Source organism: Amblyomma maculatum, chromosome 11, assembly GCF_055883805.1.
Source record: "Amblyomma maculatum isolate TAMU_Amacu chromosome 11, ASM5588380v1, whole genome shotgun sequence".
Lineage (NCBI taxonomy): Eukaryota > Metazoa > Arthropoda > Arachnida > Ixodida > Ixodidae > Amblyomma > Amblyomma maculatum.
Genome location: NC_139354.1, coordinates 113,573,231 through 113,645,319, shown reverse-complemented (window position 1 = coordinate 113,645,319; position 72,089 = coordinate 113,573,231). Strand labels below are relative to the sequence as shown.

The 72,089-nt window shown below is 44.5% G+C and overlaps 2 protein-coding genes and 1 long non-coding RNA gene across 3 annotated transcripts; all 3 read left to right on the top strand.

Moving 5' to 3' along the window:
* The first annotated feature begins 10,077 nt into the window (after positions 1 to 10,077).
* Positions 10,078 to 12,588, top strand: LOC146174701 (uncharacterized). Its single transcript, XR_014702364.1, has 3 exons — positions 10,078 to 10,154; positions 11,660 to 11,846; positions 12,481 to 12,588. It is a non-coding gene; the product is annotated as an uncharacterized LOC146174701 (long non-coding RNA).
* A 7,001-nt stretch (positions 12,589 to 19,589) lies between these two features.
* LOC146174700 (acetylcholinesterase-like) lies at positions 19,590 to 39,672 on the top strand. Its single transcript, XM_084583905.1, has 4 exons — positions 19,590 to 19,805; positions 31,086 to 31,354; positions 35,437 to 36,653; positions 39,451 to 39,672. Exons 2-4 carry the CDS (start codon positions 31,097 to 31,099, stop codon positions 39,590 to 39,592), a joined length of 1,617 nt encoding a protein of 538 aa, XP_084440031.1. The 5' UTR covers positions 19,590 to 19,805; positions 31,086 to 31,096; the 3' UTR covers positions 39,593 to 39,672.
* Positions 39,673 to 54,312: 14,640 nt separating this feature from the next.
* LOC146174699 (acetylcholinesterase-like) lies at positions 54,313 to 60,300 on the top strand. Its single transcript, XM_084585438.1, has 3 exons — positions 54,313 to 54,576; positions 55,820 to 57,027; positions 60,144 to 60,300. The coding sequence occupies exons 1-3, from the start codon at positions 54,313 to 54,315 to the stop codon at positions 60,283 to 60,285; spliced, it is 1,614 nt and encodes a 537-aa protein (XP_084441564.1). The 3' UTR covers positions 60,286 to 60,300.
* The last annotated feature ends 11,789 nt before the right edge of the window (positions 60,301 to 72,089 follow it).

The following is a 72,089-nucleotide window of genomic DNA, read 5'->3' as shown; positions in this document are numbered from 1 at the left end:
CGAACCAAATGACTCTGGGGAGATTGGTTCAACACGTCACCAGCCAAAGCTACAAGACCGTCTTCTTTTCCAATATAAGGACGGAACCGATATTGAGATTGTGCATACCAAGCATTCAATTCCAACCACCATGACAAGCGAGCTGCTAGAATGTATTCGTATGCTTGCAGATAGTAGGCGTAAGGAAAATAGAGCGGAGGGCCGTTAAAGAAGCTGGCAGCTGACACGATTTGTGCATTGGAACAACGATAGAATGTTTACAGTTAGTCAGTTCAGTCGTTCAGTCGTGTCCGACTCTTCGTGACCCTATTGACCATGTCACGCCACGCTTTCCGGTCTCTCACTATCGTCCTAACATCACATAACTTCATCTGCAGTGCTTCGAGGATGCCATCTAACCATCGCGTTCGCTGCCTACCCCTTCTCCGGCGACCCTCAACCTTTCCCAACATCAAATCTTTCTCCAGCGACTCCTCTCTTCTCATCAGATGACCAAAGTAGCTGAGCTTTAACTTTAGAATTTGACCCTCCAGTGAGCAGTCAGGGTTTATGGTATCCGAAGTGAAATCATTCGGTTGTTTTTGGGGTTGTACCCTGTCACTGCTTTGCCCATTCTTCTGTTTACTATGAGAGCGACCCCATTCCTTCTCTTGGATTCGTGCCCACAATAAAAGACATAATGGTCGCCGGAGTTAAATTCTCCCATTCCGGTCCACTTGAGCTCGCTGATACCCAAGATATCAATGTTCAATCTGTCCATTTCTCGCTTGACGATATCCAGTTTACCTTGCGTCATAGATCTTACATTCCATGTTGCTATGTGATACACCTCCTTGCAACATCGGACTTTCCGGTCGCTTCCCGACACATCCACAACTGAGCGTCCTTTTGGCTTTAGCCCAGCCGCTTCATTCGTCCTGGAGCTACTAGGAATTGCCCTTTGTTCATCCCCAGTAACATGTGAGACGCCTTCCAACCTGGGGGGCTCATCTTCCGGCGCCATATCATTAATGGTATTGTGACTGGCTATAGGGATTTCTTGGCAGGAAATACTGGAGTGGGTTGCCATTACCTTCTCCAGTGAATCACACTTACACTCTTCCGCAATTATTCCAGAATTCCATACCTCATTGAACGTATCAGTCAAGCATAGACTGTAAAGTAGAGCCTTCAAAATTGTGAAACAAGGAACTAGGTATGCCGTCGTGTCCAGGGGCAGTGTTTATACTCAGAGGATCTAAGGAGGCTAGCAATTCTGTCATAGTGAAATCTGTAGTTATCTCATCAAGGGGCTAAGACATTGATAGCACCGGGGGAGGAGTAGGAATACAATCATGATTTGGGAAACACTGGTGGGCTGCCTGCTGGGCAAATGAAGCTTCATCCACATTCAGGGCCAGGCGAATGCTGTCGATGTAATCAGCTACTTGAGAAACGTGTTCCATGCCGTAAAATACCCGCCAACGATGTCGATTGCCTTGTGTATAGGAGAGGCGTGCACACCATGCATCCAAGCGTTCCCTGCTAGTCGCTTTGAGCAGCGCCGCACGCGTGCAGTAGGCCGATGAAGAGCGGGAATAACTGAATGGTCAGGAGGATTACGTAAAGGGTAACGATCCGCCTGGCGACTAAGAACCCAGAATTTTAAAGGTGCATGTCCGGGTTCGGATCACCCTGATTTACAGTAGTGAAGAATGAGTGAGCAGACAAAACAGCCTAAACTATAGCCAGAGCGGTACATGCATTCAATGTAGAAAACCAATTGTCCGAGCGAACAGCATCCCAAGACGTCAAACGAACGCTGCGGCCTAGTTCCGACACACACGAAGGTGTAAAGGAGATTAAGATAGGGCTGTGGTCTCTGAACAAAGTGCTTGGTTCAACATCACAACGAGGGTTACCGGAGCTTCACCACCATGCCATATCAGGTGAATACCGACCGCCCTATGGACGCGTTGAAGTTTCGGTTGATTTAGAAGATGAATAATCTAGAAAGGTGCCATGAATGTCAATACCCCTGGAGGAATCCACAGGGTGGCCCCACGAAGTGTGAGCGCCGTTAAAGTCGCCACCAATTAAAGTCGGGGTACACGAGTAGTTGTTGCGGAGGAAAAGAATCCAACCAAGGTTGGTATGCTGTTCCTGGACGACCATAAAAATATACTAGAATCAGTGGTGTATGTGAAGGTTGTGTAACGAGGAGGCCAACGACCTCTTCTCTAGTGTTGCACCGTCGTGAAAGATCGATCAGTGTATAGGGGACAGAACAATGAACATATATTGCAGATTTACCTGGATGATGGGAGAAACCCAGTCGAAAAAGACGACAGAAATTTCTGTAGTACTACAGAAATTTCTATCGCGCTACAGAAATGTTTGATGTTACTACAGATATTTCTGTCGCGACAACAGAACTTTTGTTGTTACGTCAGAACTTTGTGTCGTTACGACAAAAAATTGTGTTGTAACAACAGAACGTTGTGTTGTTACGTCAGAGCATTTTGTTGTAGCGACAGAACGTTGCGTTGTTACGTCAAAACTTCGTGTTGTCGCAACAGACAACGCAAACTTTTGACGTAACGACACAACGTTCTGTGTGTTGCGACAACAAAACTTTGTGATGTCGCCGCAGACAACACAATGTTTTGACGTACCATCACAACGTTCTGTCGCAACAACAAAATGTTCTAGCGTAACACAACCTTCTGATGTAATTGTCGCGACAACCCAAGGTATGTAGGTAATAGCGGGGTCAGGTAGCGAGGTCACAAGAAAAATTCCATAATGTGTTCTGCAGTGGCAAGCAATTTTATTTTTCGCGCATGTAGAACCACCCATATTTTTCTTGTCCCAAATAAAACATTAGGTTTTTCTTTGTTGCGTATCAACATGTTTATTTCAGCTCAAAATACAAAATTCGTAAAAAGACACTGAACAGTGTTACAGACAGTTCCATGTAGAGGCTAATTTTTTTACCAGCCGTATTTTTTTTTCTGCGCGACTACCTATCTGCACTCAGCCGCCTTCGAACAACCTTAAAATCAACTTATTGTGCCAAAACAGAGCACGCCTTGAGTGTCTATCTGCTGCCGTGCATGCATACCGCTAATTGCGCCATTCGCGCGCACGTCAAGCAGCATCACGGGCGATTGCCGGCGCAGTCGCGACCGCAATACTCATGTTTCGTTCCATGCAGGGATTAGCTTCTCGATGAGTGCGAATAAGTTTCACAGGAACAATCGCAAAGCTACTTCTGTTTTATCGCAATCCTTAAGGCAACCGGATGACTAAATCTTTCTCACCTGTGAAATCTGCTTCCAAATTTGTAGCGACCTGTTCAAATGATCTATCCTTGTCCTCACGTCGATGATACATTCCATCCTTTATACACTACAAAAGATTTGACTCTCGTGGAGCAACCTGATATCACACGTTCTTGGCCAAAAACGAGGACGGCATATGCTTGCACAAGCAACTTCCCCGCACGTCTCCAGCACTCGCGCGCAGTCCTTGCTGGCTCGCACCCAGCTCGGCGGGACCGACGCTGCAGACACGGCAGATGCACGGGCAGTCTCAGAGAAAAAAGGGGCTTTCTGTATATTTTAGTGCGGTAGATGGACACGCTAATTTCAGTACGATAATGGTACGGCGTTTGAAGGGAATTGATTTTCCACTGTAGCCTGCCCACCTACACGCATTAGCTCGCTACAAGGCACCCATTCCTCTGCGGTGGACAACGGGACGAAGAGACAAGTTTTGCAAACTACGTTTGGGAGTGCTTGCAGGCAAACCGCTTCTCTGGAGGATCGGATTCGAGAACTGGCCAGCAACCGGTTTCCGCCCCTCTCACGCGCACGCCTCCCCCCACTTCCCCTTCCGACCAGATGGCTGGATAGAGCTCTTTGCTGCTAGGAGAGAGGGTGCGTCTTCGCTCCGGCAGAGTGTTCCTTGTATGCGGCAGCCTGTGTGGCGTTTGTGGCGGTGCTGTGCCGCCATTTGATACCTATCCGTATTGGCAAGCTTTGATAAGTTGAGACAATGGGCGGCGGGCATCATGCTATTGTACACTTTCCACGTGACTGACTGATTTTATACCATTATAACCTGCCATGTCCTTTCTTTCGTATGTCCCTTCTTTTATTCCCAATCCCTGTCTTCTCGCTGTCCTTTTTATCCCTTACCGCAGCTCGGGCGCCGCTGCATTTGATGGCAGATACCGCGGCTGGCAAAAGTCGATTTGTTTTTGTACTATTAAATAGTTAACTACGGCCTCGCGACAGGCAGTGCGTGTGATGGTTACATGCGGCGCTGTGGAAACGTTGAACCGCTTGCTCCTTCACCTTACCGTGTTCGTCGAACCACGCTGATGTCAAAATTATGACATTTTCGCTCGAATTTACTGTCTGGACCTTTCTCTGCCTGTTTTGGCTTAAAATGATTCGATATTGCATCTTTATATCGGTTCAGAGCCTCAGATTTGATTGGACTTCGCGACTGCGCTGTCAGACACTTTCTTTACGGCCAAATAATAAAACGATGTATTGATATGAAGAAGTCAATTAGGATTAAGGTGTAATGAATGATTGTCGAAGATTTGAGCATTCGGCGAAAGCGAACCATGATCGAGAGGGCAGCAGAAACGGCACTACATTTGACTAACATCATCATCCGTCACGCAACGAGACGCTGCCGGTTGAGGCAGCAGACCTCGGCATTCTGAAAGAAAAAATTAAACTAATCGCTACGAGAAACAACCAGCATGCAAGAGACAAGACAGCGTGCAAGGAAGATAGACCACTCACAGGCAGCGCCTAGCACCACATATCTCGTAACGAAATTACATCCCTAAACAGCACGAAGCACAAATTACACTATGGATACGTATTAAATTAGCGTTAAGTGCACGTACGCGATGCATTTCACCCTCACACACACGGCGTGAAAATGAAACAGTCGAGCAGGGAGGGCGTCTTAATCGCTTTATCTCTATCTGAGAGTCATCCCTAACTCTCATACGCGCTCACGTCCAAAGGCCATTTGCGACATTTGCGAACAATGCTAGGCAAACTCATAGAAGCGTGCGTTTAGCCTCTTGTGTCAGAAACCGTGCGGCGGCACAGCTCAATGGATTCATAAACCATCAATCTCAAGGACCACAACTGCATGCAGTACAGGTGACGCGGTGGCTGTGTGCGCACCCATCGCTGCACCTCTCGCGCGTTTACAATATTTGCTTAGAAGATGCAGCTCAAATAGAAAAAAAAAAATAAGCCACCGGCATTCCAAGCCACGTTTACTGCTGGCAGGGAGGTACGAGACAGGACTGCAAGACAGCAAGGAGACACGGTCGTCTGCGGGGCACTCTGAAGAAAATAAGGACCTTTTAAGCGGTGCATCAAAGTAAAAAAAGAAAAAAAGGTCGGCTTGTTCAAACGAAGCAATCAGGAGAAGACCCAAAATGCGCCGACTAAAACCTGATCGCTTATTCCGCATAGAGCAAAGTTTGAAGGATAAAAGGTGGCTGAAAAGTGCAAAAAAGGAGAAAAACTTTAAAAGGAGCCAGATGGCCAAAAGCCTCTACAGACACGGTGATCAATGGCACAAGATACCCGCCGACCCGACACTACGGGCCTGCTCAAAACGAGCGTCGACAGCGGCACTAAGCAAAAGACGCTGCCGGCCGAGTGAAGGCTGGGGAACGTGACAAACGACGTAGGGACATGGAAGGGGACTGATGGCCCCAGAAAGGAAAGGAAAAGGATAGTTGCGGGGCGGCAAAGCTGTTTTCTGCTGTGTATTTTCTTTACCTGGGCACCCCCACAAAGGTGAGTGGGGTTAAACTACAAGAAGCGTTACTGGTAAAGTGGGCAGTAGAAAAACTGGCCGCAGCTCGAGCGAACTAGGCTGAGGATAAAAAAAAAAGCGAAATAAAGATGGAAGAAGAGAAAACGAGAGTTATAACAGAAGGCATGGAAGAAATCAAATTTCCACATATATAAAGTCGCTGTGAGCAAGGTTGATAAAATGTTCGCTACACTATGTAGAAGTTCTGCTGTGCACCTTCATCATGGTCGCCCAGAAAATGAATCTTGGGACATACGTAGCCCATGCGAAAATAAATGTTGAACAAACGATCGCCCAACAAGGTCAAGGCAACGTGTGATGAAAATTCAGCCTCAGGCAATAACTTAACTTATTGCTTTTCTCGGGTACCCTTAGGCGAAATAGATCGTTCACGTGCCTCCTAATACAGCTCCCCCATTATAAGATTGCCATAGCTTACAGTTATGCTGTTGATCACATTCAGGCCACAGTTAGTCAAAGGGCTCTGATGTGTCGGGGGCAGTGATCTAGCGGAATTTGATATAAATTTACCTTCCTGTAAAGACCTTTGTGACAGTTCTGTCCCAGGAAGAGAATTATCACTCCGGTTTGTTGTTTGATTAAGTCATTGGCATAGCCCACAAAAGTAGGAATGGTGCGGCTTCCGAAGTACTGCAGAATCAATTGTTGCAAAAAAGAGGGTTTTAAAGAACGTACATGACGGCGGAAAAAACAGACTGCAAAAGAATTATGAACTTTTTAACAAAAAAGTAAACTACAAAATACAGAATACAAACTCTTTCGTTGACGCACTTCATTTGAAAGGATCGCAGTTTCACAACACTTCGCTGGCACAGTGCACACTTTCAACTAGTTATTAAGGTCACACTATCGCCACTGTAGACGCTACGCGCGAACGCTCAAAAACACCACACATTAAAAATAAAAGAAGAAAAAAAAACCTAAACGGCGCCGGGTACAGAGGGAGGGAGTCCGATTCCTCTGGACGCGCACATGCTCACAGCTGGCGGATTGCCTCAGACGAACATCGCGATCGAGATCTAATGTCAAGATAACCGATGCGCGTGATAAAAGGATGGCTGCTGCAAGGCGGGAACTAGCGCCGAAATTAAATAAGACGGACGCTAACTCATAGTCTTAACGAATTTCTTTTCGGTCTCAGTCACACTAGAAATAATAACGCGATAGCATTTGTTTTCACATTCCCAGTCGTCAATTTAAACTTCGATGAATGTATTGCAGCATGACCTGAAGGGGGACCTCCTAAGCACAGCAATACTGAGACCCTTTTTGACAATTTAAGAGTTAGCAGAAGAAAGAAAGAAAGAAAGAAAGAAAGAAAGAAAGAAAGAAAGAAAGAAAGAAAGAAAGGAAGAAAGAAAGAAAGAAAGAAAGAAAGAAAGAAAGAGAAAGAAAGAAAGAAAGAAAGAAAGAAAGAAAGAAAGAAAGAAAGAAAGAAAGAAAGAAAGAAACTTTGAATCATACCCGAGTGTTTTCTCCAGTTCATCTTGCTCTCTTGTCAAATTCGTTTGCCTCTACATCACGATGTTGTACGCTGAATTCGAAGTGTTTGATATTGTTAAGAAAGAAAGAAGGAAAGAAAGAAAGAAAGAAAGAGAGAAAGAAAGAAAGAAAGAAAGAAAGAAAGAAAGAAAGAAAGAAAGAAAGAAAGAAAGAAAGAAAGAAAGAAAGAAAGAAAAAGCCTCTTCCTTTTCGATTTCAATGAGGTATAAAGCTTATAATATTGCATACCAGCATCTTGTAGGTACTTGGAGGCAGGATAAAGTAGGCGGTAAAAATTCGATTTCCTTGTATTTACAGATGAAACGATTCGCTTCCTTAAGACTAGCAAGTAAAAATTATTACGCCGGAAATCACTAAGGGTCCTGGCAGGCTGTGGTGGTCACTGACCTCCTGTCGTTAAAGGTCAGCACTAAATCATTGTGAACTTGATCGGTACAGAAACCGATATATACGCCTTCTCTTCTATGCACACTCCCCTAGGCTAATTCCCTCACTGTAGACCATAGGTAAATGATGCAAAGATCGATATTTGTAACCGTTGACACTGTTTTCATCCCGGCGTTGTGTAGACATAATTTCGTCCATGTTGTTGAATGACCTTCTTGTGCACTGCGATGAGTTTCGGTGAGCAGGTTTTTTCCTTTATTTTCGCGCATGTTGAATTCTGCTGGGATACTTTTTGGGAATCGTTCTGAGCTCCGTGAATGTAGGTTCCAACCACTTTGAATCATACCCGAGTGTTTTCTCCAGTTCATCTTGTTCTCTTGTCAAATTCGTTTGCCTCTACATCACGATGTTGTACGCTGAATTCGAAGTGTTTGATATTGTTAAAAAAGCACACTACGAAATTTTACCTCAAAACCTTTGTGAAAAGAAAACGACCCGGCCCCTTTTACCAAAATTTTAAATTGAGGAACCTTCCCGCATAAAAATATCGATTGAAGCGTCGGTATGTTGGAAGTACGATTCCATATAGAATGGTGAGTAGCAGCTTTCGCCAGTTATGAGATGAAAGTGTACATCGCGAACGGTGAGAAAAACGTTGAAGACGAATGTGCGCTAGCACCACAGGCGATAACATAACGTTTGCTTACAAGTGCTGCACAGGCGTGGCTGAATTTCATTTATATCTGAGCTGTGCACCTGTCATTCCGAAGGTTTAGTGACGCCCCTTCACCGCAATACCAGCGGCAGAATTTACAAGCTCCTGATAGTAGATACGTGCTGCCCAAAATGTGAAACTGGCCTCTTAATCGTGTGACGGAGGCCGCTGCTAAACACGAGAAAACAAACGTGACAGTGCAGCATGTAGTTATCTGTGGTGCTTCGCGTAGATAAGAACGCAACATCGAATTCGGTCTTTAGAATTGCATTATGGCCCTGCTCTTCAGCGGCTGTGTGTATGTGGATGTTACGCGAACAAAAATGAACCCTCGTCTGGAAAAAGGCAGAATTCCCTGAAATGCACGCGCAGTAAAATTGACAGTAGTTAGAAAAATCAAAAAATCACGTGATTAAATGAAGGTATCGAGTGAGTCAAGCAAAATGACCGCAGGAATTTGTGTTTTATAAAAGGATGGCTGCAGCATGCACGGCTCAATGATTTAAGGCAACACAGGTGTATGTTACCGACAAACATCAATTTTTACTTTCTCATTTTGCTTGCATAACTATGTTCAACTGCCTAAAATATGTTGATTTGTTTACTTGGCGATGCATCATGATTGCAATAGCAGAAAGAAGCACAATTAAGAACTTCCAAATAGGGCTCGTTCACGATGTGATATTTAAAGACCCCGATAAAAGTGAATTGCGTATTCAGAAGCGTAGCTTGGCCTTTTCCACAATTCTTTCGTGCTCCTTACGATAATTAAAGTACAATTTTACCTCCATTCGCGCCGGAAGAAAATATTCTCGAATGTGTCACAGTTCACCAGCGCTAGCTAAGTTGGTATGGGCCGCCAGTAGAGCCGCCGCCGCCGCTCTCGAATCCGACCATGAGAGAGCCTGTTGCGCCCGTGCCCGGCTCGCATTGTCACAAGCCCGGGGGAGGCTTCCCTGTCTTCTTCTTCTGTTGCTGGGAGTGCAAGGCGGCCATTTCCCCTTCACCCTTCATAGCTCTCTCTCCCTCTCCACGAAAAACCAGTTGGCCAAGAAGAATGCCGCATTGGCGGCAGCGGGACGCGAGCGACCATCTGCATTCTCTTCTTTCTCCTCCCCTCTTCCTTCTCCCAATATCCGCACGCTTACAGTGTCGGTGTCGTTTTCGCCGGCAGTCCACAGTCCCCCCCCCCCCCCCCCCCCTCCCTTTTTTGTTTCTTTCTCCGCTTCCTTCTCGTCCACTCAAGTTAGCAAGATGCCGCGTTGTTCGTCTCGCGGATCACGTCAGTGCTGCCCGTGCAGTCGTCTTTCTCCTTCGGTGACTTCATGCTGATTTGCGACGTTTCTGTTCGTACTCATTTAACACGAGAACGAGCACAAGTGCTATATCATCTCAGAAGACATAGTGCGAAAGTCCTCAGCGCGGGACATGGGAAACTTCGACAGAACGATGTTGAAGATTTTGGGAAGGCGAAGAAAATCCGCGCGGCGCCCACCACATTGCACATATATTTTGATATTACAGGTAAGCGCCTCTTTGCTACGATGTGTTTTGAATTGTATTCTGAAGCGAGAAATGAATCGTAACGCTGCACTTAACCGCAGACGAAGAAATGAAGGGATGGAGCAGAGAGCTTCGCAGGCGGAACCAGAAACGCCATGACGAGCCTGATGCGCGGAAGAAGGTACGTAATGTGATGTTTGTCTTTCTTTTCTACTTTTAGTAGCTACGATGACGGATGAAGTTTCTAAACCCTCACTCTTACCGTAAGCAACCACCTTGATCTTGAGCACTGCCTCTAGCCTCCTAGCATGAAAAGCACAAAGGCGCAAAAGCACAAAGGCGCAAAAGCACAAAGGCGCAAAGCAGCAGCCAAGTACGGGCCTGGAGAACTCGAGTTGTGCTGTGTGTCGCAAAATATTGCCGCCAACCTTTCAGGTCTTCAATGATAACGCCTTGTAGAGCACGGATCGATTCTGTATTTTTGTTCATGCTTATCGCGAAACGCGCTTCTTTGGCTGAGCTACATGTACGCGAAAACTCACGCGAACGCGACGACGACACACATCGCGCGAAGCCTTCGCGCGAACAGAAATGCATGTGTTGATTGGCTCGGCACTCCGACTTGCCGAAACAGAAAATTTCGCTGCTTCCTCGCAATCGCATGCACAATCAGCTAACAGCATGAACGCGAAGCGTACGTTACTGCCGTTCATTTCGTACGTGCTCTCTCTCTCTCTCTCTTTTTTTTTTTTGCAGTGTTGCATCGTGATTGTGCATTTCCGCGTAAATTTCTCGCTTTTTACGAACAATGGTGAATGGGCAAGGATTCTACGAATGTATAATCGCAACAAAAAAAAAATAAATAAATGAAAGGTCAAGTTACTATACTCTTATAGCCCAAGTGTAATTCCAGTATACAACAGTTGCACCTTGCCTGTACTCACCTATGGGGCTGAAACGTGGAGGCTAACCAAGAGTGTTCTACTTAAGTTGAGGACAACCCAGAGGGCTATGGAACGAAAAATGGTAGGGGCAACATTAAGAGATAGAAAGTGTGCAGAATGGGCCAGAGAAATAACTCAAGTTACCGACATTCTAGTAGAAATTAAGAAGAAGAAATGGACATGGGCAGGACATGTAGTGCGAAGAGAGGACAACCGATGGTCGCTGAGGGTAACAAACTGGATTCCAAGGGAAGGAAAGCGTAGCAGGGGGCGGCAGAAAGTTAGATGGGCGGATGAGATTAAGAAGTTCGCAGGGGTCAAGTGGATGCAGCTAGCACAGAACCGGGTTAAGTGGAGAAATATGGGAGAGGCCTTCGCCCTGCAGTGGGTATAATCAGGCTGATGATGATGATGATGATGAAATCCATTTTATTGCATGCTATCGCAAAACACTTCAATTCTTGCAATTGTGACTTGCTTATTGCAATTGCAATTGCAATAAGCAATTGTGACTTGCAATTGTGACTTGTACTATACCAGTAACACAGAGCGTCGTCGCCGTTTCGCGTTTCCGTCGATTCACGATTAAAGTATATTCTAAATAACTTGCACTTGGTTGCTTCAAACTTTATTCAGTCAAGTGCTTTTGTCTCTTCAACAACTATAACAAAATGTGTGCTTCTTTTGAATGATATTTAAAGAATCAGCCGCATCAATTACATTTACCTTTGTGTTTTTACAGGTCCACCTTGGCCATGGAAATTGTATGAACCAATTCAGTCTCCGATCGGATTCCGACTTCTGCAAGCTGATGTGCGTTTACCTCGGGGGGACTGAAGTACAAGGAGTGTGACAGGAAGCCTTCGTAGCAGAGCCATCTCAAGAGTGTTCCCTCCACCTTACCATTTTGGAGTGGCATCAGTTGTCAGGTAAATGAAAACATCTTTCCATGAACTACAGAAGAGATTTCATTTGGTTTTGTGGTGGCTGTATACAATATAATTGGAATTGTATTGTTTTTGGTATTTCAGAAACTGAAGCTGGTGATGGTTTAACTGTGGCTATCAACAAGCTGCAAACCATGCTGCTTAAGGAGCATGGCTGCTGTTTGAAATACAGTGCAGGGGAAGGCTGATGAGATCACACAAAACGGTTTTATCATTATCAATGGATGACTGACTCAATGTGCGTGTTAGTTGTTAGGCACCAACAATTATGCTAGCAGTTTTGAGTCACTTTCATAGCTGAACTGGGCTAGCACGAAAAAAAAAAAGCCATATTTGCTGCAAAATTTAACAGCACTAAACAACATGTGTTGCTCGTTTGGAAATGTATACAGCAGTTGCTTGACCATGGTCAGAGCAGTAGTTGTATTTCAGCATGCTAACCCTAGCAATGTTTTATTTTATGCTAAACAGTATTTCAGTAGTAAATCAATGCTTCCAGTTGGGCAATAATTTTCTGGAAAATATGTAAAGTTTTCATCCAAATTGTGATTTCGTCGTTTTTGCAAAATCGAATGAATAATTGATTAGAAAATAATTAAGGATTTTATTTGTGCAGACACCTGTCTATTGCTGAAGGAGGTGAGTTGCAGCGAAGATGTGGTCAAGCGCTACAAGATGTTGCCGCAGTACCTGGCACAGAAATGTCTCCACCTTTTTCTCTAGGATAAGATTTACAGTCTTTTCCTTCCGGTGGGTGATAGAGTAATGTATGTACAGGATTTTTTTTTGCAGCGGCGTTATGCTTGCTTTCAAGGTGTAGCTAATCAGCGGGTGTCACAGGTTGCTCAGTTCTCTAACATAAAAGCTTATAGGCTTATAGTAGGCAATAAAAGCTATTGCAATTTCAGGAAATTTTCCTAGCAAGAAAGATTTGCATGGGCCGCAGTTATAAGAGCATTACATACTGGCTGTCCTGAGGATATCTGTGTGCAATAATGGTTAGGATAAACACGTATAATCTTTCAGTCATTTTCAATTACCTTTGTTAAACTCTCTAAACATTTATTTATTGCTCGATATGAAGGCTTACTACTTTGGCATTCTACCACTTAAGTTAGAGTTGTGGGCTTTATGTAGGAGAGACGGGCTATGATTTGATAAAATGGTAATACAAAAATGGCCTAGTGCTGTCCATTTCCAGTCCACATAATGAGCACAATGAGGTTTAAAATATTCTTGTGCCTGTCACTGCAACATTCTCCATTGCCAATGTCTATGGACAACCACAAAATATTTCTTTCATTTTTCAGTTACCTTCAAAATAACCAGCATCAATTTTTCATTGAAACCACTTTTTTTGTTTAAAAATGCATTTTAAATAGGTGTTTAATTGAAATCTGCATCTTTTTGTCATTCAGGTGTTCCAGTTCAAGCGCCTTTTGGAAATACAGCTTTATGGATTCCAAATAAAGGGGGCTTCTCACAGGTGTTGTTTCGCATGTCTTCGGTATGCTTGCACACTTTCTTTGTGCAGAGCTGCTAGGTCTACATGCCTGCAAAATAGCCCAATTAATCACTATTATCCCATGAGACTAATTTTTCCCACTTGGCTGTGCTTGCATTTTGCACGTGTGAATATTCTCACAATAGGAGAGAAGAAAGTCACAGCAGTATGTGAAATGAACATGCGCCCTCGGACTACAGAACATCAGAGTACGGAATGTCAGATTGCGGGACATCAGAATGCATGCCGTCACAGTATAGAACAATAGACTACAAAACGTCAAAATACAGAACTACAGACAACGAACGTCACAGTACGGAACTACAGACTATGAACGTCACAATATAGAACTACAGACAATGAACGTCACAATATAGAACTACAGACAGTGAACGTCACAATAAGAACTACAGACAATGAACGTCACAATACAAAACTACAAACAATGAACATCAGACTACAGGTCAAAAATACGACAAGACTACAGACCATCAGAAATTTTCTGTTGTTTTTTTCGACTGGGAAGCGATGGTGCGCGCAAAAACCAGACAGATGAGGAAATGAATTGCGTTCTTTGAGAAGGAATACCCAGGCCGTGAGTTTGCCATCGCGCTGACGGGTGCCCACTTCTAGTGCTTTATTAGCAAAACCTTGGCAGCTCCATTGCACCACCAGAGATGATGACGATTCATGACGAGGTCGAAGCGCTTTAATTATAAGGGTGGTCAGCAGCTTCAAAAACAATAATATTTTGTCCACTACCGGGGTGAGCACATTGATTGGAATGTTAGTGCCAAAATGTGGCTCATAGTTTTGCGGAGATGCTTCATTAGGTAGTTGCGCCCTTGTTATAATCTTTCGAGTTGGCTGGTCTACGCGCTTAGTGAGCTCTAATGGCGACGAGCCTCTACGATGGCATTATCAAGCGTGCTGTCGTCATCTATGTTGTCTGTGGTTTTACGTGTCGGTATGGCCTTTCGCCTTTCTTGGTCGGCACTAAGCAGCTTGTGCGTATGAATGTTGCTGAGTAGACAAGTTGTGAGTTGGGGAGTCAAGGGTAGGAAGTTCAGAGAAGTGATTCAGCCACATGCGAGAGCATCGAAGCGATTGCTTGTGGTCGCATCAGTGTTCTCAGACACCTTGTTCAACTTGTTTGCCCTCTTCTGTGGACATGCGGGAGAACGTAGTCGTGACATAACAAACTGCAAAGGACACAAAGGTCTGCTGACTCATTTATATCGACCACTGCTGCAGGATGGGGGCAGATGTTTTGTAGATGTCCTTCTTCATGGCAACGATAACAGAAGATACGGTGTGGGCTAAAGGATTGCGGATTGAGGATCGCACCATAATAGGCAAGGTAGTCTGGTAGATTTGGAGGGCTTTGAGGGGTAAGGAGGTATATGCCTCGGTGTTCCATATAGGCCAGGCTTGGAGTATTGTGTGTGTTGAGCAACGAATATCTGCTCTCACGTCCTCAGGAGGGTTAGTGCTGTCTACATGGTAGATGATATATCGCAGGGTGTCAGGTGCAGGTCTGTATAGAGGCATGCTTGTTTGAGTGCAAGGGAATCTGTGCAAGCGCGCACATTTTCTCAGCGGCCGCTAGGGGAGGTAAGTTCACCGTGATGGTTTTGGAATTAAGATAAACGACAAATACACAGTAATTCGAAGAGCCCAGAACATGATAAATTGTGGCTTGAACATAACGGGGAGGGATGGCAGTTATGCCAAAGCTCAGTGTAGGCTTGATGGTGACAAAGGACTGTTCTGGGGTCGATAGGAGACTTAAGGGGCACTCACGAGCACTCGTACTCAAGGCGATTTGTGCTGTACTTTCTGAAATTATACTCTCTGGAGGCTTCATGGTATACGTGCATCATATGCATGCTTCTTAAAAAATATCCTTAGAATGATTGTACTCTTCCTTTAATTTTGCATTGCGGCATGTTTCAAAATGACAAATATGAACTTTTTGGATTATTTTACTGCATGTTCGACTTGGTTTTCTCTGGATTACAAAGAGTGATAGGCCTCAAATTTTAAAGTTCGTTGTGTGTCCTTTTTGGATTGACTTATCGGGATACCTGTTCACTAGGAAATATATATTATACGCAAATAGCGCTTCTAACATATATACATTACTTATATTACTTAGATTTTCTTTGATGCAGCCAACACACGAGAAGATAATTTTGTATTTGTGTCTACACTTTTGGAGTAAATGAATGTTTGGTATATCACACTAATTTTTCTCGTTTGTTGTCCTTCTACACTATAAACCTGGTTAATCAATTTTTGTACCGTTGAAAAACATACCAAGTAGAGTTTTTTGTTTGATAACCTTTAGTCACACTCAAAGGATATTTTGATAAATGAACTTTTTTATGCCAACCATTACTGCGTACAAAGGGTACGTGTTTTGCGGAAAGAAACCTATGCTTTTTGGAAGGCTGTATAGGTTTTCAAAGATTATACCACTTCAAGAACATATAACTTATGTATAAAATAGAATCACCCGTTATGTTTTGTAACTTTTACAAAGTTTAATAGGGCAAGGGTTGAATGTTTAACATAGGTGCATAAAAATGTGAAAATGTGCACCTTTACGTGCTCAGATTGTACGGCATGCACAACAGATACTGTGGCTGCACTCTTGCCCTATCTGCTCCCTGCACGCCATTTTCTCGTACGGCATTACTAACGAAACTTCATGTGGTAGCAGATTTCAGCCCTTTTTATCAAAATTACGTACTTGTAGGGATAGAAACAGAGACGTCTAACAGCTAGCCTCTCAATGCTAGACCGCCAAGCAATATTTTCAAGAGGAGTCGTCTCCGTATCCAGAACATGTGGTCAAGCGAAGTGAAGAACTGAAGAGAAAAAGTAGCGGGGGGGGGGGGGGGGGGGGCAAGAAGGTTTGAGCTGCTGAAACACCAGAAGAACGGGCGGCGAGGCAGGAGGCTCACTGTAATCGAGAGCTTGTCAAACGCGCTGTTCAACCGGAACGTCGTAGCGCTTGCCCGACTTTTTTGTTTCGTTTTTGACGTAGCCACGGCCGGTCTCGAGGGAGAGAGCGCTTCTCTTCTCTTACGGCCTCTCCAATGGGGTCTGTTTCAATCGCCCGCCGCTCCTCGGTGGGGTCGCCACCGCCCCACTGCTGCTCCTCCGCTACAGCCGTTCACGCGCAAGGGAAACGCGCGCTCGCTCTTCGCTCCGCCCGCGTCAGTTGCAACTGGCAGGTCCTGACATTTCGCCCCTTATGGTTTATACAAAGTCCGTCATCAACATCGAACATTATCGTGCACGAGGAATAAAATACAGTCAACAATCCGCTCACGCGCGCGCTCCTTCGTCAGTGCGGCCGTGCACGGTCGAATGAAGCTTCGGGTACACTTCAACATTTTTTATCTCTAAGCTTTGTACAAAAATAAATTTACCAGGCTATGCAATCTGCCTTTGAATGTTTTAAAGGTGTAGCGCAACCTGACGTGAGTGCATGGTGAACTGTTGGGTGGAGATATCGATTCTGTCAACCGCTACCGTTTTCGTTTAGATCAGAAGAGGCACCGGCAAAAATTCATGGCACGTCTCAGATTCAGAGTAAATAACAAAAATTTACTCATATAGTAAAAATTTCACTTGTCTAGTGGACTGGGCTGTTCTAGCTTCATTCAAAACGTATCAGTCGGTTGAAAGACCGAAGGTGTATATGTAGTCTCGCGGGTACTTTTAATCAAGGAAATTGGCATAAACAGTTAAGCAGTATCGAAAAGAGCAGCAAACAATAAAAAATGTTTCTTCAAAGTTACACATTGCACTATATATTCATCAGTTCATCAAAATGCGACCTGCGTCTAGAAAATTCAGGCTCAAAATCTTCTTGCATGGCTTGTGCACACAAGGAGTTAGCCTTTCGGTCTTCTCTGTCGCTTTCCTGGTATAATTAATTGAGAAGAAGAATTCTGAGAAATTTTTCAAATATTAAAGAAACGGACCTAATAACATAGCTGTTGTCAATTCCTTTCTGGCAACTCGGTGTTGAGTTCTGAAATGCTGACTGAATCAGGATCTTAAGTACTTCGAGAACATTTGTGTGTTGTAGGTGCACGGCAGCTTTTTCGAAAAAAAAAAAGGTTTGTCCAATAGAGCAACAAGCTCTGGTTTCGGATAATGCAGACCACTAGAACATCGTCCTCGTAGAAGAGCACACTACATGGGGCTGCTTCTTTCGCTATTTTCAAGAAGAATAGCGCAAGCGTATGACTCGAAGTTGATTAACTAAACGATATATCCAGCGACGTAAGGTGAACCGGAATATGTGACAGTGGAAAATGGGATGGTAGGAGATGCCATCACTACCTTCAGTGCCTTGAATTTGCTCTCGCATCTGGCATATGCCATTCCCTTCCGCACATTAACCTTACTTTCCCGAAGAGAGCCTCAATGGGTCGCTATATAAGGCTTGAAATGAGTCTTCAGTGAGAGTGTCCTTCTTTAACGCTTTAGAAGTTTCTTGCATACTTTCGATATAGCAGGTGAACTCATTTGTAAGTCACTGCATCGAGTATCACCTTCATCATTTATTGGCCTTTTTTTACCACTTCGAGCACAAGTGGGGTCATGAATATCAACCATTTTTTGTTTTCATATTAAGCATAATATCATGTAAAAAGTTCAATAAAATTTGCAAAATTAAAATAATGTTTATAATACCTCACATTGCCAAGTATATGAATTGTAATAACACTTAAAACTCAACCCTACAACGTTTACTTTGACTGTTATACTAATACTTTATATCATGCAAGCATTTTGCAATTTACATTACATTTTTATGAAATTATTTTCATCTTCGGTGCTACATGAATGGTTTTGCATCTAGCGCTGAAAGACGGTTTTGCTGTTGCAGACGAGTTGCTGTCGTGGTAGCCTTGAAGAAGCTTCGATGTGATCACTGCTCATACAGTTTTCTTTTTGTTCCCATTCGTGTACAGGCTTGGGAAAAATTCGGATTAAAATGAACAAAAGTAGCTACCGTGCCGCAATGCATGCCATGCTTGTCGAACGTTCGCTTAACGACAGTGTTTTTCATATCCGTTCACGTGTGGTACGTTGACGACATGCCGCTGCAGCATCTACCTTCTGTGCTCACCCCTTCACCGCTTTGTTATATCAACGAATTTCTTAACAAAACTGCTTATTTTTTTAGTGCTGATTTCGGTTAATATGTTGCCATACGTAAAATACGTTTATGTGGTAGAAAAAAACGAAATTAACAGGTCAGTGCTGCCATCTGTCGAGCAAAATGCTATCTAAGCCACAAACGAGCGCTGCTCGGCGTGATTCCGTTCTCTCAACGGTAGGGTCCTCTGAGCAGGGTCACCTAACGACAGGTAGCGGAAATATTGTAAAAATGAATAAGAGCACATTTAAAGCCTGCCGTACTCTTGTCTCAGTGGCACAATGGATTAACATTACTTGCCTGAGCACTTAGCGAATAAAATGTATGTTCGAATCCTGCGTTCGTAATTTTTCACAAATTTGTTTTTTAAATTTACAACATTAAAATAAGCTACTAATATCTTTCTGGAGGGGTGTTCCCCTTTAGGTTGCATCATATGTGATGTTTTTAATTCTTAATAGCCACAAAACCTGCCGTGAACACAGCCGCGAGACAACAGAATGACAATGCTTACACTATTTAATAATTTAGACATAATCATTTCCTGCCTTTAATGAGTGCATGTTACCTGTAGGTTGCGTTCAGACACACCTCTAAGTAAAAATCGCCGTTTAACCCGCTCAAAGGCAACTAGTGACGAGAAAGAAGTTGCGGGACCCTACCGTTGAGAAGACGGAATTACGCCGCTGCTCGTTCGAAACGCTGAAGGGAAGAACCTATTCAGCGAGGATGAGCTAAAGTCGTCCAAAACGGTTTGGGGACGGCTTTGCAAGGACGAGCGCAGCTCGTCCGAAACTCGCGAAACCACGAACCACTCGCGAACCACGAAACTCGCGAGCGACAACATGAAACCAGGCAAAAACCACCCGCCGCCACTGAAGCAGACGCGGAGCGAACAGTGAGCAGGTCGCGCCCCTTGCGGTGGCGGAGAGCGTAGCTCAAGGAGAAAAGTTCCATTGTTCCCACAGCGATTGAGAAGGCCGTAAGAAAGAGCGCGCGCCCTCTCCCTCGAGACCGGCCGTGACGTAGCAAGCACCGATTACGAGCTGCCCGCATTGTCGCATCGTTGTCGATCGCTTTTGCACCGGAAAAGTCGACCTTGACTCATGCGTCGAGCCCGACCGCAATCAGCTCCATGTTCGTTTATGCATCATAGCACGGTACTCGCGAACTGCGTAGCGTGTGCAACAGCTGCAGTCCGCTGGAGCGGCAGCCCAGTATCTTGCTTCGCTTGTGAACGCGCCCAGCACCGGTGAGTGAGCTCTGGGAAAAAATACATCGGAAGAAATGACTTGTTTTCTCTGAAATCACCAGTGTTATCGCATATATTGAAAATGTTACCAAGCGGATGTATGGATCCCCAGACTATTAAATTAGCATTTTTGGCATTTAGAATCAACTACCAGCCGCAAGCCAAAATAAGAAAGCAAATACCCCACCTGCTGGGGAACAATAAATGCAGAAATTAACGTCAGCGGTTTTATCAATCTCAAATTGAAAATCGCGCGCACTTAATGTCTGTGTGCCGCAAGGTAAATGCTCTTGCTTAGGCGCTCCGATATCAAGTGTATTGTTGGGGTTTCATTGGGCGCTGAATTTTTCATGTCTTTTTTTCGGAAAACTTTTTTTTTCTGTTACTTTTGCGAACGGAGTTGCGTAGTGCACTGTTCATTTACTCACAGGAGGTCCAGTTCAGATTCTTGGGCCTACTTCTAAACCCATACCTGGTAGCCATGGATGGCACATCATACGGGATAAAATATTTGAGTGCTTTTTGCGTTTAGTGAAGTATGCGGCGTGATGCGCTTTGCTAATTGTGCGGGTGAAGCTGTGGAAGCCTTTGTACTTTTGGTTGAGTGGGATCGTTCGGAATTTGTGTTCGGACTTGTGCGGAAATTGCGTTGATGGCGCCGAAAAAGTGGTAATTCTTTATCTGCTAATTCTGAATTCAGCCCGGCGTTTGCTTTACGTTACTCGACAAGATGACAGCGTATTAATATTTAGTTTTTCGATTGATATTTCTAGCATCTCAGTGATGCAAACAAAGGCCATATAGTCTTGTAACCGAGACGGAACGCAACTTTTGAAAGCCTTCATCATCTCATCACGGCAACCGCAAAGAAATTCCTTTGCTAATCGCTGCGTTACCTCGTAAGCCTGTGTTTTCCATTCCTGTTTATTATTGCAAAAGCAACACCCCCAATAGCCAAAGCGAGACCTCGAGTGGCGGCAGCTACGCAGTGAAGTAGCTACGGTCTCTTTATAAAATATTCAGCTTGCCATGACATTGGAATTCACGTTACCCCTATGCCAAGTTGCCAAATTGGGTCGTTCCTTTCGTATTGGAGGGTGATATCAGAATAAGCTTGTCAGACCCGTTTTCATTCTTGTTACTAGGCCTAACGACACGCAGGCACGTCCATGCGGCTTGGTTAAAGCGTGACGTTATATGTGCACTGGTAGCTTACGCTCTCGCGTCCTACTCTTAAAGGATGAGCTTAAATGTCCCCAATAATGTACCACCTTGCATTGATAGGGCGTGATAGGGGAATAATGTAGCAGGCAAAAGTGGCTTCGGCAGTCGCTTTCTTGATTCAACTAGGGTTAACCAAAGACTAACCACAAGCAATTTTGGAACAAGCAGGAGAATTGAAGGATTTTGCTCGACACTCCTTCAATAACGAGGAAACAACTTTTCATGGTGTGGCATTTAAATGCTCTCAACTTTCCCTGGCAGTCCACTTCCAACACCGCCCTTTCGAGGCTTTAGAACGGTTCTTACAAGTTGTGCATGCGTAACTGCCTGCCGGTGCCCCTCTGGTGTACTCCAGCCCTACACTCGCAGTGAAGACTCTATCCTCAATGATTTCTCAGCCGCACTTTTTCTCGATTTTAGGTTGGCTCCCCCAGTGCACAGGAGCGATTCCTGAAGCACTCGCGGGATTGGCACGAAACCTTTGCACAGCATTTGTAAAAAAGTTTCCAGCCTGTGGAGTGGAGCGGGGAGTGGAGGGGTGTTGAGTCACACTGTGTTGCGTGTAATGGATTTCTTTGGTTCTTTCTACTCTATATGTGTTGAAGATCGAGAAATGCATTTCCCCCTCGGAAGTGCAGGACTTCCACAAAAACTGCAGGAGCCCCACAACACGGCTACAAAAAACCCCTTGGTCTCTAAACTTTCGACAAAGAGTGTACTAACCACTTACAGCAGGCACACCACTACGAGTTTGCTAAGAGGAGACAGATGGTATTGTGTGGAAGTAGCGTCGAACACCATTTGTGGCTAAACTCGGCAGATCCTCTCATGCGTATTATGGAAACAAAGGTGCGGTTTGTGACCGGCTGGATCTCCCGGCATGCCGCTGTTTGTACAATACTCGGCGCTGTTCGTCAACAGCTTACAGTTATAACTGGAGCGCGCTTATTCGCAACGACTCGCATTGCGCTCTTGAGTATCCAAAGACTCTGCTGCTTTTAGCGCTCGTTGCCGCGGTTCACTTGGCTGAAGTAGCAGTGGTAGAGTCATTGCAACCATAAGGTTGTTGCTTCATCAACCACTCGGATTTTTACTACCAAGGAAAAAGCAAATGGGGGTTACCGTGCTAGGAGCAAGGAATGAAGAGAGTGACGGAATACGCACTCAGAGAGTAATAGTAAAAATCTAGCATATTTGCAGTGGCATCTGTTAAGGTCTTCGAGACCCATTACCTGGGTTTCCCGTCGTTGTGTCAGCATTAGGGCAAAGCCTGAGAAGATAATTTTATAAACATATAAATGCCAGTCTCAAATCCTTCACCTCAGTATATGGCGAGGAAGCAAATGCTTCTAGAGCTGTGCCTGAATGTTATGGGAAAAGGTGTGCGGTAACGCAAAACTAACCACTGAGAACAGACCAGGGCAATCGGTACATTGCTCGCGGGTGTCTCTTGCTATTGAGCTTACCTCTCATATTAACTCTGCCGTATGCCGACTGGCTCAAATTTATGTTTCGGTGAATATGTCGTTAAATATCGAGTTACTGAGTGGTCCTGCTATTTTTTGCCTCTTCATTTATTTATTTTCACGCAGCGTTGATAGTGAGATACTGAGAAACGACTTCCAGTTTTGTTAGGTCCTTTTTACGGCCCACTAAAATGTCAACACCCATAGGAAGAGCTCATGCCAGGAGGTAAGACGACAGAACTACTTGCAAAAGCGACCGCTGCGCATCGGCACAAGTAGTGGAATACTACTTGAACGAACGTCCGTTATAAGAAGTATTCAGTTGCCTCTCGTACCTCAACTTTCTTGTTGGCACACAGTACTAAGCAACCACGTAATACAGCTACCAGCTGTGGGCGACGACCCGACATTGACAAAAGCCCCGCTTAAACCAAGCCTCACGAACGTAGCTCAGTGGCCTAGGGGTACCATAACTTGGTCAGCATCCAAGACCCTTGGAAGGTTGGAAGGAAAACCGAGTGTCCCACCTCAAGTGAACAATTCAAAGTGGCACGTCCTTCCAACTTTAATATATCTTGTAGTCTCGTTTAATCACACCACTGATCGAAGAATTGTTGCTCCACCAAGTCACCTGCCAGGCCCGCGATTGGACGCTCGCAAAGGCTGCGACGGATTTCTCACAGAATGGGGTCTTTGACGTTATGGCGTTGAAACGAATAACAACATACACAGGACGTATGAGGCCGATAAAAGCGGACTGTCAAGCCCCGCCACTTCTGACAGCAGCTTGTACAGTAAAAGGAGGTTAATGGCTTGGTTTGTGCACATCCGGAGGATGCGCACGTCGTGAGCCACAAGTGTTAAGCTGAAAGCCCTACAATGGCGAGTTCTTTCGCTTCACTTGGCGCTACATCGTGCGAGGCTGTATGTGACGCTCACCAGGACTGCGCTTTCAGCGCATGCGCTCTCGACGCTGGTAGTAATTGATATCTCGATATCGTTGTCCAGGACGTAGAGGAAACGCCGCAGGAACCCATTCGTATTTACTGGTAGCGTAAAATATAGGCCTGTTCTCGCGAAATTTGAAAACTGCGCCTGCTGAGAGCGCACAGTAACGTCCATCAAATTGCATCACTCCTTGCCGCTTGCCACGCGACCTTCTCCGTTCCGCCCGCACTACCAGCACATGTGCTTTTTGCTGCTTCTGACTGCCTCTGCCGAAGCAGGAATGAGGAGGTTACGTGGTGCGTGTGTGCACGGTTTTCGAAATGTGCGAGAAATGGCCAATATTTTTTGGGGAACAGAGCCGAGGCTGATCGCGTTTTAGAAACTTTGAGAATCGGGATGACCATTATTAACGGCCAGCCAGACATTTCTTTTGCAACTAGGCGTCTATCTTTGCAGTTAAAAAGTTAGCCATTTAAATTTACTCGGTCGTCTCATTCGTTAATACGAATAACTGTTTTGTAACTCCCGCAAATACCTATATAAATTTGTCGAAAAGCTCCTCTTTTTGGTTTTAAAAATCTATTTCTAAATATCAACGGCGCTGTTCCTTGAAACCGTCGGGACGCGATTGTTGCCGCTCTGTTACGGCGTGAAGCCGGCGATCAGGCTGACATTTCTGCGTCTGCTAATGCAATGTAGAAATTTTCGAATTAACTTTTTCTTCAAAGTACTATTTAGAGCACGACCTCTACTTCTACAAATAAAGTATGCCCAGGAAACAAGAATGAATAGCGTTATTAACGTATGCAGTTAATACGAGAACTAACTGAACATTCTGCCTCTTACCTTGTGCCCGTAGTAGGCCCAGATACAGCCCCAGCGCTAAAATAAATATACATCAAGCTCCCTTTTACATATGCATTGGACCCTCTAAAAAACCTACCTGTGTATGCTTTCGCCACGCTCTAAACCTGCATGTTAAGTTCAAGGGCACAGTTTGCATCAGATGCTCATGCTGCTATGTGACTGTACTACACAGCTTTCAGCCCTAGAAATTCATGCATGCGAAAAACATGCTCGCCAATTCTCGTGCACAATTGCACTAGATATTTTTTTCAGCAGTCACAAAATTGCTCACCCCACAAAACTGGCCCTTTGGAGAGATGATATACCGAATGAAGAAGAAGAGCGATGGATAAAGAGTAAGCACTCTCTCGCAGCACGGCTGAGCTAGCGGCTCGGTACAACGACTGGCAAAAGTATGTTTTCAAAACTCTCGGTTCGAATTGCTGGCGTCTCTCTATGGCAGCGCAGCCCTAAGCACATGGTCATCAAGTCTTATGGCGATGCGGTGAGAAGGATGAGAGTGCCGTGTGAACACCTGCCAATAGGAGCAACAAATTTGCACCATACAACTAAGAACTTCGGTCAGCGAGTGGTTGATTTTAAGTTATTTATTTACTTACTTATTTTACCCTCAGGGTCTGATAACATTACAGAGAGAAGGGGAGAAACATAAGAGCGCAATATATGCAGCAATAATAAAGAGAAAAAAAGATAAAAGTATATACGTTCAGAATGCAGTGGGGATACACTAAAGCACATTTTAGTGAGCAAAAGGCAAGTATTGTGACAGTTACGATCATGCAAGCATTCAAAAGGAAACACTGGCTTTGCGAAATACGTTATAATCTGAGATTTTATTTATTTATTTATTTATTTATTTATACACAGTACCTACAGCGCCCTCACAGGGGCATTATTGTTTGGGGGAAACATCATAAATAAGAACTAACATCTAGTACACAATAAATTAGGCAAATGATGCGGTCTACACAGAATACAGAAAACCCATGCACTGTGGAAGCAGAAACAAACAAAGAAAAAATAAAAACCATTGTAGAAAGGCAAGTATACCCTAAACACACACACACGCACACACAAAAAAAGATACATTTTAAAATACAGCACTGCTTAAAGAATAAATCTTTAGGCATAATCAACCTTGAAAAAAATTTAAAAAAAGCAACATAATACACTGGCGCCGAGATTCAAGTGATATTATAGGGAACGTGATTGCAGCCTACACAAGTCCACAGGCCACCAAACAACCAAACCCAGGCACAAATCTTTTCGCATTATATCGCACGTTATGAGTCTTAATAGAGGCTTTACAAAAGTTAGCGCCATCTAGTGAAAGAGACAGAAACTGTGCGCGGCGGCCATGTTTTGTTCAATCCGCCCGCGCCTCCCATCGAGTACGCTGTCAACGTGCGCCTTCGTGGAACCCGTGCTTGCACTGCAATGTGCATTGGAATGATCACAAGCGATTGTTTCAGTTTTTAACATCACAGCAGTCGCTGCTAGCACCAAGCTCTGTTCGGAATGATGCCAGCATGTTGCTGCGTACAGTCGAGCGCGATTTGAAGGTTATCGCGCGAGCGTCGACCAGCCTTGCACTCCAGGCACCTGACGGCCGGGTTTGGAACAGGAAAAATCATGATTTCGCACTCTTCTCTCCCTCGTTCGCTGTTCCATACAACAACCATCACCCCCGCGACAAACTCACCGCCCTTTCTCTCTATTCTAAGCTTTCCATTTGTTGCGATAAAGTGTCCAATTTCAGATAATACCGAAGAATACGTCGTGCGCACAACGATCACTGCCTGTTCGCAGAACCAAAAGAAAAAAAAAGAAAGTGATGTCCCAACGGGAGTGACGGCTGGTAAAGGAACAGCAAAAAGAGTGAGGGAAGCTACCTTGATACCTCCCTCGCCTCGGCAAGGAATTCTGGGCCATGGCGCTGTTCATGTGCCCGGTCGACGCTCGCGCGATAACCTTCAAATCGCGCTCGACTGTACCTTCTGCAGCAAGCGCACCGTCGTAAATGCGCACGGAAACAAGGTATACGCATGTATGCGACCGCTCGTTTGCAATCCTAATCGGTTTTACAAGTGTCACTTGCATCATGTAAAGCATTACTGCACGTCCCTCTGACTGGGAGCTAGCTCACAGAACGTACTATCACTTAATACAGCAAGGTTGTTTTGCGTGCTATGGAGGCTTGTTAACTTGAAGGATAAGCTTATGCTTCGATGGAGGACACGGGAGAAGGAGCGATGCATCTATACCGGACTCTATAGTTCAAATACGTTCTTTGAAACCTTTTGTACGTAGGTTGCATTTACCATTGTGTATTTGATTTAAGACAAGGGCATGATTTCCGAAATTACTTTTCACAATCGTACGAAATTGTAGTGCTCGATGCAGAGAGCAATACGACTGTCTAGTGCACCCGAGGCACACTGCAAAAGCGGCTGCCAAACCCGCGGCGTCTAGTAAAGCAGAAGAAGATGACATCCCACTAGTGTGTTGTAATATGCTCACGTCCAACCCGTTTCGAAAGATGTTTTCACGTGATAATGCATGCGAAGTCCGGTCCGCGTCCAGAGCGCGCAGCTCAGGTTTGCATTCAGTGCCTTCATACTTGCTAGTGCGGCCGATAAAATAACAAAGTTTGCTTTTCACTTTTGTGCGTTTTATCGAGTCGTCCGATGGTTCGCTAATTGACAGCCACCTGAAATTAAGTTGACTTTGTAAATATGCCGATTATTTGTTTACTATTCCCTCTGTCAGATAGCAGACATTTGAAGCCTTAACCTCATATGAAAGTGCTGTCATGGGAAGCTTCGAGGAACTCGGAGGAAGAGGAACTCGGCTGAAACGAAAAGAAATTTGAAAAGTCAACTCACATTACTGCGAAGTGTCAGTGCTTGATGCAACTGGCTGTGTTCATAAAGTCAGATTTATATTATATAATACTGTTATAAAACATTAGGGGGACACTTAAGCTCCACCGTTAAGGGTAAGACGCGATAGAGTCTCTCTCTCACACATGTTTTCTTTTTTCCATGTGTGAATATTTAGCTTTTATTTATTTTATATTTTTACACACTGATACTCAGGGTCAGCAACAATCACCTTTCTATTCTGAGCAATTTGAAACCTTTTAACACATTCAATTATTTCAATTAATCAATTACACATTCTAAATTTTCATTAGCATCACTGGAAGCAGAAAATACCATGACACACTTTTTTTTTTGTACGCAGCCTCCCGATTATTTCCGAGACCCGTGCCAAAAACTGCGTTGACGGCACAGGCAGGAAAGTGCTAAACGTCATTCCGACTTACGTCAAATTATGCGCGTATCTTTCATCTCAGAACAAATTGCATCCTCGCTCATTTCACCAACAAGTATCCCACTGGTAGCAGTGGGATGAGCGACGGTGATGCGCAAACCAAGCAAACTCGCGATCATCTCTCATAGTCGTTAAAGTAAATAGCAAAGGCACACAGACAAAAAAAATATCTGCACATCACAAAAATGCTGTACCTGGATACGAATGACACTGCGCGGATCGACGAGGGGCCCATGCACGACTCGTAGAGCAGTTTGTAACCGCTACGCCTCGGCTGCCAAAATACGCTTCTTGGCTTCGCTAACAGACACCGCCAGGCAAGTAGTCGTATCGTCTTACCTTAATAATCATTTGTCAGCACTTTCCGTTATTGACCCGTTTCTTGTGCCTAACTCAGAGACCGTTGTAAAGCATCTTTTGGACGAGAATATGGCTTCTTGCTCTGGCTGTAGCATAGATGTGGTTGACTTGTTTTATTCTCTTCCCCATAATCAACTTCTACCATGTGTGAAGAATTGCATCACAGAGGATAATGATGAGTGTTTGTTTCAAAATGAGTGCGGTATAACTGTTGGATCCTTCCTGGAACTTTTGTCATTTTATCTTCAGAACACCTATGTAATGTGGGGCGATAAATTATTCATGCAGAAGTCTGGTGTGTGCATAGGTGCTAAAGTAGCCCCCGTTCTCAGCAATATTTATCTTAGTTATGTCGACCAAAAGATAGAGAGCGACCTAACAGGAAAGATCATTCGTATATTCCGATACGTAGATGATTTCCTTGTTTTAATTAGATCCTTGGATGCTGTAAATGTGTCTCAAATCCTTGACATTTTTGCTCGGAATGGTACGGGACTAAAGTTCACCTTTGAGGTTCCTCAGAAAAATGTATTGCAATTTTTAGATTTAAAGTTGACTTTTAATATGAATCATGTGTGTTGACAGTACTCTCCTAGGAGTGTAAAGCCTCTTTTAATCTACAAGTCATGTCACTCCAAACTTGTTAAATCTGGAATAGTAACAGCTTGTTTTAGGATGGCTGTAAATAAGTCTTGTGCACATCAAATGTTTAATAGCCTTGAAATCCAGGCTAATAGATGTAGGGAGGCTGGTCATCCAGACTCGGTGCTTGTAGCTAGTGCTGATAAGGTTCTGCGTTCTCTGAAGTGTTCCGGACAGATAGAAAGAAAAAATAAAAAATAAAATTGCAGTTGGGCCTTATATACATGCATTGTCACATCGGTTTAAAAAAGTAGGCGCAAAATATGGCGTACAGGTGTTGTTTTCAGCCCCTAATAAGATTGGCAAGGTAGGTGCAGCAGTTCAAAGAAAGCTGGGGGGCACAAGAAGAAAGAACAGATGCCAGGTCAATCACGCCAAGAGTGTCATTAGTTGTAGGTTGGGTGTAGTATATCAAATACCATTGTCCTGTGGCCGTACGTATATTGGGCAGACAGGCCGTTGCATCAACATTAGGCTGATGGAGCATGCGCAGTCCTTAAAAAAGAATGAAACAAACTTAGCAAAACATTGTAACGCGTGTGAGTGTGTACCTTTCTTTGTTGATACTAATATGTTCTTCATAAAGACCAGACTACTCGAGAAATCGCCGAGGCTTTCCATATTAACCGAAAGCAAAATGTTTGTGTTAGTAAAACGTCCGTCGCATTGACAGAAATAGAGATGACCATGCTGCACAATCGATAGTGCGTCGGCAGTGTTCACCACGTGCGTGTGATGGGGTGAGTTTGTTGATATAGATTTTTATAGATTTTGACTACGCGCATGTGGGTACAACAAGTGTGTGTACTTATATATGCTCCTCCGTTCTTCGATTAAATCAGTTGTCAGTTCTGCGCCGTCGTTGTCCACTTCTCCTCTTTGTCTCGTCTTTTTTGCGCACGTATACATTACTGTCCATCATGGTTCACCAACTCGCCCAATCAGCCGTTCTTCTACCGCCAGGGACAGAAGAGAGGTCCAAGCACAGCACACTTGGTTACAACATGAAAAGCGCGGACTGAACGGCGGGCGCTGACGGGCAAACACGAAGCGAACCAAAGCGAACGGATGGAGCGAACAAAATATGGCTGCCAGCGCCGGATCAGCCAGACTCATGGTTGCCAGACTCACTTTTGTAAACCCTCTGTTGTCTACCCTCAGTATGTTCTGTAAGGATATCCTTCTGCCAGCTCACGCTGCAACTCTTACAGTTTAAGGAAGTCTCTTGGTATGATCCATTGTAGTGACAGGAGCCTGAAGTCCCTCTAGAGTAGGAGTCATTCCATCACGCTAGCCACATGCACGCGCACCTCTCCTTTAGCGTCTGGTTTGGGAGAACACTTCAAAATTAAACTCGTGGCCGACGAAACATCTCAGCTGCATTTAAGGCGTGCTTCCCTGTGAAGAAACTTCTCGCGGAGCAAATTTTTCGTGGTGCAAATTTTGCAGTGGAGCGAATTTCCACAAAATATTCCGCTAGTGATTCACCAGGTGTTACGCAGCGCTCTCTCAGGGCCCCATTGCCGTGCGTGCGCTGATGTCTTGACGACCGCGTGCCAGAGGCGAGTCGGCCCGCCTGCTTTGTAGTTCGGGCAGCGGCAGCAGTACAACACACAGAGACGTTTAAAAACGCACATAAGCCAGTCCCCAACTCCAACCGCTTGTTCAGTGCGGCGAGGTCCTTGCTGTTGTTCACTTCTTACTGTCTTTAATTCTGCTCGCGAGTGGCAAGCGAGTGGGAGAGAGAGCGCGCATCGAGACACCCTGCACGCAAACCGGAGGGCAGCTCCAACGTGTGAGAAGGGGAGGGGCACCATGAGATGTGGGAGGATGGGGGAAGTAAGAGCGCAGGCTGAACGCTAGCAGCATTTAGAGGAAGAAGAGCGCATCATCCTCGCTCGGGCCGTTATTCAGCACGTTCCCACAGCAGACGCCCCAGTTTCAGTATTCAAACCAGCGGGTTCCTTGAAAGTCATTTCAAGCAGATCTCCAGCGCTGACAGTGGCTCGCTCGGGTACCACTGTCCGCAAGGCAGCAGAGCAACGCACTCTGCTCTACATCAGTCCACTCTGATGGAGGCGCTAATTCACAAAGGTTACTTGTATCTCAATCGCATCGAACAGCGCGACAAAACACGGGGACATAAGAAAGGACAACACAGGACGATCGCTGTTTTGATAAAAAGATCGTGCTTCGTCTACTTCGCCTCAAATTCTGAATAGGGCCGCAATGCACGTTGACGCTACCTATTCAGAGCAGGTGAAACAAAACGGAGCGTGAAGTCTTTGCCATTCTACGAATTTATCTGCTGCCTCGATAAATATTGCTCGTCACTCAAAATGACATAGCTAAAAGGTTGTCGTGTATAAGGCATATTCTTGGCGGTCGAAGAAACTGTGCACATGCGTAGTAAATGAGACTGTCTCATCTTTTACAGGATCAGTCATCATGATGAGGAGCATAGTCCTGCTGCTCCTGCTGAGGCTGGCCATGGCCGGTGACTCGTACGTGGAGAGGGAGACCACAAAGGGCCGAGTGCGAGGCATGGTGCTGCATGTGCTTGGCCGGGGCATCGAGCAATACCTAGGTATCCCGTTTGCCGAGCCACCTGTCGGCGAGCTCCGCTTCCGGTACCCGCGACCCAAGGAGCGCTGGACAGGAACCTTGGACGCCACAGACTCTGTCCCAGCCAGAGCTTGTCCCCAGGTGGGCCAGCTAGCTGATTACTTGCGAAAACCAACTCGCGCTTTTAACATGCTGCCAGAGTTCACCACCAATCGATGCTTTAAAATTTATTGAAATTTGGTTTAGTTAACGCATTCTCTAAGCCCACAGAGAATAATGCAGTGATACCCCGTTATAGTTTAGAAATCACGTTACCTGCATGATTACTGTTAGCATGGTGCTGCATGTGCTTGGCCGGGGCATCGAGCAATACCTAGGTATCCCGTTTGCCGAGCCACCTGTCGGCGAGCTCCGCTTCCGGTACCCGCGACCCAAGGAGCGCTGGACAGGAACCTTGGACGCCACAGACTCTGTCCCAGCCAGAGCTTGTCCCCAGGTGGGCCAGCTAGCTGATTACTTGCGAAAACCAACTCGCGCTTTTAACATGCTGCCAGAGTTCACCACCAATCGATGCTTTAAAATTTATTGAAATTTGGTTTAGTTAACGCATTCTCTAAGCCCACAGAGAATAATGCAGTGATACCCCGTTATAGTTTAGAAATCACGTTACCTGCATGATTACTGTTAGTAAGTGTATTCAAGGCGTGCTCGTGAAGGCTGCGCTACACTGATTCAAGCTCAAACATTCATAAATATTCTTATATACTTTTCTGCATCTGCACTCCATGAAGGGGGAGGTGTCAATTGCAGGTGTAATGGCGCTTGAGAATAGAAAGCCTACCCGTCACCGATTGCAGCAAGTTGAAGTGGTCTAGCAGCTGGTCATTACGGTGACTGCTTCTTTGACGGACACAAAAACTTCCACACGAAAGTTGTACGTCTGCCATACTTCATAAACATGCTTAGCGTATTTTGTAATGTTACAGCCATAGCATGAGACATAATTAAGGTAATTTTCTCTACGGAAAGGGCTGAGCCTAATTGTTACAGAGAAAAATGTTGTGGAAACCTGATAATTACCGCCGTCACTCCACTGACGTCCGCTGCAGCTCAAAACACCTTCCCGTTAATTCAATAATTAATTATACACTGTGCAGCTGCGACTACACTATCCCCAGCTCCATGTACTTTTCTGTAGGCCTTTTTTCGTCCTTCGTTTGCCTCTAAAAAGTAGGGAATGTCCTACCCACCCCGCATTCGGCACTAGCAGATCACGAGGATAAGAGACTAGCAAGCAAATTTATGGGACTTATGTCCGGGAAGTCACGAGAAGAGGCAGTTGTGCCGAGAATGTGGGTATCTCAGAACAGAGTAAAGACAACTGTGGTTTTGTTTGATCTTATGAGGCTTAACGTCCCAAAACCACTGAGGCTATGAGAGACGGCGTAGTAAGGGGCTCCTAAAGTTTCCACCCCCTGGGGTTCTTTAACGTGCACGGACATCGCACAGCTCACAGTCGCCTTGCTTTTCGCCTCCTTCGAAAAGCAGTCGTCGCGGCCGGGATTCGATCCCACATCATTGGGCACAGTAGTCGAACGCCCTAGCCACTCCACCACCACGGCGGGTTCCAAATCCAGCTATAAAGGAATGAAAAGGCGAAAAGCATCAGGTGTTGGTTCCAAAACTGCACATCTGTTGAACAACGGAGAGACATTGAGCTCTAAAAACATGACAATTGCGTGGCAAAAACGTGGCAAGTTTTCATAATGCCTCACGCTCTCGATAGTACCTGGTTCTTAAAAGCACGCAATAATTAGCTTAATTCATGAGAAAGGGGACACAAGATGTTGAATACTTTTCTTCGTTATATGAAACTCTAGGCTTTCAGGAGATGTGGACGAACAAAAAGAGGCACCAAAAAGAATATGCCTGTTCCGTTTTTTCGTTCTCTTTAGTTTCATCCTCATTTTGTGTAAGCCCATGGCTCTCATTTAACGAATAAATGCATTTATCACTAGCCTTTTTTTTTTTTCACTTTCCTGACTTCGAAGACTACATATCCATCAGCTTACTATCTGCTCTAGAAGTAATATTTCATTTGACGTTAAGTAATCGATTAGATTACATTTTGCTTGGGTGAACTGAATAGGTGATTTTTGAACGGACACTTGCGGATAAACCGCGTTATCATAAACCAAATAACAAGGAAATTCGCAAAGTCACGTAGCCTATACAGGCTCTTTCGGCGTATTCAACCTCGGATTTATAAAACTTTCTTTTTGAAGCAAAGAGATCGCACATGCAGAAGTACATGATCCTCTGCAAACCAGCGTTTGAAAATAACTGGGAATATTTGCTATCTGGCTGGTGAACTAATTTATGATCATTAAACAAACGTACTATTCCGCTTAACAATTATTAATGGAGATATTTGTAGCATGCCATATTCAGATAAGGGCTGAAATTTCGAAAATGTCATTACTTTAGGCATGGTGGCCGGCGAAATTTTTTGGTTTTGGCCTTTGCGCGCGGGCTCCTTGAAAGATCGCTCATGTTGCCGCATGCTACAAAGATTGCATACCCGTTACGTTAACGTACTTAGCAGTGTTGGAGTTTTAATCTGTGGTCGCTTCTCTGGTCGACAATAATAAAGCCGTGAGGAGAATAAACGTTGAGTGGATATCATTTAGCAGGCATAGTCAAGTGACGCATGGCAGCTTTTCAGTGGCATCATTCAAGCTAATGAGATGAGTCTATATTGACTCTTGCAGATCAGCAGCGGCGTTTGGCAATATAATTTAGCAGGAGTTTTGAATGCTTGTGAAATCGAGTTCGTAAAAGCATTTTTCTGCTACTTATAGCGTTTTACCTGGAAAATATTAACACACACACACACACACACACACACACACACACACACACACACACACACACACACACACACACACACACACACACACACACACACACACACACACACACACACACACACACACACACACACACACACACACACACACACACACACACACACACACACACACACACACACACACACACACACACACACACACACACACACACACACACACACACACACACACACACACACACACACACACACACACACACACACACACACACACACACACACACACACACACACACACACACACACACACACACACACACACACACACACACACACACACACACACACACACACACACACACACACAAATAAAATTGCTTCTTTCCTCGTTTATTTCTAGTGTTAGCAATTTCATGACATTTTGCTGCTCTAGTCTAAGGAAGTGCGTGGGTGGGCAGCAGTGCATGTTGGGTAGGGCTCTTTAGGCATATCCTGGAAGGAGCCACTGCGCTGCGCAGTAAGGCAGCGTCAGTATCCAGGTCTGCTGCTGGTGGTCATGGCAGGTCCACGTTTGGTCACGTCACTATATGGGCAGGAGATTTCACTAGAAAAGCAGGTAAACAACAGTCGCTGAGGCTTAAGGGTAAGATATGCATTTCAGGTAAAGAAACTGTGGGGATAACAAAGAGTTATGCGAACTGATGAATCTGAAGTAGATCTCTCTCTCAGAGTCTTCAAATGTGTGATAGGCTGCTCACATAGGAGATACTCTGTCCAGATAACCCTTGGCCAATGCATGTCTATTGACATTTTATGGAACTTGCGTGTAGAGAGGAGTTCCATAAACTACACAGCGAAATTCGTTAAATATATGCACTTTATTTGCAGCGTGACGACAAGTGCATAAGGCCTACAAGCATTTTTCTTTAACGGTAGTGTCATTTAAAGGATAAATAAAGGACAGGGTTCGTAGGAAAGATTATGTGATCTATCATGTCTCTGTCAGCTCCAGCGCTAAAATTCAAAACAATTAATTGCCACCTGTCGCAACTTCGATATGAGTTCAGTGTCCGGAACAACTTTTATTTCATTCTTTCTAAGCGTTACGGGGGTAAACCATGTTTTACACAGAGAGTGCTCCGCCGATGTCAGCTTGAAAAAAGCTAGCATGGTGCTCCTCTCCACATAAATTAAGGAACGAGGGCTTATCAGTTTTCATTTCAAGCATCAGAACGTCTGCGTCAAAAATACAGCGCTTAATCTATGTGAACAATAATAGACAGGCAATCTACATTTTCTAACAGTTACATACAATTTGTGATTTTCAGAGTGTTTTACTTCATAACTCCAGGTGGAGATGCTCCAGTTCGGGATCGTCAATGTCAACTTTACCGAGGACTGCTTGTTGTTGAACGTATGGGTCCCCCAGCGTGCCATGCAGGCAGGTTCCAGTCGGCCAGTGCTGGTGTGGATCCATGGGGGAGGGTTCACTTTCGGCAGCGCCATTTCTGCAGAGTACAGCGGCGCCACGATCGCCGCCATGTCAGATCTGCTGGTCGTCTCCATGAACTACCGCCTCGGCATTCTGGGCTTCATGAATGCAGACTCTCCCGAGGCGCCGGGAAACGTGGGCTTGTTGGACCAGGTCATGGCATTTCAGTGGGTGCGGCGCAATATTGAGTCCTTCGGAGGCGACCCGCAGCAAGTCACATTATTTGGCCAGAGTGCAGGTGCAGCCAGCGTGCACGCCCACGTGCTGTCACCGATGAGCAAAGGCTTCTTCCGGAGAGCGGTGCTGATGAGCGGAAGCATGTTCAGCCTAGACATGTGGGACATGGTGCACGAAAGCATGGCGAAGGGTAGCTCGGTGGCCGACATCGTCGGCTGCTCCAAAGGAGGAACGATCGACCTCTCATCCAACGCAGATGAAGTCGTAAGCTGTTTGAGGAATAGATCTGCCGACGAGCTGGTTAGGGCTGCCGCCGAAAGTGTGGCGCCGAAGGTCACCCCGTTTCTTCCTACTTATCATGACTCATTCATGCCCAGAATGCCACTTGCCGCCTTGAAGCGAGGTTTCTTTGGGCCTGCAGACATCTTGGCAGGTGTCACATCGGACGAAGCAGCTTTGCCGTTCTTGCTTTCGGCTAAGCCAGAGTTTGTGGCTGAGGAACTCTCAGGGTCAGATGAACTCGACGAAGCCCTCAGAGACGTTACGACAGCGTGGCTAAAAGGGCCCGCGCCAGATATTGCCGCCAAGTACGCCGCCGATGCTCCCGAAGGCGACGCCAGCGCTCTCAGGCGGCAGTACGTCGACTACTTGTCGGACCGGTTATTCAACTGCCCGCTGCGGTTCCTCGCGGACAAGCACAGTGAGAAGGGCAGCAACGTCTTCGCGTACGTGTTCGACCACAAGGCGAAGACGGCGCCCTTCCCCAGCTGGACGGGAGCGCCCCACACCTACGACACGGACTACGCCTTTGGCCACGTGTACGCCCAGCAGCCTGACTCACCAGATGGCCACATGAGCGCGGCCTTCGTGCGGATGTTGACGACCTTTGCCGAAAAAGGGTGCGTACCGAGTTCCTTTTTAGAAGGGTACACTTTTTCTATTTTTCGTGCACTGCAGCGCCCATACTCCGGAAATCGCAGCGATACCAAGTCCGAGCATGAATCTGAACTCATCAGAAAAGCTTCCGCGCATTCCTGTAGTGACAGTAAGCGTAACAAGTCATTCGTTTTTAAGAGAATTGAAATCAGATCTGGTGTCAGCATACGAACCTTACTTTTATGTGGGTCAGCTTGCATTTAGCCACATATTCCTAGATCTTATAAACATCTGCATTGTCCGCTGATGTCCAATTCAGACGAAAGTGGTGTATTTGCAGGCAGGTAATGGCCTCTCTCTGCACCGTGTCATGGGACGCTGCATACCGTCCAGTGGACAAAGAACAAATAGTACAAAGATTTCTTAACAAGCAAGCAAAAGTGCGTTCATTGGCGGTTATTTTTCGGTTTATATCGTAATTCACCTGGCAAGCGACGTGTACACAAAATTCTGTTTGCTTTTAGCTGGGACAAAATTTCATGCAAATTAGACTTTTGAAATAAACACCATCATTATAAATCTTCAACTTTGAAAACGAAGTGGTGCGAAGAGAGGTGTTTTGTAGAGACCTAAAGTTTTGTAAGAACATCCGCGGAACAAAAGAGGGCGTGCGCTTAACCTTGCTGCTGGAGTAGCCATAGTTTGTTCTTTTGGCCTCCTTTGTGCGAAGCAGGACAGTGTTTACAGACCAAACGTGTGTATATATATATATATATATATATATATATATATATATATATATATATATATATATATATATATATATACATATATATATATATATATATATATACATATATATAAAGGAAAGAAGCCAACAGCCAACCCTCATTTCCCCTTAATTGATCTGCTTATATATATATATATATATATATATATATATATATATATATATATATATATATATATATATATATATATATATATAGATAGATAGATAGATAGATAGATAGATAGATAGATAGATAGATAGATAGATAGATAGATAGATAGATAGATAGATAGATAGATAGATAGATAGATAGATAGATAGATAGATAGATAGATAGATAGATAGATAGATAGATAGATAGATAGATAGATAGATAGATAGATAGATAGATAGATAGATAGATAGATAGATAGATAGATAGATAGATAGATAGATAGATAGATAGATAGATAGATAGATAGATAGATAGATAGATAGATAGATAGATAGATAGATAGATAGATAGATAGATAGATAGATAGATAGATAGATAGATAGATAGATAGATAGATAGATAGATAGATAGATAGATAGATAGATAGATAGATAGATAGATAGATAGATAGATAGATAGATAGATAGATAGATAGATAGATAGATAGATAGATAGATAGATAGATAGATAGATAGATAGATAGATAGATAGATAGATAGATAGATAGATAGATAGATAGATAGATAGATAGATAGATAGATAGATAGATAGATAGATAGATAGATAGATAGATAGATAGATAGATAGATAGATAGATAGATAGATAGATAGATAGATAGATAGATAGATAGATAGATAGATAGATAGATAGATAGATAGATAGATAGATAGATAGATAGATAGATAGATAGATAGATAGATAGATAGATAGATAGATAGATAGATAGATAGATAGATAGATAGATAGATAGATAGATAGATAGATAGATAGATAGATAGATAGATAGATAGATAGATAGATAGATAGATAGATAGATAGATAGATAGATAGATAGATAGATAGATAGATAGATAGATAGATAGATAGATAGATAGATAGATAGATAGATAGATAGATAGATAGATAGATAGATAGATAGATAGATAGATAGATAGATAGATAGATAGATAGATAGATAGATAGATAGATAGATAGATAGATAGATAGATAGATAGATAGATTTAGCTTACTGCATGTCCGCAAACAATTTACGAGTAACAACGCTCTGTCTGTCTCAGATGCGTTTGTGGGCTGCCCCTCGCGTGCGCCCTTTAAGCGAATTCCAGTGCCTTATAATCTGTTTCTTATAGTTGGATGGTTTGTTTGTAAGGGTAACGAACGTTTTTTTCCGCTATTTATTCACTTTACCTCAACTATGTATCAATTAATACGCTCGCCTTACTAGCCTCACCATGAAGTAAAGTAGGCATCTGACCGCACAGTACTGTGTACACTTTGCAACCTGTCAACTCTGGCAGGTGACACGGTGACAGGCAATCTTCGCGTCCACTTGTGGGAAGAAACCACCATACCAGAGTCGCTCATATAGCCTCAGTCGCTTTGGGGCGTTAAACCCCATAAACCAAACCAAAAAACTGAAAGCGAATAGTAATGACTCACCAACATTAAAAAGCAAATAAGAGCAAAAGGAAATAGATTACATCAACACGTTTTCACTGCTAATGATAATTTCAGAAGCCCTTTATTTTTTCCTGAACTGCCACATTTCTGTGAAATATGTATTTATAGTTTTCATTTGAAACTGCACGTCTACCCTCGGGTGGATGTCAATACGGTTGCTGGTTAATCATTTTGAGTTACAAACTGGAATCAGTGCAAACCCACATACAGAACAGCACGCAAGGAATGCGAAGTCGTGGCGAAGAGTGTATATTAGTATTAGTAACCACACGATGGAGTAAATGAGCCGTGCTATAAGCGTTATGCAACATATGTGGAATAAAGAATCGTGTCGTTTGATCACTGTGTCTAGGTGCATTTTCCAGCTCAAGCAACATGACATGATTTTTGCAGGGTTCCTCTGATGCTGACAGGGAAGAAATGGCCAAAGTACACGAAGGACTCCCCTGCCATTATCGTGATGGGTCACGGTCGGTTCAACGAGACGCGAAACTTCCGCGAGAGTCAGTGTGAGCGCTGGAAGACTGTGTTCTGAGATTTAAAAAAATATTTATGTGTAGCTTTTGCTATAAAGCCTTTTTTGCCAGGGAAAAATGGAGGACAATAAAATAGTATACCCAAAAGTTTTTTTCTTTCCTTTCTTTCTCGGGTAACTAACTCTAACTCATGCCAGACCAGAAATTTCATCAAAATAGTTCCCGCTTACAGACCACTGCCGAAAGATTAATATGGAAAACGGATTTCTCAAAGAAACTAAAACATAGCAAAAATATTTTGCAGTGCGAAACGCAAATTTTATCAAAGAATCACACTGGAAATTATAAACCTCGCATGGAAGGGAAATAATATACAGTGTTAATACAAGTGCTCAGTACAAGCTAGCCTAACTTGCAACTTTTGAGTAGTGGCGTTTTCTGTGAACTCCGCACCCGTTCATGGGCGCGTGACGATTGGGAGGCTTTTTGTTTTTCCATTACAGAAATAACATTTCCACAAGTTCAAATCTACCCACAAGAAATGTTTTGCCAGAAACTTGAAAAATACTGAACATAAGAATATCGAAGATTTATTTTCAAGCACACCAGAGTTCGAGAACATTTAAGGGCATAATTTTCACTAATTCTTTTTTAGTTCAGATCAGTATTCCCTGCTTCATTGACTTCCCAAAGTATCGTTTGCTGCCACATGGCATTGGTGAAGTGGATCACGTTTTTATCTTCATTCGCAGAAATGGCGAGACGGGGGAAGTTCTGGAGGGTGCTGAATGTTCCCAATAGAGATTAGTTCTGCACATCCTGTATGCTGCGGCGTAACAAATATTGCGTCTTGTTTCAGGCATTCCAGAAGCCAATCTAATCAAGCGGTGAGACCTGGAACCATGTTTTCGATAAGTACCAATAATACGATTCAAGTTGACTAATAGCCCTGTCAGCATACTTGTTAACAAACGAGTGTTTGCAAAATTATACGAGAACAACATTGATTAGCTGGTAGCTGGTCGTTTAGAGGCGTACAAAAGGAAACCATCATGGAAGCATTTGCAGTATTGTCGCCGTTTTTAAATCTAGCCAGAACATTTTTCCGGGCGGCTGAACAGCTTCGTCCGAGCAAAACATTCTTTTGCAAAAAGTAGCAATGTTTTCGACCAGATATATCAACACAGATGGTACTATTTTATATTGCAAATGTTTTATTTAAACTGTTGAAAATAAGCATTATACTCTTGCAATCTTTTTAGATTTTCGCAGAGGTTTTGGCATTTATTATTATTGAAGAATTCAACGAGATACGTGGAGATGCTAATAATAAATGTTTTTATATGCATAGAGGCAGAAAAAAGAATGCGTCATGTAAATTTGACGGAACTGGTGAATTTTGGCGTCTCCGTTTTTTCTAATATGGGGCTTCTATATTTGTTAACTGTTTATATCTATGACGTTGTTAACATTCAGTTACTTACTAATATTGTGTTTAGAGCTCATCACATAAATGTCCTCTTTTCGGGCACATATGTGTTCAAACAATTGAACAGCAAGAAACTGCCAAGCTTCAAAAGTTAATGAGTTCGATCGCCGTTATCAACTTTAAACATTTAAAAACAAAGTTTGTGCCTTTCCAGAAATGCAATAATCCTGTAAAAGGGCATATCAGGCCGTGACTGAATAATTTAGAAATTGAGCAACATACCTATCTTTTTTTGAGTGTTATTTTGGCATTGATCGAAGCTTGACAGATGATAATAACATAAGGTTGAAGATGGCCAGATTGTTATGTTAACGAAATTGAAGGCAAAGATATGAAATACTTAGCAAGGTATCAGACACTGACGCCAAGCAAATGTAGGATAATGTTTTTTTTTCCAATATATTAATATGAAGCAATAGCATTATCTTGAATATAATTAATTAGAAATAAGAAGTAAAGCCGCATGAAGCCGGTTGGATCTGATCAGGAAAAAAAGTCGGGTGCAGCACTGGTGTGAATGCACTTTGATAAAAATAAAAGCGGGCAGGGGCGATAAGATAACTGCTTTCAAAAAATAATATTATAGGGACCCTCAAGCTCCGCCTTAAAGTAGACGTCATACTGCCTTTAATAGATCCTTTTAATTCCGCCATTTTTAATATATTTTGTTTAATTTAGTTCTGGAGGGCAGGATGGCGCAGTATCCGAGTCACTTCTCTGTGGACACTAGATTTACAATGAACGGCAGATGATTGGAGTTACTTATATCTTCGTTTCGAATCCGTATTGCAAACTAACAACCAATTTGACTGGCAGAGTAGTACGACACCACTCTGAATACTGCACAAAAATCTTTTTGGTCACAATTTGGTGCGTAAAGCCAACGCTGGCCTGACTGCGACAGGGCCCTTGCGCGGCTCTGCAAAAAGAAAAAAATAATGACCACGGCAAGTTGTGCCAACATAAGGGACGCGAAGATGGCACCACTCTTATCATGGCCATCTCAGAACAGCATTATCTTTCCCTTCGGCTCAATGTCGAAGAGCACTAAAAAGTATTGACATGACCTATATTCTCTTGGATGTGTTACACCGGCCTGCATCAGAACCAAACCGTATCTGCGGCACTAAAAAAAGGCCGAGTGATACTTGACCGTCTCAACGTCAACCCCATAGGCGACGTCCAACACGGCGACGTCCCTTTCCGATAAGCGTCTATAACCGCCTCGTCACCAAACCAGTCCACATAAAACATGCTACCTGGCCGCCATGATATGCGCTGACAGCGTAAACCGCGAGCACGGGATGAAAAAAACAAATTTGCCAAATGAAACCACATACAACCGCGCCGCAATAAAATCTCGTAACCGCTCCCACAGTTGCGACCGCCCCCCCCCCCCCCCCCCCCCCTTCCCCCCCGGAAGCACAGTCCTAAGCAACTCCAAAAGAGCAATAAAAAAATCTGGAGGACACTTAAGTTTCACCTTGAAGAGTTGAACGCGATAGCGTTTAAACCTCAATGCTTTGAAGGCGATGAATGGATGTATAAGCAGTATAAGGCTTTGAATCAGGTGGTGGCTAGCGTCATCTGTTGCGGCGCCGTGCGATGGAAGGAATTTTCCAATGAGCGCCGCATCGAAGGTAAGTAAAGCGGTAATGTTCTTTGCTACTCCTCAACTATTACTTCCGTAATCAGTTTTCTGCTAATAATGCACCAAAACTTTAGTTGACATTCATTAGGCCGTTCATACATTAGGTCCACCTTTATTCGGAGAGACGCAGTGCGGTTCTGTGACTGAGTGGTTGCGTGCTCGCCTCGCACTGCGACGGAGCCGTGTTCGACGCCGCGGATATCCGCAAAACTTTTATTGTTTCTTTGCTTTCTTCCGATTTTCGCGTTACAAGCACAGCACCGACAGCGGCGTTTCTGCGACACAGGAACCTTAACGCTATCGCGTGCAAGTTTCTCGGTAGTATTCATCTCCCACCACTCTGCACGCATCATTGGTGGCTCAACTCCCGACCATAAGTTTCGATAACCGCCCACGGAAGGAACTCTGAGAACGAAGGCGTCGACTGACTAGCCCGATGTTCTAACCAACCTGGCGGCTGGCCCCACGAATCCAGATTTTCAGGTCGAGGCTTTCCATACCTTCGTCGAAATTACTAACCTTCAAAGAAAGGCGAAACGCCAAATTCCGCCCCGTCACCCCGACTTAAATTGTGTGCAAGCCACAATGGTTCGCAGGTTGATTATCCATGCTTATCCGTTCTAGACATCACTGAACACAGACGGATAGTACGACGCCACCAGCCAAAACTCTAACCAGGGAGAAATTTCCGAGAAGTGTGAGAGACAGGTGTGTGAACGAGGCTTTTTTCATGGCCTCCGAGATCACCCCCGCGCGCGTGTTTTGTGGATCTCGGAGGCCATGCTTTTTTGATCGTGGTTTGCGTCTCCCTCGACAGATGGCGCGGATCATTGGGGGGGGGGGGGGGGTATGCAAAGGATTGCCAATGATTAAGACAAGGCTTTCCTCTATCACCGCTGCTGTTCATGCTTTATATGATAAACCTGGAACGGAGGATACACGACAGTCACCTACGTTTTTAACCTGTCATATAGATTAGGTGGAAAGGCGGTAGAGCAGCGCCTCCCCGGTTTGATGTATGCAGATGATATTGTGCTGCTAGCTGAGCGTCTGGAAGAATTGCAAACTCTAGTTAAGTATTGCGGAAACGAAGGGCACGCTCTAGGCTTTAGTTTTAGCGCAAATAAGTCGGGTCTAATGATTTTCAACGGCTCAACTGATCAGGGCCTTAAAATACAAGCCATGAAATACCCAGAGTAGCAGAATATAAATATCTGGGGGTATGGGCAAACGAAGGATTGGCATACATTGGAAGGCATGAGCAATCACTCAAGGCCAAAGGGCGAAGGAATGCCCAGATAATGAAGCATAGGGCATTGTGGGGATACAATAGGTATGAAGTTTTGAGTGGTATTTGGAAAGGAATTATGGTGCCTGGACTTACTTTCGGAAATGCAGTTTTGTGCCTAAAATCAGAGGTACAGTCGACATTGAAATAAATCAGACAGCCGTTGGACGATTAGCACTAGGTGCCCAGGACAAAACCACAAATGAGGCGGTACAGGGAGATATGGGCTGGGCATCTTTCGAAGTACGGGAAGCTCAGAGTAAAATTTTATATGAGGAACGCCTGAGGAAATTGGGCAGTAACAGATGGACAGCTAATGTATTTAAATACCTGTATTTAAAAAGCGTTCACTCACAATGGAGGAAAAGAACTAGGAAACTAACTAGTAAGTATGCTAGTCACAAGGACGGAGAAATCAAGAGCATTAAGCAACAGGTGAAAAACAAAGAAGGTAAAAATTGGATAAATTGGATGGAGAAGAAACAGTGTGGAATTAGACCGAAAGTGGAAAATGCAGATCAGGAAGGAAGCTTTCTTTGATAACTCAAGAGGCAGTGCCCTACTTTTTGAAGCTAGATGAGTGTGCCTTAGAACACGCAGCTACAAAAATAAATTTAACAATGAAGATGACGCATGCGCTGTATGTGGTAACTCCAGTGAAACAATTGACCATATTATACTCGAATGTAATGGTATCCATCCGGAAGTTGATGCAGGCGCAGTCACTCTTCTTGAAGCTCTGGGGTTTAGAGATACCAGTGGCCGGGTGAATAAACCGACTGAAAGAAAAAAACGACTGAAAGATTGGTGGCCTAAGAGCAGAGAAGTGACATAATGTTAGTAATGTAGAAACAAAAATTTAATATATAGAATGATGGTTTAGTTAACCAATCTAAATCAATAATTAAGATATAGGGAGAAAATGAGCATGATAGCTACTGCTACACCCCGTTTCAAAGGGGACGCTCCTATATTCCATCCATCCCATCCGTCAGCCGCAGCAGCTGGCGCGGCGTGCGCGGATCCTCAAACAAGCGCGCGCGTGAAATAATCGCTAGTATATTATGCAAGACATGCCTGTGTACCAAACAAAGCGTCTGGTGAGCTTTTGGAAAGAAAGCTTAGGCATATCGGAAGGCAAAAACTACGCAGGAGACAGGACACAGTAAAGATGCAGAGAGGACGAGCGTAGGCTCGTCGTGTCTGCATTTGTTGTGTGTCCTTACTCTTGCGTAGTTTTTGTCTTGAATGCCTTACCAACTAGCCTCTCATCACACACTTTTAGGCATATCGTATTAAATATCGAGCCTTGTAGCGCTGTCCACACCTGAATGTTCTGCGAGACCTGTGAAAGTCCAGTATTGAGACAACAGGTTTGCTAGTGCTCGCCATTGGTACAAATGTAAATCTGGCTATTGCCAAGTGCAAATTTTTTAAAAAGCGGTTTCTCATTGCACGCGATTAAGATACCAAGAGTGTGCCTAGCCGCGCATGTGATATACCACAGCTCTCGCTACCGGAAGGCGATCCCTGCTTTGCACACGGCTTTGTCTCGCAAAGTAGTGGTCTTGATAGGCGTCTTGCTTGCTAATTCTATATTCGTGCGAAAATTACGCTCCAGCACTAACTCCATGTATCAGTGTCTTTCCGAAATTCTCCGTGCCTCCGATCCTAAGACGCACGACGGGTCTAACCTTTGCAGATCTTGCTTTTGAAGTTTCACACAAGCCAGTGAGATACGCAGAAAAAGGATGTTTATTGTATCACACGCATGAACACGTCACCAAGGCAATAGCGCATGCGAAAGCAGCTTGGCTACATCTCAAGAGTGCTCTGAATCCTAGACAAGCTTCGCTAGCTTCCTAAGATGTTGCATGTTTGTTTTTGCGTGAATCTTTCTTTGCTTGCATATCCGTGCCATTCTCATAGAAATGTAATAGCACAACAAATTTGCCATAATATCTTCTTTGTGTTGCTTGCATGCATGGAATAAGAAAGCACAGTTTTCCAGCAACGCCTCTACAGTAAGTTCATATTCATTTCGTTGTGAAGCATGTTACAGAAACTCTCTTTCAGCAACCTGCAGTAAAGAAAAAATGCCAAGCTTTGGGTGCAGGAGCCCACCTCTCGTTTTACATTGCACAATAGTGCTTTGAGGCTGAGAATGTACCTCTGTTTCTTCTATAAGACTCTGTCGGCATACTGAGCATGTTGAACACTTGAGTATTTTCCCGCACATGGAACCAGCCAGGTAGTAGACAGTGCAGTCAACAGCCTCTGGCTCTGTGCAGATCTCGTTGAAAGCCTCATCGTACTCAACCTCAGCGGCCACTAAACCATCCAGTTTGCATTTCAACTGCTGAAGCCGGCTCTCTTGTTTTTCATCCTCCTGAAATGCAGTCTTTAGGTCTGCCAATGTGAGCACACGTGCTTCTCCAGTTTTCTCAACCTCACAGTTTCTATAATTTGATGGTTTAAGCAGACTGTACTCTGAAAGCATATTGTACAGCTGAAGAAAAGTGGGCAAGGAGGGATGGTCATTCTGACCTCCTGCTTTGCGAATGGTCCCCGAAAACCCCTGCAGTACATCTTTATTAAATTTTCCAGTTAAGACGTACTTAAATCCACAGTGCTTGAGCAGATACCTTGTCATCTCCGAAGCTGACAAAACTGTGACGCGCAGGCCTGCTGCCGTTTGTTCTGTGAAAAAATTAGCAAGGGATATCCTTCCGGCCACCACGTCCCCCTGCCACTTATTCAGCCAGTGCAAAAAAGAAGCAAGAACTCTCAAGTCCTTGCTTACCATGGTGATGCCTTCTTTAGGGTGATCCCGGTTCAGTGCATCGAACAAATCAATAAATTTCAACGTGAACTCTTCTGTTCGTTTAACGTTCTCCAGACCCACTGTTTTTCTTGGGGAGTAAAACTCCAATCCACTGGCCACACTTCGACTGAACACCTGGGTAGCTAGCTTTACGCGGATTTTCTCGGTGTTTGTAGGATTAAGATGGGCGTATGTCAGCTTATAACAAACACGCAAGTGCCCAAACTACTTTTAATCCTCAACAAAGAGCTTGTCGTACTGTTCCCATTGAGCACGGCCATTGTGGAAATTCAGAACTTTCTGAGCAAGCACTCGATTTCGCACGCACTTCATAAGATGCGGGTGTCTGAAAAAACAAAACTGTTGCGCTTGTCGTCAGCAGGATGTGTGAAGGAGCTCTTGGTACAGTTTAGGCTGCTACTTACGCCAAACGCTTTCCACATATAGCGGTGGTGGCTGCTCCGTCGCACACCACTGCATCGACTAAAGCGCCGGCCTCCTCAAGCATAAAAACTGCCTTTAAAACAAGCTGTGCTAGAATTGTTCCTTTTGTTGGTCCTTTGCTGGTAAGCACCGCAATGGGCTGAGAACAATTGTCTCAGAATGAACGTAATGTGAACACGAGTCCGTGGTCAGCGAGGTCATGACTGGGCTCTGCAGAATCACCAAAATCACTGAATCCTACATAGACCATTGATTTTGAGTGCACCCGCATTTCTTTCCTGACTTGCATTTCATCACAAACCAAGATACCGCGGCGCTGGTATTCGTCTTTGGTAGCCATCTTCCTTTTAAACGCAGCGAAAAATCTGCTGTCAAAGCCGCATTTCACTCTAATGATGCTCAGATACTTTCGCACTGTAGTTACACATGGCACATTGTTTTCTCGTAGAAATGCGTACGCTGATGGACTTCGTATGTGTAACAAGAGACACATCAATAGCCAATTTTCAGTGTAACGGCGACTTTTTTTGTTGGCCAGTCTTGCTGCAGCTAAGCATTCCCTGATTATTAGCATTCCCTGATGGTTAGCTGGAAACCTGGAAGCTCAAGTTTGCAAAGCTTCATCTCGAGCTCGTCTTCGGAACTTTTCTGCAAGCACTCACGAGATTCGTTAAGCTGCGAAGAAATCTCCTTAAAGCGGTGAAGGAGGCGTTCGTAGATCTTTTCAGGGCGTAATTTGTCCGCCGCAGAGCCGCAAGTCTCTCAATGTTTTTTTGGGAACGTGAAAAGTGAATACCAGCTGGCTTTGAGCTGCTTTTCTTCTTCAGTGCCAGTGTTTGGTGGATCCGCAGAGTGTCTGACAGGCTCTTACGTTTCTGGCAAACTGATGCCTCCGCAGTCAGGAAGAATTCACATTTCTTATAGCGCCATCTGCTGTTGATGTCAATGTAGTCCTTGTTTCAACATGGGGGTATGCAGCACTGCTTGGACTTCACATCCTCAATGGTTGACAAACTGCTTGCATGTTGCAGCTGATCCATAAAGACAGACTTTCTCATCAACACTGTGCGGACCTTCATATTCTCATCGAGCTCAGCAAGCTGCGGGACGACGAACATACCGCAGGGGTTAATATACTAAGGACACGCTTCCGCTGTGGTTACTGCCACTACCGGTGCTGTTTTGGAAGAACAGTTTTCTGGTGTTGTAGTTCGCGTCAGCTCTAGGAATACGATGCTTTTCGTCTCACCCATTTCAATGCGATGAATTCCACACGGTTTGGAGTACAGGCATGCGAGTGACGTGTCGTCAAACAACTTCTCAAATGTTGAAGGTGCTGCTGCCACAGAAGGCCCGGCTTCCTCGCGAACGTCGGTTGCGTTCACGCACTCATCACTGCGCACTTCAGACATTATGGAAGAGTCCTGAATGTCATCAGAATTTTCAGAACTGTAGCTGACCCGGAGTGGGCTGCTTTTCTTTTTCGGTGGGGCGAGGAGCTGTCGCTCAGCTGTCCGCTTCCTGCTTTTCATCGTTTTGGACAGATAAGCTGGGCAATCGAGAAACCGTGTGGGCACGGCGTCCTTTGCCAATATTGCACGACGAGACGTGCTGACCAGGACGTGGCCATTGTGTTCTGCTGTCCAAGTCTTCAAAACATGGCAAGGTTCGAAATGCCGCTCGCACACATAGTCCGTCACCTGCAGAAGGCGGTCCTTTCTCGGGATGTGGCGTCGCCACACGTTCAGTCGCTCTTCATCCTTTGGTGCTGAGAAGAGTGAGAACTTCTCACGGCAGGACTTGCATCGCGTAGTGCAGCGGGGAACAAAACAGTTTTTGCCCAGCCCCATGCAACACAGTCGAAAAGCTATTTACTAAAATTATAAAACGCGCATTACCAATAGGTATTCAATAGCCAAACAAAGACGTTCGGCTTGCTAGAGATCGGTATTTCTGTGAATGATTTGAAGGATGTGGAAATAATTCGTACTAGTTCAGAAAAAAACGTAATTCGCTATTGAAGCCCCCAAGAAAGGATGACGTCATTGGAACTATTATATAAGGTGATAATGGGCTCACGGAGACCGTTGTGTCAAATGCTTTTAACAACTGCTTCACAGATGTGACTACCATGCCTTGGGACAATACTGATTATCCATACATCAATGATCAGATGAAATAAATATTATTCGTTCACTCTGTTTCTGAGTATTTTGGGACTTTCTGATAGTTCGGCCTGTGACGTGGACGATTTCCAAATAAGGCCAGTTAAGCTTGTTAATGACATACTATCATCAACCCTAACTTATTTATTTAACTCGCGTTTTAAATGGTATATTTACGACTCAAAAGCAGGTGGCTAAAGTTGTAAAAAAAAAAAAGAAGGGTAATAAAAACTATACTAGAAGCTGCAGCCCAATTTCTTTTTTCCCTATTTTTTCCAAACACCTAGAAAAATTTATTTCTTTCCGGCTAGAAAAAATATCATATACCTTTGACGTCTTAAGTGTCCAAAAATTAAATAGCCTTACTGGCTACGTTCTGCAAAATTCCGGTGTTAGTGTTGTTGGCGAAATCAAAGGCGTGGCTCTGGAAGGAGGCAGCTGGCAGCAGATGATATTACCGAACAATGATTGGTAGTAGGAATTTGCGACTTGCGAACACGTCACGTGGGAGATTTGACAAGAGCTTCAAACTTGGCCTTATCATTTCAAAAGAGAGTAGGAAAGTAATAGAATCTCCCGGCGCACTTGCATGCTGAGTCGGACTAAACCGCCCTGGCACGTTCTTATGGATTGGTTAAACCGAATTTTATATCTCTTTTGGGTGGTCTTCGGTGAGGTGTACTGGGTGGTATTTGTAGGGTCCAGTGATGTTGAGACATTGCCGCGCTTGTAGCATTAAAGCGAACCATAAGGGGAAACAAAAGTGCACACCGCTTTTTTCTATGGCCACCGTTCTTTTTAGACATCGTGACAAGCTGGTTCGTGAAATTATGGAGGCTTACCATATTAAAAAATGTCAAATTTTGTGTGTCAGCGAGCTGTCGGTTAACTTGGTAGATTGCGAATTTGATTTCTCAGCCTCTTCTTTATTTGACTTTACTTATCTATACTTAGGTGTATCTTCCCTTTTTTATTTTTATTTTTTTTTCCACCCCAGCAATGAGTGGCACGTGTTACTGTGTGTTACTGCCTATGTTATGACCTAGCTTCCCATTTAGGAGGCTGCTTCTCTCTCTTCTCTCTCCTTTTGTTTTTTCTGTAATTTTTTTTCATATGACCTGTATTTATTGCGTGCTTCAGCAATAAACCCTGCAGTTGCGAGTTAGCGCTTGTCCGTGTCTTACTTCCTTCCGTCCTTCGTGTACTTTCGCGCTATTTTCCATCATGGATGTTGAGACTGTGTGTCAAGGGGTATTTTTGAGATAATAGGCGCACGAATTAAAGGATTAGTAATTAAGTTATTGGCAACGTGCATGTATGCGAGAAAGGATCCGCAGAGGAAGCCGTGAAGTGGAGTCGTTAACGCCGTCACGTCATATCCTTGAAGGCAAAGTCTATGCCCCCCCCCCCCCCCCCTAATTTTTTGCTGAGGAAGAGTCTTGCAACATTCCGTTCATTTTTCAAGCCTCGTCAGCCTTAAATATTTTTCCATTCTCTGCGCCAGCAATCCCCTGCTTAAGCATGGTGGCACCCCCGTAGTTACTCCTCTCTACGTCTCTTTCTCCACGATAAATGGCAGCTATTATTGTACCCCGGTGGCAAGCCTTTTTTAGCCTTTACTTTTTGTTACTTGCATGTAGTTATAAAGGAGGAGGAGGAGGAAGAACATTTATTTCCGCCGAATATGGTGCAGCAGCCACCTACGAGTCCGCACGCAGGCGTCCGGGGAGGCAGTCTGTCACACCGCGGCCAGAGGACACCCGGCCTCGTCTAGGAGAAGAGGTCTTCAGCCTCGGCCGCCAGGCGGACGGCGAATCGCTGTGTTTTTTCGTCGGAGCTTCTTAGCGTGGTCTCCCATTCATCGCTAGTTTTAATCGCGTTGCGCCCTGGGGCACGAACGCATCTCCATATTATATGATCTAATGTTGCCACGTGGCCGCAAAATTTACAAATTTCGGTTTCTGCACCGTCCCTCTTCCGCCCTCTGGCACCCGTCCAACTCCTCCACAGGGGCGAAAACAAATTTCGAGCTTGGAATTTTAAAACCGGTTTTAAATATGAACTGCCCTTGGTTACCTCCCATATTTGGCCTTTTTCTTGATCTGAGCTTCCATCCCGCACCAGGTTCGCTGCAGTCGTCTCGACTGCGGCGACATCTACGGCGTGGATGTGCAACTCCCGAAATGGCACCGCGCTTGCCGGAGCACTGCAAAGCAACTGGCAAAAGGTTTCGTTTCAATTCAGATGCATAGCGCCACTCGAGAGCTCGGGGAAGCTGGGTTTGGTTTATGGGGTTTACCTCGTTAAAGCGACTTAGGCTTTGAGGGACGCTGTAGTGTAAGGCTGCGAAAATTTCGACCACCTGGAGTTCTTTAACGTGAATTGACATCGCACAGTACACGGACGGCTTGCTTTTCTCCTCCATTAAAATGCGGCCGCTGCGACCGGGATTGAACCCACGTCCTTCGAAGCAATAGTCAAGCGCCATAACCTCACAGACATCTCAGCGGTGCATATGCGGGTTTTGAGAGCATCTTTCACCCGCACCAAGCATCAGTTCGGGACGCAGTGTATTATAAATAAATGTGATTCGCAGTGAGATTAATCACTCCGAATTTGGGTTTGTTTTCGTATTTTGGAGACACTCCGTTGACAAGATATAGAAGTCCTTCTGCCATTGCCACGGAAGTTATCTTATGGGCCAGTCGTAATCAGGTGTGACCCTCTTTTCTTTTGCAAGTGTTGTCGTGATCTCGCACAGCAAATGTTTTTTTTTTTTTCAAACAGCGGTACAAAGGAACGTTAACACGTTGACAAGTGCAGCGCTATCACTGGGACTTGAGAAGTCGTTCTTAGGTGTTCCGCAGAAGCACGTTTATCAGTTTGGTGCCATGTAGTCTTATGTACACTTGTTCATCTGTAAGGAGAAGTCCTCGACCTAAATAAATGCTTTTAATGAAAACCTACCTCAAATACAACCGGCGCTCTAGCATCTGGGCGGCATCTTCGACAGCACAACGAGGAAGGTGAGTGCACGGAATATGATGTGGCTTTCGGCACGCATACGACGTCGGCAGAAGTGTGCAAGACGTAACCTTGAATATCTCAGTCGCACGTAACGCTTTACATACACCGCCTAGATAAGGGAGCATGAAGAGCTTAGGATAAAGAACTGTGTATTTGAATGGAAAACAAACCTTGGGTAATGCGGCGCGTCTAGTGAGAACGAAGTGTTTTAACAGTTCATGATCTTTCAGACATTCAGCACTCATTATCATAAAATCAGCCTGATTACCCGCTGCAAGGTAAAGACCTCACCCATGCATCTCCGTGTATAACGCGCTACTGCGCCAACAGCTGCAACCTTAATTACCCGTGCAAACTCCTTAACGTCATGCACACACGTAGTTCCCTGCCGCTCACTGCTACGATCGCTTTTACTGGCAATACAGTTCGTTACGTTTCGACGTTTGGCTATTATGCCTTCGCATTGCAGGCACTGTCCAAACCCATTTCTTGTTGTTCATTTTATCTTGAAAATCATCAACTTGATTTGTTCCCTAACCTACTGACCGTTCTTCCTATCTTAAGATTACATTTATTATTTTCATTTTAGCAGATTGCTACGTTGTCCTCAATGTAAGTTCAACCTTTCTCGCTATAGCCTTTACGTTTCTGCCCCATAGGTGAGTATCGGTAAGTTACATTTGTTAGTTTTTACTTTCCGGAGATGCTAATAAACTGCAATTTATGAACTTGAAATTCGATTCAAATACGCTAAACACTTTCTTATTCTTATATCATTTCATTTTCGTAGTCCAGGTCAGTAGTCACGTTCAATATGTAGATGTATCCTTGTAGAGCTTCTTGGGCCTCGCTACCTATCTTAAACTGCTGTTGTCTTTCGAGACTGTCGAAAACTATTTTTATCTGCATAGTTTTTCGCACCCGCCGTTACGTTCTGGCTATCAAAGTTTTCCATTGATTCCCTGAGTTATCAAGGTGAGATCAAAAGGTAATCACAGATTGCGGGGGTACTTCCTGTTAAACCCCATGCTCAACTGTTCCCGTTCCAGATCTTTGAATGCTTTTTGCAACAACCAGTGAATAGCAGTGGAGCGATAGTCTCCCTCTTAAGAGTCGTGAATGCTGAGAGCCGGAATCAAGGCAAGGTTGTCTAAACCGGCCTTAGGCGTACAGTGTAGCTGGAGCTAGCTAGAAGGTAAAACTGCTCGAAGGTACAGGACAAGGAACGAAGGAACAAAAAACGACAACACGTTCCTTCGCCTCTTATCCTGTTCCTTCGTGCAGTTTTACCTTTCATCTGCAATGAACCGACTAGCGCATAAAAATGTTCTACTTTAGCTTAATCTAGTATGCCGCATTCGAACATCACTATCATAATGCCACGCTAATAGACCGCGTCACAGGTTCGAACTCTGCATCCTGAGCAGACCGAAAGCCGCATATGCTGATCGCTTATTTCGAAAACCCAAAATTGCGCAAGGGACGAGACAAAGATGTGAAGCAGGTGGGACAGAAGCAGTCACCGAATTGATAGTGTCACACAAGCTGATGTCTCTTTTCACACTTACTGAAGGTATTACGATGTCTGAGTAGGCCCTCCTCCTGAATAGTCGTACACAGAAGATATGGTGTACATTAATCAAACTTTGGGAATATTCTTCAAAAATTATTCGAAATCTAACTTTTTCCAACATGCACAATTTTAGTTATCTAGCGAGTTGAATTAAAGATTATTAGTTGCTCTATCAAACAAAATTGCGAAATGTTGCACACCCCTACAAGTTTTAATCGCTCGTAAGGGCATTTGTGAATAGGGGCCCATTTCATTTATATTTTGAATTTGAACGCCTACTCGAATCACGCAAAACACGCAGTTGGCTGACAGCAAGAAATGGGCTCACCACTGGCCGCTGCGCCGCTGCTACTGATGCTGATGCGTGCCGGGATCTGCTTAGCATACGAAGTGGAGACGACCACTCGACTAGGCCGCGTCGGGGGCAACCAGTTGCATCTTCTGGGCCGCACAGTGGAGGAGTACCGCGGCATTCCGTACGCTCGGCCTCCTCTGGGCACGAGGCGCTTCCTGCCACCGCAGCCTGCACTCCCTTGGCAGGGAACACTGGACGCCACCAGAAGGAGGACTGCTTGTCCGCAGGTCAAGGCTCCGCTTTTTGCCAACGCACTGTCTATGCGCGCACAACAGTGGTGGTCTGCAGCCCCCCACCACCACCCCTCAGAACCAGCCTCACTTCTGATGGAAACGACGTTGCGCCCTTATAATACATGGTTTGTCGATGTATTAGCTTAAGAAATAGCTGAAGCTGACAGATCGGTGAATAGACTGAAAAAACGACGATTACGATTTAGTAATGCGAAATTTCAGCGCTCCTCCCTAGGTCTCAGAATATATGCTGTCTTAGTCGCCAGCGCCGTGAGTGACAAGCATGCATCCGTTATGACAGCGGTATACACTATCACAGCCCTACAGTCCACGGTATTTTCGATTGAAGAGCGTCACCGAGCGGCTAATCGTCTTCATTTCCCGCGGCTTCCGGTCGATGAGGCCCAGCTAGCGACAAATCGAAGGAATTTTCTAAAAACGAATGACAGTGCGGTTATACGCACTTCTTATTATTTATTTCCCAATACTGCAGACAGTGTCACTGCCCAAGCGAGAGCTGGTTGTGTGGAACAACATATTAGCGCTGCGTTTTTCGACACGAAAACTGGTGTTTCGAATGCAGTTTTCCTAGATTTTTTTTTTGTTTTGCTTTGCGCTGCACTACCGAAATCATTCTCAACAAGCGAAAATCTTTTGGCAGACATGTAAGCTTCGCTTCTGAGTGCAGGACACGACAGCGTTAAAGGGGCTCTTATTACCCGTATATTTATTGCCGTTCACCAAACTGTCTGAGATGTCAATATTCCGTACAACCGTGGAAGTTTGCCCGATGCTAAGCAGAATATCTGTCGGTCGGTCGGTCCTAAACTCGCGCGTATCAACTTACTCAAACTGTTTGCCTATTTTAAAGACGAATGTGAACCGGTTCACATGTTATACCAGTACATGAAATTTTTTTCTTCTACCTTTCTCCACCCCCTTGCTGCTTTTTCTCTCTTCCTCTTTGTCACCAGTTCTGGTACCCTTTTATTTTAGTCTGCAATAGCTGCGTTGGTCAATAAATTTGCTATATTTTAACGGTTGCATGTATTCGTTTTTATTTTCAATCTTAATAAAAGCCATTGCTTCGTCACTATGAATGATGGGGACTTTTTCAAAAAGTTTTCATTATATACATGGTCACATGATTGCGCCTTTTCCGTCACGTTTAGCTCCTAACTGTCCAGCGTTATTACGACTGTGTTTAAGCACCTACTGACGGTTATCTTTGTCGCAGGCCGTCTTCAGCAACATACTAGTCGGAGACCTTGAGTACACAGAAGACTGCCTGCAGTTGAACGTTTGGACGCCTGCTGCTGGCACAGAAGACCTTGCTGCAGTTGTTGTGTGGTTCCATGGAGGAGGCTTCGCGGTTGGGTCCGCCAACTACGACAACTACACGGGAGCTATTATCGCCGCCAAGACAGGCCTCGTTGTTGTCTCTTTAAACTACAGGCTCGGCATATTGGGCTTCTTGGACGCTGATTCGCCTGAATCACCCGGTAACGTGGGTCTGCTTGACCAAAACATGGCTTTGAAGTGGATACGGGAAAATATTCGAGAGTTTGGAGGCGATCCCTCCAGGGTAACTCTGCTTGGCGAGAGTGCGGGGGGAATGAGCGTCCACGCACAAGTCATCTCGCCCGTGAGCCGTCATTTGTTCAGCAGGGCCTTCTTGATGAGCGGAGACATGCACAGTATGGATCTGTTCGACACCACGCACGAGAGCATCAGAAAGGGAGGTGTAGTGGCCACAGCGGTAGGCTGTACTGGAGCAGACCTCGCAACGAACCCTGACCCAGTGATCGAGTGTCTGCGGACCAAGAGCGCCGACCAGCTTATAGTCGCTGCAAAGGAGGCATTGGCGCCGAAGGTATTTCCCTTCGTGCCCACTTTTCACAATGAGTTTTTTCCCAAATTGGCCACTACTGCTTTGAAGAAAGGGTTCTTTAACGCTGTCGATCTTTTCCTCGGAGTCACTGAAGATGAGGGGGTGCTAGCCCTAATGTACCCCTTCAGAGAGGAACTGCTTTCAGATGACTTGCAAAGTCTTGACAGCGGTCACTTAAAAAATTCATTGCACGAGGCCATATACTCTTGGATTAACATCAACTTTCCAGAGATGCTGGAAAAGTACACCGCTGAGGCTCCAGACGGGGCTACACTCAGGCGCGGCTACGTTGACTACCTTTCGGACTCCACCTTCGTGTGTCCCATGCATTTTACCGCCGAGAGGCATTCTGACCGCGGTCATTCTGTGTACACCTACGTATTTGGCCACATGTCCGCGAAAACCCCGCTGCCATCGTGGATGGGGACCCCTCACGCTTTCGACATCAACTACGTCTTCGGGGTGCCACTTCTTGACCGGGAACACTTCGACGCTGATGACGTCGAAGTTTCTGAATTCCTTCTGGCGACCTTGTCAAACTTCGCGGCTACAGGGTGAGTAACAAAACTATGCTTCACAATTTACAGTATGCACTAGCATAACCATTCTCTTTCTGATGGTACTTCTGTGGCTGCTAAACAACAGGGAACTACAAAAAAATGCTGCAACAGCCAAATGATCTCTGTGCGCTTTTATTCCTTTGCTTAAATGTCAGACAATCCACTGCACTCGGTCCCAGCTTTACTGCCCCCGTTGTCACTACTGCTGAGTTATTTATCGGTGCAAGAAAACATGATGGGTCAAGGAAAGGGGCTGAGCTACTAACTGTTCAGTTTAGACATCCGTTAACGTTTTTCGTTCACTTGTATTGCAACAGGTTAGGTTACGCGGAACCAGTACATTAGCACTGTTATAAAGCTTTATTAGCAATATCCTGCCAAGCGTTAGCCTGACTAACCACGCCCCATTGCGAGGCTGTTGCTTCATCATTCAAGGACGACCGCTGCTTTAAAAATATTAAGTGGCAGTTTAGCTTCGGAAAGCACTGATATACATGCCTAAGCAGTATTTAGCACTTGTTTAGCTGTTTTCCCTGTTTATATTTGCTCTGCTACGTCTTGGAATGTTTCGATAAGTATTTAATGGTTGCTTCAGGCTTTTATTGGAATGAAAGAGGTCTAGTTAAAGTATATAGTCATACTTTGTCAGATGAGGAGAAGACGGAGACATGTGAAGCGCCCCGTCAAAGACTAGCAGCTTAGCACGCGAAGAATCCGACTACAGAGATAGTGCAAATGCCATGTGGCAAGCGAAGACGGTCTCTTTAGTTTGGCCTTGGATTAAAACCCACCGGCGACGATTTTTAACATGATAACATTAGAGGCCTCGTTCTCCACAAAATTTTGCGTCGGTGTTGTGAGCGAAAAATCACTGGCATGGCTCTGACAAGTGGTACTTGGTGGCTGGTTGTCATGGCCAGCTACTGATTGGTCGTAGGGTTGTCAGACCTCACGCGACTACATCAGGTGGACGATGTGGCAGGAGCTGCCAACTCGGGCCTCTTTTTTGAAATAAGTGTGAGGTAAGAATTCAGGCTTGGCTTGGCTAAACGGGGCTTAATGTCTCTACCCGGTGGCCTTCGACATACGAGCGTCATCAAAAAGTATCTGTGAGATATTAGGGGAGCAAATTAACAGATTAATATTTATGTCAGTTACAAGCTTAGATGTCCCCCCAATTTTTATTCTGGGTGTTGATGGAAGGACGAATGAGAGCCATCATGGCCAAAGCCAAGAATGTGGAGGTATTGCATTCGGCAGGCGCGTAAGATTTTAGCAAGGCCCCCTGAAGTGCTCAATTTCGATGTCATTATACGCATTTTCTTGCGAAATCATCCGGTGATTTTGACAGCTTTGGTCAGAATTTTACGTCACTTGTAGTCTGTGATAGCACCGTATTTCGTGATCGTCGTTTGTAATTAAAAGATATAACCTGTCGAAAAATTCAAACCTCTCTTCAGTGTCATTTAATAATTATCACCAGACTATCACAGTTTTTGTAAGGTTTAACCTGGAGTAAGAGTAATCTGATAGAGATAGCATAGTGAATGCAGAGGAAAAGTGGAATCGGCGACCGTGGCCATTTTTGGAACAGACACGGTTACATCAAATCCACTTTGAATCCCCTGACCATCCCTGTATGCGATTGGTGCTACTTTCAACATCTTCGAGGGGGCGTGCACTCACTAGTGATCTCGAGAAACTTCCTCCCGCACACTCGAGCTTCGCGCAGCGTGTGAGCAATCCTCCAGCTGTGCCATTGCGGATGACGTCCAAGGCCGGTCTAGAAAGGCTTTTGTTGTAGTAAGGTTGCTAATGAAAGGTCGCAGTTCGTGAAAAGCTCTCAAGAAAGAACTGTTTCGCGTGTCAAGCACCAGTGATCAGCTGAGAGGAAAGCACTCGACGGCTTAAACGTCTTCCTTTTCTATCATTGAAGCACACTCTGCAACAGCGACGCTTGCAATTTGTAGCAAGAAAGCTGCAGTAAGAACTGCAACAGTAAACTGGTCCAGTGTGTGAGGTCCTTTGAACGCTGATACGAGAGACCACGTCAGTGAGCCTTACTCTGTCATAAACGAGCGCTTCAAATCGGTGATCTCGCGGCTGATTTTGTGTACAGCCTCAGAATAAACAGTCGAGAACAACGTGTTGTTCAGGGCGCCCAACTTCCTATGGTGACCTTAACTGACACATCAAAGCGCACCGAGCTCTCTCTCTCTATATATATATATATATATATATATATTAAAATTGCCGTCAAGTTATTTCCCCCCTCTCAGTAGGCCTGAAGGTAACAGCTCTTTCTGTTAAACACCTAGTGCTTATTTTGCCGTTAACAACTTAATTATCAGTTCATTTTTGGCCAGCATTGTGGGGATGTCATATCTCACGAGTCAGTGATCTTTCTCGAATGCTTAACTAGGGGCTAAATCTTAGAACTTCTGGCAAGACTAAGCAGCCCCCCGCACTTCGGTTGCAACCTTTATGTCGGCGCATCTGGAGCGCGCAGACCACTTCTTTCAAGGTGATAACCTCGTTTGTGGAAAGAGCGATGAAATGCCCACCATTCATTGGCAGCGCGTCGGAGAGGATAGGAGTGATATCTTGCTGCAATGAGCAGCAAGGATGAGCAAACTCGAGCAGACACAAGGAAATTACGTGCTCAAAATGAAATGAAATGCGCTGCCGAAGGTCAAAAGTTATCGTCTACCGCAGAGAAGTCAAAGTGCGACGTGCTTGAAAGGGAACGCGACAGAGGGGCGCTGTGGTGAACACAGTGACATCAGTGGTGGCAGGTAGATGGCCATCGCATCGAAGACAGCAGTTCCACACTCCGCTTGCGTCCATGCGAGCCTGAAAGCTAATGCCGATTACAATCGCTTCAATAATCAGCTTAACTTTCCATGAGCCGAAAGAAGTGCAGCTTGTCAAGAGCAAAGTGAAACTGTGGCTGATCCAGTTTGTAATGCACATATGCGACACAAGATGCGCTTTTTAGTATAGCTTTCTTTGTGCACTTGAAATCTTTTGCCTTATTGCCCTCTGTAGTCTTCTTTTCAGTGTTCTCTGCTTTCAAAGTTTTTTTTTCTTCATATTTCTCTCTCTCGCAGAACACCAACGTTACCTGGGAATAAAGCATGGCCTAAATACACCACCAGCAATCCTGTCTCCGTGTACATCAGCAGCAAAAATATAACGGAAATTTTTGGTTTTCGGAAAGAGCAGTGCAATCCTTGGAGGTTGTACGTCTAGATGGAGAACTATGAGAACATCAACAAATGACTTGTGTCGTACTTAGAGAAAAATACTTCTGCAAAAATAAATAAAAATTACCGATTACTTCTGTATGTTCGTCAAGTGCATTTAATTTGCCACGCAAGTTACTGCTGACAAAAAGTAATTTCTCGAAACTACAGTTCCTACAGAGCAATAAACAATTACATCTAACTTCCTTTTACAGTGTTCACCTATGGAGCTATATATTGATCTCTTATTGGCATTTCAGGTTTTCTTAATTGTTGTAGGGCAGGATCGAGAACGTGAAAGTGGGGTTTCTTGTTTAGAAATGGTTACTTTAATAAGTCGTAACAAGGCAAGATTAATGCGAAAGCATTTCTTGTCTCATCAATGCCATCAAAGGAGCGCGTAGGCAGTTTGTCGGCAGGGTATGCATGTGGCCAGAGGTTGTCATCAAAGCCAGTGCCCACGAAGCCAGTACCAAATTATATGAAATCTAAGCAGGTTATGGCCAACTCGATAGCGACCTCGATAGGATGGGCCACTCCCAAACTTTTGCCCCCCTCCCCTCCCGGACCCCCAAAACTTGTCCTTGTCAGAATTCAACCAAGCTTGATATCTAAAATAAATCGATTATGGCGAATTCAGTGGTGACCACCAAACCGGAATGAGCCACCCCCATAATTTGGCCCCTCCTACCCAAAACTTGACCTCGCCAGAGTGACAAAAATCAATCACTGTCTATCCTAATTCGAGTAGGACAAATTCACTGGTTACCTCCATATTGAGGGGCTAACCCTAATATTTGGACTCTGCATCGGCAAAATGTTTCAAATTGAGGGGCTAACCCTAATATTTGGACTCTGCATCGGCAAAATGTTTCAAAATGAGGGGCTAACCCTAATATTTAGACTCTGCATCGGCAAAATGTTTCAAATTGAGTGGCTAACCCTAATATTTGAACTCTGCATCGGCAAAATGTTTCAAATTGAAGGGCTAACCCTAATATTTGGACTCTGCATCGGCAAAATGTTTCAAATTGAGGGGCTAACCCTAATTTTAGGACTCTACATCAGCAAAATGTGACTTGGTCAGAATTTCGCCAACATTGATGTCTAACCAAATATGAGCATGGCGAAATCAGTGGTGACTTGCCAATTTGGGTGGGCCACCCGCACGACTGGGCCTCCTGGACACCCGGAATTAGACTTTGTGCGAATGTAACCAAAATTGGTGTTTAATCTAATTTGAGTATGCATGCGGCTCTGTGATGGCTGTTAAATGTGATTTGGCCACCGTCAAAATTTGATCCCTTGACCCCCGGAAGCTGACTTTGCCCGAATTTGACTAATATAAACGGCAACTAATCAATGCTACTTAGAATGAAACGCACAACTCATAAAGAACCTAGGCACTAAGCTCGCAATGTTTTCGCATTTCTGCACGTAAGCACACTTATTTTTGCGTACCCAAGTCGCATTCATTGTATGCAGTCACCTCAGTTTGCGGTCGCATTCCGAACAATGCTTCTACTCTTTGTACACTGAATAAAAACAAGATGATAAAGATCGCAGTGAAACAGTTTTCAAAGATCAGATTTGCTAACCCAGACTTGATTGCATAGATTTAGCGGCGGGTATATTCTTCAGCTACCATCTTAAATATTGGCCTGGAATGGAGAAAGGGCCCACCGAAATTTGGTTGATTCCTTGAGAAGAGAGATGCGTTTACTCAGCAGTTTACATCAGTTATTATTTCACAGACGGGCGTTTTGGACGTTCATACCTTTATTTTCCTTGCGTTGTTAAGATAATTCAGATAGCTGCGACGGTGGTCCTATGTGATCCGCCCTACCAACTAATAAAGCTCCCGCACAAATTTTTTTCGATGTCCCTCTGGCACACAGGGATAGTTAAAATCCTACGATCAGAAATAAGCCATATTTCCATCGCTCTATTTTCGTCCTGTTCTAGATTCATTTCGCTATATACCATACGCGTAGTGCTGTGGCACTAGATCCTGTGGATCTTACATATTATGTGTCAAGCAAAGTGACGCAGCTTGAGAGTTAGCGACAGATATTAGTTTAAATATCGTTAAAAACACCCTGAAAGTTGAGAATTTCCGCTAAGGTCGTACTTCCAACGCAGTGCTGACACCTCGGCTATGTCTACTTTGTTCGCAAGCGCTACTGCAGGGTTTGCTATGATCAAGAGAAAGAAAAGAGAAATGAAAGTGAAGGCTGTAGGGTATTCGATAAAAGGGATAGTAGGTGCGTCAGGTCATTTTATATTCATAATGAGATGCAGAGCGCGAAACGACGCGATTCAATACAAATTCACAGGAGTACAGCAAAAAAGAATTATTTCCTACTAAATGTTTCCAGTGTATACAGGCTGGAATCCATCCGCTACACTTGGATTCTGTAGAGGCAAAGTTGCTGATATTTTTACTTCATCTTCTGCTGTCTAAATCCGTAACACTGCGGTCATTTTCGCAATTTCTTTGTTCCGTAAGAAGAGGGGGCAAAATTTACACGATTTTTTTTTAATTGCTGCTGTCTGGGGATGCTCGCCTTTGGAACTAGACGTTGTACAATTAGGCTGAATGTTTTCTTATAGCTTTCGCGTGTTGCTGTATACGAACAAAGAAAGGAGAGCTTAGCAACTTGCAGGTGGTTTTATGAATACGACCCATTTGAACAATTCGAATAAATTTCTCTGAAATTAGAGCCGATACGGGGCTTACTAAACCCAAGATTTCTAATCGGTACTCCTTAAACATCCTAAGATTTAAGAAATGCGCATTACGCAGACGTTCAGTTTTTTTTCCTGAGTGCCACTCCTCACTCTTCCGTCTTCTTTTGGTTATACAAAAAGGATGCCATTTTGGCCTGTCTAGCGCAGCTAGCCGAATCTGTAATTTTGCTGGAGACTTTTACTTTCGTCAAAAAAAAAAAAAAAAAAAAAAATCATTGGTGCTTAACCCTAGTTAAACCCAAGATCGAAAGATTACTGTACCATGATATATATTTTCGGCCTGGACTCATCGATGCCTTTTGAACGGCAGATGACGTTTGAGCGCGAATTTCAATGTTGATTCGCAGTTGACTAATCAGCGAAAACCAATTAAGACTGGCAGTTAGTGTATTGCAATTGCATTCGAAATAAGCTATCTATAAGCTATGTGTAACCTGAGGCTCTAGCATAACATATAATATTTTTTTTTCGCAATTAACGAAGAAATGACAATTATTTAGGATTTGTAAATAGTCCAGTGAAATCATGCTCGACATAAGCTATTCTGCGCCATGTAATGATGATGTAGCATAAAGTTCATTTCAGTAGCAGTAAATAACAATAATTAACTCTTCCCTAATATTAGTCAAGTGTAATTTTATTCTACGAGCTATGCAATTTGTTTTGATGCGCCAGTGTAAAGTTCAAATTTTATTGAAATTAGCTACATAACAGTAAATAACTAAGCCCTGCAATTAGCTAGGTGCAATTATGCTCTACATAAGCTCTTGAACCATATATGACTTGATATTGTAGATTAAAATGAAGTTTAATCACAAGTAAATAATTAAGAATACATAATTTAGGCCTGCAATAAGTTCATTATACTCGACGTAAGGCAATCCAACGATGCATGACTTGATAAAGTACGAGTACTGTAATGTTTAATTTTTGTTGTTCGGAAGCAAACCGAAGACAACACAGTTATTGGATAGTCTCGGACTCGCAAGCCGCCTGTCGAGCCTTCCAAAACAACAAGATTCATCGCATAGCAAACACGTTCCTAGCCGGCCGGCCAGAAGGAACAGACCCAAGTAGGCAACACACGATTATTTGGGTCCCCGACGCTGGTGTGGAGGGTAACATTAGAGTAGATGCCGTCGTCCGAGGTTTCACTAGCCGGGCGGCAGAGCCATCGGTGGAGCCTTTCACAGCGCCAGAAACATACGTGGAAACAATACGAGCGTGTAGGGAGAGGCGTACAAAGTACGCACTTCCACATGACACACTAAGCCGAGAACAAGCCACTACACTTAGGCGCCTACAAACACATATCCAAACAGAGCACTGTACCACAAGATATGGCCAACACAATACACTATACCACACAACATGGGGATGTAGGGCAAGCCCTATAATGCCTAAAATAGGTAGCCCTAGTCCTGAGCACTGGGGGGACCTTCAAGCCGACTCGGACGCACAGCACCAGTTCATGCTGGTGCAGCGGGCCAGAGCCGCTGCTGAGGCCAACGGACTCCTGGACAGAGGACTGCCGACTACTGCTCTTTCCTAACCCACTACCCCTAACACCAATTTTCCCCAATAAAGTTTATCAATCAATCAATCAATCAATCAATCAATCAATCAATCAATCAATCAATCAATCAATCAATCAATCAATCAATCAATCAATCAACCAACCAATCAATCAATCAATCAATCAATCAACCAATCAATCAATCAATCAATCAATGTTCGTTTTGATCAGAAATAATTGTTTATACCTGGCAGAGTGCGACAAAAGCGAGTCCCGAACCGGTTTTGAACCCTTCCTGTTAATCTCAGCGGTTCGAATTATGTTCAACGATGGCGGAAAATACATTAATTCAGTTCCATTCCCTTCACAGGGAAACATACGGGGCCGTTCAGGTTCGGTGTAAAATCATGTTCAGGCCAATTCTTGTTTACAAGTCGCATGCGATTACCACATGTGCACGCTCATCGCGACACGCAAGTGGGACAAATTGTCTTTCGGGAATTATCTGCAATGCTAAATGTGCTGGTCTCTTTTGGGACCCCCTCTTGCACGTCGGGGCACGTGAGAACAGGACGATGTAGGACCTAAGCCACGGTTATCTATCACCGTCGCGGTCATCCTTGCCCTCTTTGGGCGTTTTATTTCTTAAAATATTCCCCGTGTACCTGACGACCGCGTGGTGCGGATGGGAAATGTGTCGGAGTCGCGGCCGACGTACATGGAGCCGATTGTGCTCTCGTTGTTTACATGTATTCCTTTCTATTTTTAGTAGTTACCACGGAAGGGGGTGCGCGCCTTGAAGAGTTCACTTGCCGTTAAATTTTAGCATTCAGGAACTATTTAATCCGCCGTTATAATTGTGCGGCAAGTATCCTTTTTTTATGTTTTCTACTTGAAATTCCTCTTGACGTATGATGCCCAAAGGTCATTTTCGACTTAAGTATATAGAGGAACAACCAGTCGTCCACTTGTGCAAACAGATCACCGCTTTTCATACTAAGCGACCATGTGCTATGTACCATGCAAGCACTACATACATACCATGTACATGTACAAGTACATGTAAGGTAGTACGTGGTCCGTAGCGCTGTCTTTGAGCGGAGATGAGCGAGCGCCGCTCGAAGAGGTGCCAGGCATACTTGCTTTGTGCAACTTCTTGCACTTTATTTTTCTGCTTTATAATAACAATGGCATCGTTCAGGTTCTCAAACCAGGATTTAAAAAGAAGCTTGCTCAGCAAACTTTTCTTACGGGGGAGGAAAGGGAAGAGGATGCGCGAGACTCCCATGCGACGGGGGCCCAATATTCTTGCCACCACTCGAGGCGCCCTGCTTCACGCACAGCAGGAAAGAGGAATAAAAGAAAAAGAAAAGCGGAGTGCAGATATCCAATGCGCACGTCCTTGTAGTTAGTGTTATTCGACTTGCAAGTACCATGACTGGCGCGCACATCCTATCGGGAGCAGGACAGCGCAACTCACAGATCCTGAGCGTACAAATTTCTAACATCGGGAAGTGAGGTTGTCAGCGCCTGTATATGTTTTCTACATAGGAGGTTGTAGAAGAAAACGCGCGGAGTGTGCAAGGACCAGTACGACCCTAACGTTGGCTCTACGTAGCCGTGACGTAGTTTCTATGCAGGCACTGTATCTATGCTTCCCTTTTCACGTAACGCGACACGCCCGACGGGCAAAGAACCTAATGTTTCGTAAAGAAGTACTGTGCTGCCCTCTCTGTTCATAGGCGTAAAAAAAACAAGCGCATTTTGTGACGCTCTACATAGAGGGCGTCACTAATCCATAATTTGTATCAGAAAGGTTATATAAGTTCTTTAACCTGTACTTATTTTAAAACAGCACTAGACCACGAACAGATAGAAAGAGGCAAACACGCATCTGTCCGTGTTCTAGGGCTGTTTTAAAATAATGTTAAACTAACTCGCCCAACAAGCCACACTGCTTAAATGTAGCGCCAACATGTGAAGGTTGCCTTTAGACCGCTTCTTTCTTGCTTATTCTTTTTCTGCTTCCTTTTCCGCCTTTTTCGCGTTGTGTTTTGAAAAGTCCTTCGTTCGAAGTGCCGTGTTGCTGCGCTTTCGTGGGCAACGCACGTGAACATGATGGCAAGCGGTTGTTTAGAATACCGTTCGCGAACCCATGTGCGGCGCGGATGAAGGTTTTGTTGTACCGAATCGGCCGAACGGATTTGAACTCAAAACCATGCTCGCGGCTCTGTGATTTAAGTAAGCAATTGCTCATCTCTGACCTAATATACCGCGACACACTGTGTACGGATTAATTCAATTTTTTGGCCTGCCAAGTGGCACATAGCCGCGCATCACATTTTTTACAATTTGCGTGTTAGACCTCTATTAGGTGTAGAATAAAGTCTTTGGTATTTAGTGACTTGGTCACGTTTTCTGAGGCGTTGTCTCGGTTATAGGCAACCTGCAATGGAGTTTGCTGAGACATGTGGCGCCACCTGGCGGCCGACGGGAGCTAATACTGAGGCGGCGCAGAAGCTGACGCCGTATATGTTGCGGCCGCTGTGTTCCTTTTGCGTTCGCGTTTTGTTATCCCAGTGAGTGTGATTTACTCATTTAGTGACTTCAGTGGTCACGTGCGGTGCTTCGACTACTACGGATGTGAACAAGAATAAAAATAAGCGCAAGGGCGGCGAGAAAGACTGCCACAATCACGAAGGAAACCTAAGCGTACCGCTTGCTGGGAGAACCTGGGGAGAATGATGAGAGAAGGAGATATTGGCTGCGAGAAAGTAATGTAACTGAAATTCGTTTTGTTATGGGGCCATTGGCGTACAGACGCCAAGAAGCTAAAATAAGACGATTGCACGTGAGCGGAGGAAACGGTACAAACTATCTCGGGGAGTCGCACGCTAGTTGGGGCACACTACTCAGTACGCGCTATAAAATTTGCCGTGTACTGGTATATGCTGTGCAAGATCGAGTGGCATACGCCCAGAAAAGCCTCGGCGGCCGCTTTTCGATGGAGGCCAAAAGCAAGGCGTCCGTGTGCTGTGCGATGTCAGTGCAGGTTAAAGAACCCCAGGTGGTCGAAATTTCCGGTGTCCTCCATTACGGCGTCTCTCATAGCCTGAGTCGCTTTGGGAATTTAAACCCCACAAACGAACCAACCAACCAACAAAGCCTTGCAGCCTCAGCATCGTATTCCAGCCGCATTTTAACGGAGGCGAAAAAAAAAAAAAATGTTCGTGGATCTGTGAACCGGATTTCTAATGCGGTGTCTATTCGGAACCACAAAGCCAAAATATCTTCAAAACTTCCAATTACAGATTTCAATAAGCATGTTTATCTGTAAATTAGTTCTCAAGGTGCTGAAAAAGTCGAAGTGGCGGAGTGTAGAGGCCCGTGATACTGTGTACGCTGAGAATGGAACTTCGTTCTATTGTTCTGCGCCAAATATTTCTTTCACCGACTGTTCAAGCTACTCAAGAGTCTCTTGTCCCAGACGATAGACTATTTCATCATTAGTGGCAACAGTAAAAAATTCTAACTCTTAACGACCTCCTTTACGAAAGCTTTGCCATTGAGTGCCAGCATTACCCGCCGGCTTTCCCCAAGATTGAGGTACGGAGGTATAAAATGTATGCCAGTTGTTGTTGTTAAGAGATTTATTTTTCCAACGGTGTAGGAGGCCCCCTACTCCCCGCCCCCAGCACGCACAGTTTTCGTTGATGACGCACGCTACAACCGCACAGTGCTTGCAATCGCCACGACATCCGTAGCGGGTACCGCACCATGCCTCTTGTAACTTTCGCGGCACTGTCGAGAGGTGCACCACGAACAAAAGTGTTCGTCATGGTATTAAACTGTAAAGCAAAACCGCGAGGAAATTATTATGCTGCTGTAATCAAACAGCAAGAACAAAAAAAAAAAAAAGAAGAAACGGCGATCAATCTCTTCTCAGGTTCTCTCTGCACTTTCAATGTTTGGGCATGATGTGTGAACGCAATAGGTAAATGAAAAGCTACGTTTACAACATTTTTCATTCATTTAATTATTTCTTAATTCATCATCACATATCCGACTAATGCCCTGAGAGAATAAATTTCGTAAAAAAAAATTCTGTCTACTCACGCGAAATTCAAAGCTGTGTGCGCGTGTTCCATCGCGAGCGGCGCGCACTTCGCGGTGACGTCGGCACCATTCACGTTTTGAACATGAGCATCCTCGAAGAGGCGGTGTCCTTTCGTCAGTATTGGTTTTCGGAAGTAGCTCTGAAGACATTCGTTTGCCTTAAAACCGCAAAAAATGAGAGCCGAGATGCTTCCAACCGTGCAACGCGAACGCAACCCGACCGCGCCGGCCTACTCAGATTACTCGGCGCCGCCTGGCCACTGCAGGTTGCCTATGAATGTAAGCCAACTGCATGTTTTGATTGTGCGCTGCATTTAACGAAGAAGCAATGCGGCTCTTAGGCGGCCAGGTAAAGCCACATATTTCGTACTTTGGTGTGCTACTTCTCGATTTCTCACGCCGCGCATGGTAAGCGCTGACAGATCGGCAGCAATTCAGTCAAAGCTGCAAAGTAACCATGCACAGACATGTTCTAATCTGCCACTTAGTTACAATTTGTTTTAAGTTTGACACACGGTTGACGATCACAGGAACACGGAGGGAAAATCGAGTTGAACCAACGCCGAAATCCCGTACGTATGGTGTAACCAAGGAGGTTATATGGGTGTCACACTGACAGTTGGACTAATCTAGCTCAAAATCCCTTTCGACATTCTGTATTGACGTTGCAGCAGCCAGTAATATTTTAATGTTAACACATTTGCGACTAAATACTAGCTAAAATGCTCTGGTGAAACCCAGTGCCACCGCCTTTACCAGAGCCTGCTCATAGAGTGTCTGCTAAGCCTAGCCGTGCACCGCGTAGGTGGAGCCACGCCAAAATGCGAGAGGAGGAACGGCAGCGCCGGAGAAGGAGAAAGGAGGTGGCACTACATTTAGTTTATGAGGGGTTTTAGTGATCTGTAGTAATCTGCTGACGTGGCTCTGTGGCGGCGGAAAAATAAAATTTGCATGAATACATTGGTCTATGTTATTCGTTATTGTTTATTTGTGTGCTTTCCTCGTAGAGCAGGAGTCAGGATAACGAGGTGCCTTGTTCAGGATCCTCACAATGTCAGGCTCAGTTTTCGTTTTGATAACAATCTGCTTTCCACTACATTTGGAGAGTGGAAGTGTGCTGCCTGCCAATCATGGCAGGTAGCACTTTGTTCTTTCGTGCACCACGCGTGGAATGGGGCAGGTGTCCACAATACGAAGCCGGGTGTCGCTTTTGGTTGGAGGTGGAGATTTCACTCCTGATCCATTAAAAAATAAATGGATAAGAATGTATTTAACTTTTCATTCTCCGACAATAAGCATATTGAAATCTGTATATTTTCGCGGGGGTTCCTCTCCATAACAACGCAATAATACGCCAATGCTATCATCACCATATGGAGTATCAAAGGCGTATGGCACTGCAGGCGCACATGACTGCTCAACGTATACACGGAGCCCTTCAGGAATCGCAGTAGTTGCTAGACCTCCCGCCGCAGGGGTGCAGTGGTTAGGGCTCTCGACTGCTGTGCCTAAGGATGCACGACCGAATCCCGGCCGTGGCGGCCGCATTTCAGTGTAGGCGGAAAGCAAGGCTTCCCTTTGTCAGTGCACGTGAAAGAACTCCAAGTAGTTGAAATTTCCGGAGCCCTCCTCTCATAGCCTGAGTCGCTTTTGGACGTTAAACCCCGTAAACCAAACAAGTCAGTTGCAGGTCCTTTCATGTGGAAATCATTCACATGAATTCTTCAAGGCAGCCAACACGCATAGCATGAATACTTAGCTCACATGGGTCTTGAACATTTGGGGGCTGGGATTTAAAAAATTCCTATGCAAAATCTACTGCCCCATTCGAGCGGAAATAACGTTCACAAAGTAGCAAATTATCGTCTACGTTATCTGATAAGTGATTCAACATCGGTACTTGCTTAGATTTTCCGAAATCGAGAAAAAACTGCTCTCGGCAACGTGCACAATTTTCGCAGAAGAGAGTCGAAACGCTGCTTTGACATGGCACGTCATCTGTCGAGCAGTGAGGCAAGCTCCATCCCGGCCGTTAGCGTGCTTGCCTCGCTGCCCGACAGATGACGCACCATGTCAAAATAGCTTTTCGACTCTCTTCTGCAAAAATTGTGCACGCCGCCGAGAGCAGTTTTTTCTCGATTTCGGAAAATCTAGGCAAGTACCGATGTTGAATCACTTATCAGATAACGTAGACAATATTTTGCTACTTTGTGAACGTTATTTCAGCTCGAATGGGGCAGTAGATTTTGCATAGGAATTTTTTAAATCCCAGCCCCCAAATATTCAAGACCATGTATATTGTATATACGAAGCATTTGACGCAGTTTGAAGCAAGGAATAAAAACGTGGCCCGAGCAGTTGCACACAACCAAGGGGGTATTTAATAGATTATTAATTTAATAGATAATTAGTAGAAATAATTATGCGTTTTGTTAATAACATCAAATGTGAAATTTGTCGAGTTGTCGAGTTGTAGAGAGGGCAACGAAATAGCCGAATAAATTTCTCCTACCAGCATATCCCATTGTGTTTCTTTTTTCCAGCATTTTAAAAGGGCCACGAAATATGAAAGAAGGAAAAGCATGTGATCGCGCTCTTGTGCTGTCGTGCTGTGGAGCTGGAAACCGTGTTTTACATGAACGGAGCGGAGCGTACGCGCCGACGCATAGAAACGTTTCCCCCTTTCGTAGTCTTAATTTAAATACCAGGACAAAGGGCCATACTGGATGTAAGAAAAGTTGAATATGCTGTACCTTAGTCGTCCACACAGCTAAATGAAACGCTATACATTCTATATGAATATATTAAAAATGTATGTCATTTATCGTAGTTAATTATCTGATGAAGCTGAATATAAAAATACCGTGAGGAGCGCCGGATAGCCGCAAACAGAGTGCATCTGGTTACACTAAGCAACGGTACTTTTTTTTTTTTTTCTAAATATGGCCTGAATTTGCGCAAAAAAAGCTTGTGACCAGCCTTTCTTGCCATTAACAGTTAGTAACATCTTTGACATCGGAATGCCTGGCTGAGTATTCTCATATTAGTTAACAGCACATAATAGAGAGAACCAGATTATGAAACACGGTGAAACAGACGTGTACTGTTCCTGTTAATAAATAGGTCTTGAATAATATGATACACAGTCAACTACCCTAAAACAGCTAGTCATATTCAAGCGTATGGCTAATCTCGGCATGTGAATTTTAAGTTCAATATTTAGTTGAATAATTCGTTTACTGACTTTCGCTTCTTTTTTAGCCTGAGCCTCCTACATCACCCTTAAGAAATGAGATGGAGGCGTGATTGAGTGGGGTTTCTAGTGTCGTCTGGAAAAGTCCGCCTCACGAGACCTCAACCTCAACTTATGAGGTTGAGCTTGAAGGAGGTGAGGTTGAAGCTATTGGGGTCAGATCCCTTCTATGGTT

Bases quoted from the DNA above. Each gene is read 5' to 3' on its own strand.
- LOC146174700 (XM_084583905.1), top strand. From the start codon at position 31,097: ATGATGAGGAGCATAGTCCTGCTGCTCCTGCTGAGGCTGGCCATGGCC. The intron at 31,355-35,436 runs GTGGGCCAGCTA...TCATAACTCCAG, and splicing joins CAGCCAGAGCTTGTCCCCAG to GTGGAGATGCTCCAGTTCGG. The intron at 36,654-39,450 runs GTGCGTACCGAG...TGATTTTTGCAG, and splicing joins ACGACCTTTGCCGAAAAAGG to GGTTCCTCTGATGCTGACAG.
- LOC146174699 (XM_084585438.1), top strand. From the start codon at position 54,313: ATGGGCTCACCACTGGCCGCTGCGCCGCTGCTACTGATGCTGATGCGT. The intron at 54,577-55,819 runs GTCAAGGCTCCG...TCTTTGTCGCAG, and splicing joins GGAGGACTGCTTGTCCGCAG to GCCGTCTTCAGCAACATACT. The intron at 57,028-60,143 runs GTGAGTAACAAA...TCTCTCTCGCAG, and splicing joins TCAAACTTCGCGGCTACAGG to AACACCAACGTTACCTGGGA.